Source organism: Schistocerca serialis, chromosome 10, assembly GCF_023864345.2.
Source record: "Schistocerca serialis cubense isolate TAMUIC-IGC-003099 chromosome 10, iqSchSeri2.2, whole genome shotgun sequence".
In the NCBI taxonomy this organism is placed as follows: Eukaryota; Metazoa; Arthropoda; class Insecta; order Orthoptera; family Acrididae; genus Schistocerca; species Schistocerca serialis.
In genome coordinates this window covers 209639457-209711545 of record NC_064647.1, presented here as the reverse complement: position 1 = coordinate 209711545, position 72089 = coordinate 209639457, and the positions used below count along the sequence as shown (strand labels likewise).

Here is a 72089-nt window from a genome sequence, read left to right as displayed (position 1 = left end):
TGTACCAGACAATCTCTACACTTGAGTAGCTATGTGTCTCAGACTGAACTTGCTGTTCGAATTTTCACAAACAGAGCATTTCATGAATAGTACAAGAATTCTTTTCAAAGAGTTTTCCACACATCATTGTGTGTATTTCTTATCATCACATAGTCTGTATTTTGTGTTAAGTGCCGGCTGCTGCGGCCGAGCGGTTCTAGGCGCTTCAGTACGGAACCGCGCTACTGCTACGGTCGCAGGTTCGAGTCCTGCCTCGGGCATGCATGTGTGTGATGTCCTTAGTTAGGTTTAAGTTGTTCTAAGTCTAGGGGACTGATGACCTCAGATGTTAAGTCCCATAGTGCTTAGAGCCATTTGAACCATTTTTTGTGTTAAGTGATACTCACAGGGTATTATGTTTTTTTCGCTTGTGAAGTTCGCAAACATACATTTCTGAAATTGTAAATCAAGTTTCTAATCTTTGCACTACTTAGGAATCTTATCAACATCTGGCTGTGTACCAGTGCAGTTTTTGTCAGACAATACATTATAAATGACGCCATCATCTGCAACAATTTTGAGGTTACTATTTATATTGGCTGCAAGACAATGCTAAGCGACATGAACAGCAAAGGTACCAACACACTTCGCTGAGGACCCTGATGCTAATTCTACAACTTTTACTCCAATTTTGCCTCATGTAGGAGATGAAACATCTGACAGACACCAAAAAATGTTTCAAATTGTCTGTCTGTTGCTCATCACTTTTCACTGCTCATATTTTATCATGCTCACTCGTGTGAAAAACTATTTCTTAAGATATTACATAATATATTTGGCAAGATGTCCACTAGATAGGTTGCTCTTTATCCTTACTGACACGTAATATGTCTAAAGGTAGTTAACTTTCGTAGACACGGAATAGGAACACACACATTATGTGGCCGAAAGTTTCCGGACACTCCCAAAACATACATTTTTCATTTTAGTTGCATTGTGCTGCTGCCTACTGCCAGGTACTCCGTATCAGCAACCTCAGTAGTCATTAGACAACGTGAGAGAGCAGAATGTGGCGCTCCGCGGAACTCACAGACTTCGAACATGGTCAGATGATTGGGTGTCACTTGCGTCATTCGTCTGTACACGAGAATTCCACACACCTAAACATCCCTAGGCCCTTTGTTTCCGATGTGATAGTGAAGTGGAAACGTGAAGGGACACGTACAGCACAAAAAGGTACAGGCCGACCTTGTCTGTTGACTGACAGGGACCGCCGACAGTAAACAGGCAACTATCCAGACCACCACACAGGAATTCCAAACTGCATCAGGATCCATTGCAAGAACTATGACAGTTAGACGTGAGGTGAAAAAACTTTGATTTCATTGTCGAGCAGTTGCTCATAAGCCAGTCATCACACCGGTAAATGTCAAACGACGCCTCGCTTGGTGTAAGGAGCGTAAACAATGGACGATTGAACAGTGGGAAAATGTTGTGTGGAGTGATGAATCACGGTATACAATGTGGCGATCCGATGGCAGGGTGTGCGTATGGCTAATGCCCGTTTAACGTCATCTGCCAGCGTGTGTAGTCCAACAGTAAAATTCGAAGGCGGTGGTGTTATGGTGTGGTCGTGGTTTTCATGGAGGGGGCTTGCTCCCCTTGTTTTTTTTACGTGACACTATCACAGCACAGGCTTACATTTATGTTTACAGCACTTTCTTGCTTCCCACTGTTGAACAATTCGGAGATGGCGATTGCATCTTTCAACACGATCGAGCACCTGTTCATAGTGGACGGCCTGTGGCGGAGTGGTTACACGACAATAACATCCCTGTAATGGACTGGCCTGCACAGAGTCCTGACCTGAAACGTATAGAACACCTTTGGGATGTTTTGGAACGCCGACTTCATACCAGGCCTCACGGACCGACGTCGATACCTGTCCTCAGTGCAGCACTCCGTGAAGAATGGGCTGCCATACCCCAAGAAACCTTCCAGCACCTGACTGAACGTATGCCTGCGAGAGTGGAAGTTGTCATCAAGGCTAACGGTGGGCCAACACCATGCTGAATTCCAGCATTACCGATGGAGAGCGCCACGAACTTGTAAGTAATTTTCAGCCAGGTGTCCGGATACTTTTGATCACATAGTGTACATCTAAAGGTAGAATACGCATTCAGGAACTGGTCATGTACGTTGCAAAGTAATTAATCATGAGTGAAACACAATTTGAGGAAGTCTGTAATATTTCATATAATAAAATTAATAGTACTGAATTTAAAGCGGGAAGAACCTCTGCAAAAGATTTTCTCTGCCTCGTGATGACTGGGTGTTGTCTGATGTCTTTAGGTTAGTTAGGTTTAAGTAGTTCTAAGTTCTAAGGGACTGATGACCATAGATGTTAAGTCCCATAGTGCTCAGAGCCAATCTCTGCAATAGGAAGTAACTGACAACAAATTTTTGCACAGGTTGTAAGCGAGGAAAATTTTCGTAAACTTTTGAAATTATGTGTAACTCTTGTTGTAAGTCACTAGGTGCGCTCTTCCTCAAATAGTGGACGAATAAAATCTGGGTATTCACATGTAGTAGCTTACACTCCTTTTGTACTGCACTCCCCTTTGATAGATACGTGGTTCTTACCCCCATAGCTAACTTCTCCGACAATTAGAGAAGTGTGTACCGTGAAATCGGCCCAGTAGTTTGATAGATGTGGAGCATACATACATACATACATACATACATACATACATACATTTTTATAATATGTGTCAATACATTTTTTTGTGATCTGATTTTGATTAAATATAGCCTATACGGTGTCTCAAACTATGGTCAAGTATCCTGCGCAAATCGCATGGTAATTCGCCTAGTAGGTTTGGAGATTAGCGTGTTCAAAGACGGAGAGAAACGACGGTTTTACAATTCATTATTAGTATAGACAAATTCGAATTTAACGGTATATTTAGGTTTTTTTATTCAAAATATGTAAAAGAATTAATCCCAAAGAACTGAGACAAAGGTGGTTACCCCACTTGTTCTGCCTTCTTTTGATGAACAACGTACGGATATGTAGCCTCAATAGCCATATTTGTGATAATGGGGTCTCAATGTAGAATAAATTTAGAGTTTTCTGAGCACTGTAAGAGTTTAGCTCCAATTTGAACATAGCTTGTGAACAATCTCTGATGAGCTTCAAGTACATCTGTGTCAAAATGTATTATAAATCTTCCAATTTCTCAAAAATTTTTATCTTATATTTACATTTATAATTTTACTGGATGATCCATTCTTTAATTTACCACACTGGACTCGCATTTGGGAGGACGACGGTTCAATCCCGCGTCCGGCCATCCTGATTTAGGTTTTCCGTGATTTCCCTAAATCGCTCCAGGAAAATGCCGGGATGGTTCCTTAGAAAGGGCACAGCCGACTTCCTTCCCCGTCCTTCCTTAATCAGATGAGACCGATGACCTCGCTGTTTGGTCTCTTCCTCCAAACAGTCCAATCCAATCTTTAATTTACTACTTCTTTATTACTGAATGTATTCGCGATATGTTTTGCAGACGGTGTTCCCATGTAGCACTGAATGTACGTATAAAGTTACATTATTGTAGCACATACTTCAGAGGATATGACGTCATAAATAATGATGTGCGTGAAAAACTGCCGCGTCGTGCATGGCGTTTAGGTTTATTACTTCTTTGCTGCTAACTCTGCTCGCTATACATTCCGCAGGTAGTATCCACATATGCCGCTGAATGTGTCTACAAAATTATATCTTTGTTCGGCACACACGGAGGGAGGGAGAGGAGGAGACTGACAGAGAGGAGAAGAGGAGGAGATGGGCAGAGAAAGAAGAGGAAGAGACCGGGGGGGGGGGGGGGGCAGAGGAGATAGGAAGAGGGATGGAGCAGGAGGAGACTGGAATAAATACATAACTGGACAGTTCGCGGTAATCAGCTAGTCTTAAATGCACACATCAAAAAACGTTTTGCATCACCCCAGTTCCAAGAGCTCCTGAAGATAGTCGTTGACTGTGGATATTGTATCACAGACACAGTCCCTTTGACTGTTCAGACATTTCACTAACCGGCCCAAACATGTAAACAACCATGCATGTACAGCGCCTATTAGACGGAGAGGGTCCATAAGCCGATCAGTTCCAGTCATTCCACCAGGAAGGAGGTACACGGCTCGTGTTGCCTGTAGTTCAAGCATGCCTAGACGGTCAATATCGCGGTTCGATCGGGTCCGCATTGTTACTTTGTGCCAGGAAGGGCTCTCACCAAGGGAAGTGACCACCCGTTTCGGAGTGAACCAAAGCGATGTTGTTCGCACATGGAGGAGATACAGAGAGACAGGAACTGTCGGTGACATGCCTCGCTCAGGCCGCCTAAGGGCTACTACTGCAGTGGATGACCGCTACCTACGGATTATGTCTCGTAGGAACACTGACAGCAACGCCACCACGTTGAATAAAGCTTTTCGTGCAGCCACAGGACGTCGTGTTACGACTCAAACTGTGCGCAGTAGGCTGCATGATGCGTAAAATCACTTCAGACGTCCATGACGAGATGCATCTTTGCAACCACGACAGAATGCAGCGCGGTACAGATGGGCCTAACAACATGCCGAATGGACCGCTCAGGATTGTTCTCTTCACTGATGAGTGTCACATATGCCTCGAACCCGACAATCGTCGGTGACGTGTTTGGAGGCAATCCGGTCAGGCTGAACGCCATGAACACACGGTCCAGCGAGTGCAGCAATGTGGTTCCCTGATGTCTTGGGGTGGCATTATGTGGGGCCGAAGTACGCTACTGGTGGTCATGGAAGGTGCCGTAACGGCGGAACGATACATAAATGCCATCCTCCGACCGATAGTGCAACCATATCGGCAGCGTAATAGCGAGGCATTCGTCTTCATGGACGACAATTCGCGGCCCCATCGTGCACACCTTGTGAATAGCTTCTTCAGATAACGACATCGCTCGACTAGATTGGCCAACATGTTCTCCAGACATGAACCCTATCAAACATGCCTGTGATAGATTGCAAAGGGCTGTTTACGGACGACGAGACCCACCAACCTCTCTGAGGGATCTACGCCGAATTGCTGTTGAGGAGTCGGACAATCGGGACCACCATTGCCTTGATGAACTTGTGGATAGTATGCCACGACGAGTACAGGCATGAATCAGTGCAAGAGGGCGTGCTACTGGGTATTAGATGTACCGGTGTCTACAGCAATCTGGACCACCACCACCACTGGAGGTCTCGCTGTATGGCGGAACAACATGCAATTAGTGGTTTCCAGGAGCAATAAAAAGGGCGTAAATGATGTTTATGTTGATTTGTATTCCAATTTCCTGTACAGGTTCCGGAACTCTCGGAGCCGAGGTGATGGAAAACTCTTTTTAATGTGTGTACTTGTGGGTTACATGTTCCGGTGCCACACACCACCTTGCTTAGTTGTTTATGGGTTTTAAGCGAAGTGATATACACACACATTCTGATACGGGTGTACTGGAAATTTTCACTGTAATTCCAATCTTGGTAGAGAAAAATCAGTAAGTGGAAAAGGATAAAAATAAGTGCTCTGTGGTAATCAATACGTGCTGTATGAAACTACTGTTTCTGTGACACAGAAAAAAAAATGTAATAAGAAAACAACTGAAATTATAAATGCTGAACTTGAATCCCACTATAAGTGAGAGGTCAGTTTGTACAATAAAGGTAATACTGCCCTCAACCAAAAATTTCGGTTTCAACGCTACAATGCTTTCACAGGAATGGCCCTATTGCAAATGTCATGTCCCCACGTACTTCCGACGTTTCAACTGGTTTACCCATCCAGTGGTGCCGGCCTGAGTGGCCGAGCGGTTCTAGGCGCTACAGTCTGGAACCGCGCGACCTCTACGGTCGCACGTTCGAATCCTGCCTCGTACATGGATGTGTGTGATGTCCTTAGGTTAGTTAGGTTTAAGCAGTTCAAAGTTCTAGGGGACTGATGACCTCCCATAGCGCTCAGAGCCATTTGAACCAGCCAGTGGTATGGAGTCCAAAGCCTGATGTGAAATTCGTCTCATGGTGAAACTTGTAATTTTTCACTTATGTAAGTACAGAGAGGTCCAGAGAAATGTAGACACTCTTTGAATAGTTAATATCTTCGGAACAAGATGACATATCATTGCAACTTTTCGCGGTAGCGTAGTTCATTTTTTCCCCAACACTTGTTGGCGCCTGTTTTCCAGCAGATGACAGTGCAGGAATGAATGAAGTAAGATTGTCGTTTGAGCAACGCAAGGCTGTATTAAAGTGGCACTGGAAGAGCGAAAAGATGAAGTTACAACAGTAGTGGCGTAGTGTGTACAGAACGCAGCCACCATTACGTACAACGATTTATCGTATTCGGGCTAAATTTGAAGCTGATGGTATTGTTCAGGAAGTGCGTAAGGAAAGGCCTGGCCGACCAAAAACATTACAAAGTCCAGCTTCCAGCGCTGCAGTGTTGCAACATTTTACTAGGTCACCTCAAAAATCTGTGAGCCGGTCAAGCGTATGACGAATTCTGAAGGGTGCAAAGTGAAAAGTATACATTCGAAGATCGCTGCCCGCTATGAACGTGTTTGCAAGGATGGTTATCTGGTCTGACGAGGCGCATTTCAAACTGAACGGTACTCTAGACCACCACAACTGCGTATCCGGGCTCCTCAAAATCTTGGTGTTCACGTGGACAAACATCTACCAGTATCTACATGATCACCATGCTAAATGCCTACGCCAGGTATTTCTTATTTCAAATCGCAGTGTACAGTCGCTTTCTCTGAACAATCTTGTGCACGACGTTATGGCTAGTTCTGATCGCTACACGGCAGCTTGGTTTCTATATACTCTGTCAATTTCTCCATTGAACATGAAATGTCGAAACGCCTTCATCTTCTTTTTAATAAATTTGAAAAATATGGTATAGTACACTACTGGCCATTACCCTACGACGATGACGTGCTACAGACGCGAAATTTAACCGACAGGAAGAAGATCCTGTGATATGCAAATTATTAGCTTTTCAGAGCATTCACACAAGGTTGGCGCCGGTGGCGACACCTACAACGTGCTGACACGAGGAAAGTTTCCAACTGATTTCTCATGCACAAACAGCAGCTGACTGGCGTTGCCTGGTGAAACGTTGTTGTGATGCCTCGTGTAAGGAGGACAATTGCGTACCATCACGTTTCCGACTTTGATAAAGGTCGGACTGTGGCCTATCGCGATTCCGGTTAATCGTATCGCGACATTGCTGCTCGCGTTGGTCGAGATCCAATGACTGTTACCAGAATATGGAATCGGTGGGTTCAGGCGGGTATAACGGAACGCCGTGCTGGATCCCAACGGCCTCGTATCACTAGCAGTCGAGATGACAGGCATCTTATCCGCATGGCTGTAACGGATCGTGCAGCCACGTCTCGATCCCTGAGTCAACAGATGGGGACGTTTGCAAGACAACAACCATCTGCACGAACAGTTCGACGACGTTTGCAGCAGCACGGACTATCAGCTCGGAGACCATGGCTGCGGTTACCCTTGACGCTGCATCACAGACAGGAGCGCCTGCGATGGTGTACTCAACGCATCCAGGTTCTGTTTACAGCATCATCATGGTCACATCCGTGTTTGGCGACATCGCGGTGAACGCACATTGGAAGCGTGTATCCGTCATCGCCATACTGGCGTATCACCCGGCGTGATGCCATGGGGTGCCATTGGTTACACGTCCCGGTCACCTCTTGTTCGCATTGACGGCACTTTGAACAGTGGACCTTACATTCCAGATGTGTCACGACCCGTGGCTCTACGCTTCATTCGATACCTGCGAAACCCTACATTTCAGTAGGATAATGCACGACCTCATGTTGCAGGTGCGGTACTGGCCTTTCTGGATACATAAAATGTTCGACTGCTGCCCTGGCCAGCACATTCTCTAGACCTCTCACCAAATGAAAACGTCTGGTCGATGGTGGCCGAGCAACTGGGACGTCACAATACGCCAGTCACTACTCTTGATGAACCGTGGTATCATGTTGAAGCTGCATGGGCATCTGTACCTGTACACGCCATCCCAGCTCTGTTTAGCTGAATGCCCAGGCGTATCAAGGCCGTTATTACAGCTAGAGGTTGTTGTTCTGGGTACTGATTTCTCAGGATCTATGCACCCAAATTGCGTGAAAATGTAATCACATGTCAGTTATAGTATAATATACTTGTCCAATTAATACCCGTTTATCATCTGCATTTCTTCTTGGTGTAGCAAATTTAATGGCCAGTAGTGTAGCATCATAAAAATATCATTAAATCCATACAGTCGTGGTTGCGTAGTGGATACAGCAACTGAGTTGTATAAAGGTTGTGTGTTCGATTCCACTCCAAGTTAATATCTTAAACGATTATTGAAAGACCCTTGTGTTGTAAATCTGAGAGTAAATGGAGTGTTCGGAGGAAATTAGGGTCCAATAATTATGAACAATGTTTCGTATCGTAGTGTTAAGTTGGAGCGTAGGCCACGAAACTGTGGAGGAAGGTTGAGATGGTACATTTTCTGATGGGAAAGGGAGCGAATGTCGATCCCACTGCGATTAAGCTTCAGTTATTAAAACAGGTTGAAACTTATGCTCTAGATCAGTACATTACTGATAAAACGGCGTAGTCTGCGGGCCTCATACCACTGCAATCTGAACTAACTTGGAGCCAAGTTAAAGAATATGTCGCGACAAATAATACGACATTAAAGCTAGCAGCCGTGCTTAAATTAATGCACGAAGAACTCTGAACATGGCTGCTAAGGTTCAGTGACCGTGTCAGGATTATATTAGCACAAATAAGCCCTCTGTCACAAATATTAAGTCAAAATTGACCAGGTTTCGACGCTACTATGAGCGTCGTCTTCAGAAGTAAACTAACTGTTCTAAAACATAATAGGTGTATAAGACATTAATAAACTAAAGTGTGTACTGACTGGAAAGAGGTGCAGTACTTACAAGTCATATTCTAAGAAAAATCTAAGCCGGAAAGGCGACGTCATGAAAAGTTGTAAAAAAGATAAGACGGCGAGCCGCTAAGGGCTGCTCGTACCTGAGTGAACACGGGTTGCAACAAATCCTGAAGACGACGCTCATAGTAGCGTCGAAACCTGGTCAATTTTGACTTAATATTTGTGACCGAGGGCTTATTTATTCTAATATAATGCACGAAGCTTTGTCGTACGCTACTGCCAAGCGGTGGTGGGATGCAGAACACCACAATATAAGAAGAAGACAAAATGTGGCACTTGGATGGTTTCATAGTTTGTGTTTTTGATTGGCTAGCCATAAATGTTGAAGATGGCTGTTTCACTTGTGAAGTGTGTTCTTCAGAGTCATATTCAGAGATGGAAGGAGTTCAAAGGTACTACGCAACTGAGGTAAGTAATATCTTAAATGGATTCTGTATTTCAATATACAGCAAAATCTCTGCAATAGGCTCTTAAAATATACATTGCTTTTTCAGATACACTATATTCTATTTACGCAGATATTTTTTCACGCAGTTTTCCTAAGCTAAAATATCATTTCCTCTTGGTTCCTTAAGAAGCGTATTACTGGAGTACTATTGTATATTAATTTATTCGTTGTAAAATTTAAATGACATTTCCAGTTTTCTTATTTGCTGATGTTTGTCAATTTTATTAATTATCAGCAGGTGTAGTGTTTGGTCTAATATGCTGCCAAATGTTTTATTTTTACACTTTTGACATGAATAATGTCAGTGTTCCATCACCATAGATCATGGATACGACATTTGGTAATGACGTGGAACGTGTCAGTTTAATGTAAGTTTTATTTACAGTTACCGCTTCATTTCTAAAAATTCATCTACTGATTAGAAGGAGATATTAAGAAATTCTTTTAATTCGTTATTAAACGCTAGTCGGCTATTTGTCAGGCTTTTAATGCTATCTAGTATATGACCAAAGATTTTTTTTTTGGAACCATAATTCGCCCCTTTGTATGCCAAAGTCACATTTTATCCAGAATAGCGAAGATTATCCTTTCCTCTAGTGTTATAGCTATGCACTTTGCTGTTATTTTTGAACTGGTATGGATTATTAATAATGAATTTCATAAGTGAATATATGGTGTGTATTGTGAAGGTACTGTGAATATCTCGAGTTCCTTAAATAAATCTCTGCAAGGCGTTCTTGAGTGGGCTCCAGCCATTACTCTGATTACACGTTTTTCTGCAACGAATACCTTTTCTCTTAATGGTGAATTACCCCAAAATATGGCGCTAAATGAAAGCAGTGGATGAAAATAGGGATAGTAGACTAATTTACTGATACGTTTTTCAGCAAAATTTGCAATAACCCTAATAGCATAAGCAGCTGAATCCAAGCCTTTCAGCAGGTCATCGGTGTGTTTCTTCCAAATCAAATTCTCATCGATGCACACACACACCCAGAAATTTGTAATATGAGACCAGCTGTGAAAAGCATTAAAATAAAGCAATTGGAAACAGATTAAACGAAACGTTGTTAACATTCAGTCGTGAAATGTCGACCAGAACCAAATAACTTTGTACACGAATATCTGCTGTTGTTCGCATCACTGGAGGCTTGATGAACCGGTTTCCCTGTTTCAAAACGCTGGCAAAGCGTTATGCTTTGGTTTCTTTTCTGGGTAGTGCAAGCGAACTACGTTGCTGCATAAGGCATAAGGTTTATTGTAACCGACTATACACAGATGAAGCCCCGTGGAAGAATCTGCAGCGTAATGTTTTCATCAGCATTGTTCTTACCATGAGTAAACTATAAATATAAATGTCTCAGGTACACTCCACTTTTTCATATTAAATTGAGAGAAAGAGGGAAGGGAAATTTTGTAACAGCAAATAACACCACATGAGGTGAGTAAGCATTTTTATTATACACTCCTGGAAATTGAAATAAGAACACCGTGAATTCATTGTCCCAGGAAGGGGAAACTTTATTGACACATTCCTGGGGTCAGATACATCACATGATCACACTGACAGAACCACAGGCACATAGACACAGGCAACAGAGCATGCACAATGTCGGCACTAGTACAGTGTATATCCACCTTTCGCAGCAATGCAGGCTGCTATTCTCCCATGGAGACGATCGTAGAGATGCTGGATGTAGTCCTGTGGAACGGCTTGCCATGCCATTTCCACCTGGCGCCTCAGTTGGACCAGCGTTCGTGCTGGACGTGCAGACCGCGTGAGACGACGCTTCATCCAGTCCCAAACATGCTCAATGGGGGACAGATCCGGAGATCTTGCTGGCCAGGGTAGTTGACTTACACCTTCTAGAGCACGTTGGGTGGCACGGGATACATGCGGACGTGCATTGTCCTGTTGGAACAGCAAGTTCCCTTGCCGGTCTAGGAATGGTAGAACGATGGGTTCGATGACGGTTTGGATGTACCGTGCACTATTCAGTGTCCCCTCGACGATCACCAGTGGTGTACGGCCAGTGTAGGAGATCGCTCCCCACACCATGATGCCGGGTGTTGGCCCTGTGTGCCTCGGTCGTATGCAGTCCTGATTGTGGCGCTCACCTGCACGGCGCCAAACACGCATACGACCATCATTGGCACCAAGGCAGAAGCGACTCTCATCGCTGAAGACGACACGTCTCCATTCGTCCCTCCATTCACGCCTGTCGCGACACCACTGGAGGCGGGCTGCAAGATGATGGAGCGTGAGCGGAAGACGGTCTAACGGTGTGCGGGACCGTAGGCCAGCTTCATGGAGACGGTTGCGAATGGTCCTCGCCGATACCCCAGGAGCAACAGTGTCCCTAATTTGCTGGGAAGTGGCGGTGCGGTCCCCTACGGCACTGCGTAGGATTCTACGGTCTTGGCGTGCATCCGTGCGTCGCTGCGGTCCGGTCCCAGGTCGACGGGCACGTGCACCTTCCGCCGACCACTGGCGACAACATCGATGTACTGTGGAGACCTCACGCCCCACGTGTTGAGCAATTCGGCGGTACGTCCACCCGGCCTCCCGCATGCCCACTATACGCCCTCGCTCAAATTCCGTCAACTGCACATACGGTTCACGTCCACGCTGTCGCGGCATGCTACCAGTGTTAAAAACTGCGATGGAGCTCCGTATGGCACGGCAAACTGGCTGACACTGACGGCGGCGGTGCACAAATGCTGCGCAGCTGGCGCCATTCGACGGCCAACACCGCGGTTCCTGGTGTGTCCGCTGTGCCGTGCGTGTGATCATTGCTTGTACAGCCCTCTCGCAGTGTCCGGAGCAAGTATGGTGGGTCTGACACACCGGTGTCAATGTGTTCTTTTTTCCATTTCCAGGAGTGTATATAGTATAGGAAAATATCCTATACTGAACAGAAGCGAAGCACAAACCTGCATTCTCGTAGCAAGTGCTTTTATTAACATTTGCCGGCCGGTGTGGCCGAGCGGTTCTAGGCGCTACAGTTTGGAACCGCGCGACCGCTACGGTCGCAGGTTCGAATACTGCCTCGGTCATGGATGTGTGTGATGTCCTTAGGTTATTTAGGTTTAAGTTGTTATAAGTTCTAGGGGACTGATGACCTCAGAATTTAATTTCCATAGTGCTGAGAGCCATTTGAACCATTTATTAACATGTCTTGATTTCAGAGAGAAAGATGCAATTTTCGTGACAGCATCACACCATCACATTCCACGTGCTTTCTTGTTTACACGGAATTCAGATGACTTTCAACCTTGCTCAGTAACTTTGTACACAGCCGGATATTACTTCTAGCTTGGAAACTATATGAGACTAAATAGTTACTTCTTAGTCTTAAGAGAACTGTCGGTTGACCTCTATTACAATACTGAAATAAAATTCTTAGCTTTGAGCAAGCATTCAAATTTTCTTCATTCATACTTCAGAGGACAATTATAAACATGTAGCATACTACACAACTCTATACAAATGCGAACCATTTATATTTTTATGATATGTGGTTTTCGTAGTGAGTCACATCACTGTGTTATGGTGCACTTTTATTTTCAATGTTTTACTCATGCTCTTATCACCTGACGATAATGGTTTTGTATTTCGCGTAACATTATGGTGTGAATATTTTATGTGAGTACGTGACTTTCCATTAGGTGTGTGTTATTACTTATGCATTATTTTTTTGTTATATGGGAGCCTGATGACCGTCAGAGGACTGAAACTGGATGTATAAATGAAGTATTTTAGCAGCAGCGTAAGGCGGTAATATCACTTTTTTTCAAATGCAGTTAGTTCTATATTCACCGAAAATGTCTACTGTTATGTTCACTTTTTTTGTCGCTTTATGACTGGAGACTAGGAGTGATCCCATTCTTCCGGGTGTCCTGAATTTATAGTTTGCTGGTGCACATTTCTCTTCTGCGCAGTATGTTGTTGTTGTGGTCTTCAGTCCTGAGACTGGTTTGATGCAGCTCTCTATGTTACTCTATCCTGTGCAAGCTTCTTCATCTCCCTACTGGGATAGAGTAGCAACCTACATCCTTCCGAATCTGTTTAGTGTATTCATGCCTTGGTCTTCCTCTACGATTTTTACCCTCCGCACTTCCCTCCAATACGAAATTAGTGATCCCATGATGCCTCAGAACATGTCCTATCAACCGATCCCTTGTTCTAGTGCCATAAATTTCTCTTCTCTCCAATTCTCTTCAATACCTCATTAGTTATGTGATCTACCCACCTAATATTCAGCATTCTTGTGTAGCACCACATTTCGAAAGCTTCTATTTTCTTCTTGTCTAAACTATTTATCTTCCATGTTTCAGTTCCAGACGTGGCTACACACTCCATACAAACACTTCCAGAATAGACTTCCCGACGAATTTATAATCGATCTTAACAAATTTCCCTTCTTCAGAAACGCTTCCCTTGCCAATGCCAGTCTACATTTTATATCCTCTCTAGTTCAACCATCAGCAGTTATTTTGCTCCCCAAACAGCAAAACTCATCTACTAGTTTAAGTGTGTCCTTTCTTAATCTAATTCCCTCAGCTTCACCTGAGTTAATTCGACTACATTCCATTATTCTCGTTTTGCTTTTGTTGATGTTCATCTTATATCCTCCTTTTGAGACACAGTCCATTCCGTTCGACTGCTCTTCCAGGTCCTTTGCTGTCTCTGACAAAATTGCAATGTCATCGACGAAACTCAAAGTTTTTATTTCTTCTCCATGGACTTTAATACCTACTTCGAATTTTTCTTTTGTTTCCTTTACTGCTTGCTCAACATCCAGATTGAATAACATCGGGGATAGGCTACAACCCTGTCTCACTCCCTTCCCAACCACTCCTTTCCTTTCATGCCCCTCGACTCATATATTTGCCATCTGGTTTCTGTACAAATTGTAAATAGCATTTCGCTCCCTGTATTTTATCCGTGCCACCTTCAGAATTTGAAAGAGAGTCTTCCAGTCAACATTGTGAAAAGCTTTCTGTAAGTCTAGAAATTCTAGAATCGTATGCTTGCCTTTCCTTGATCTATCTTGTAAGGAAAGTCGTAGGGTCAGTATAGCCTCACGTGTTCCAACATTTCTACGAAATCCAGACTGATCTTCCCAGAGGTCTGCTTGCACCAGTTTTTCCCTTCGTCTGTGAAGAATTCCTGTTAGTATTCTGCGGCCTGAGTTACTAAAGTGATAGTTCGGTCATGTTCACACCTGTCAACACATGATTTCTTTGTCATTGGAATTATTATATTCTTCTCGAAGTTTGAGGGTATTTCGCCTGTCTCATACATCTTGCTCACCAGATGGAAGAGTTTTGTCATGGCTGGCTCACCCAAGGCTATCAGTAGCTGTAATGAAATTTTGTCTACTCTCGGGGCCTCGTTTGGACTTAGGTCTTTCGATGCTCTGTCAAACTCTTCACGCAATATCATATTTCCCATTTCATGTTCATCTACATCCTCTTCCATTTCCATAATATTGTCCTCAAGAACATCACCTTGTATAGACCCTCTATATAGTTCTTCCACCTTTCTGCTTTCCCTTCTTTGTTTAGAACTTGTTTTCCATCTGAGCTCTTGATATTCATGCAGGTGGTTCTGTTCTCTCCAAAGGTCTCTCTGATTTTTCCTGCAGGCGGCATCCATTTTACCCCTAGTGATATATGCCTCTACGTTCTCTAGCCAGTATAAATTTCATTTACCCTTTAACATTCATTGTGGGCATCTGTGCAACAGCTTTTACAGTTTTGTAAGCCAATGATTAACGTCTTCATCTTGCGTTACAATTAGTTTGTGCGCTAAATGCAAGTTGTTTTGAGTATTTGAAGTTACTGACTCAAGATTATTGCTTGAACGACAAATTTCTATTCTGATAGCCTCGCTACTTTCTTCCTACGATTAAAATGGTTCAAATGGCTCTGAGCACTATGGGACTTAACTTCTGAGGTCATCAGTCCCCTAGAACTTAGAACTACTTAACTTAAACCTAACTAACCTAAGGACAACACACACATCCATGCCCTGGGACAGGATTGGAACCGCGCGACCGTAGCGGTCGCGCGGTTCCAGACTGTAGCGCCTAGAACCGCTCGGACACTAAGGCCGGCTCCTACGATTAAACCCACTCGATTTAGATACTGATTGTTGTATGTGATTAGAAGTCTTCTGCTTGTCCTTGTAACAGCCTTGCGTTTTTCCTCGTGCCATTCCAGCTTAGTCATTTTGCAGTTTCTGGCAATCTCGTTTTTTAGATGACTGTGCTCCTTCTCACCTGCTTCATTTACTAAGTTTTTCTGTTCTCTACTTTCGTCATATACATACACCATTTCCTGTGTTATCTGGGTATTTCCGCTAGGCCTTGTTCATTTCGCTGTCTTCAGTATTTCATCTCGGGTCGTCTCGCGCACGAGTGCCGCTTTCGTATCATATCGTTTACCCAGCTGATAACGCTCTGAGGAAGTCACAGTTTCCTTTCTCTTCCTTCAGCCAAGCCGTTTTCATACGCTGGCTACGCGCAAGCAGAGCACCGTGTGACAGGAGAGAAACCCCGTGAGGCGAAGCTGGGATGCAGAAGGAGTCTGTGCTCTCAAGGTGAGTTCCCTGTACTGTTGCAGTCTTCTTCGCAGACCATTGTTTGTGATGTGACTGTCACTGATTCAATAAAGAACCTTCTGTGACATGCTCGATTTTCACTATTTTGAAGATTTGTTTGATGCATGAAACGTTGTCAGGATACGCAGGGATGTTTCCATGGTTACGGCTACGACATATGCGCAGATGTGTTAATGTGATTCTCATGTCAGAGACATGTTTATGAACTCGTCTCGTATTTGGGTACCAGACCAAAAATTACATATGTGTGGCTGTCCATACGGAACCGAAAACGAGATGTAACCATACATTCATGTCGCAGCATTTCGAACTTCTGGAACATTTTCTGGGCCGAAATTAATTTTTTTTAAATAGTGACTTCTTACAATAGCTTCATTAATGCTACCAGTTTTTGTCAAACAACCTACTATCAACAAGTACAAAAAAGTGATATTAATTACAGGACATGCACAGTGATTAGAAGGATTCGTCAGTGTATCGATCGTGTCAGAATAATAACAAAATACAGTTGACTCACGAAAGGACCAAGTCAAAGGAACCGTTCAAGAAGTTCGATCGGGAGTAGAGTTTAAAGTCTGGCAGATCATGGGACAATCAGGAAACAGTCGAAATAAAGAGTCTGAGATTAAAAATTTAAGTGTAGTTTCAATAGCGCATTTTTTACTTACAAAGCCATAACTATGACTCAAAGTACAAGAAAGTCGATTTTTTAACTTATTAATGCATTTTTATTTTAAAATTTCAAGCGTAAGACATGTAACATAGAAAACTTTATTTTCATTCATTTTTCCATGCTGCGCATACTGTTATCTGCGCTCTCATTTTCGCCATAAATATTCTTAAAAACAATTGACTTAGGGATCCACCCTTCGGTAGCAGAGAATTCGTCAATACCTATAGTGACAGCAAAAGATTTATCCGCACCTCACATGTAACACGTGCGTTTCGTCCTCTGCACTAACCAAGGCATGTGAACTAGCTGTGAATTTTTAGGCTTTTGTAATATCACGAAACAGTTGGCTCTAGCGTTCATACTTCTGCTCAGGTGCAGGCACATGTAATGTTTCTTATTTTATTTATTAACTAGCCTTTCCGTGTGGTTTTGCTCGAGTACGCATTCGAGACTGCACACAACTCCTCTTCCTCTTCGTCTCTGTCCACCTCTTCCCCCCCCCCCCCCCCCCCCGCATCTACCTATCCATCTCCTCCGTTCCACCGTATCTTTCTACCCTCACCCTCTGTCTATGCTCTCCTTCCAGTCTCTGTACCCATCCTCCCCTCCCTCCCCCTCCACCCTGTTACTTTTTATCTGTCCAGTACTCCTCTACACCTTCTACCTGCTCCTGCATCTCTCCTTCTTCACCCCTCTTTCTATCAATCTCATCCTCCCCCCCTCTCGCAGATCATCTCTTTCTCCCCCTCTCTGTGTACGTCTCCTCTCTGTCTCAATTTCTGCTCTCTCTTGCTCCCTCTCTCCCTAGCCACCCCCTTGTGTCTCCCTATCTGTGTCATTCCTTCCTCTATCCATGACAACATTCGCCCCAGCCACGCCGAGCCACACTTGTAACCTCTGCAAAACTCATCGATATCGCAGGCCAATACTACTACAAGTCAACACAGCTGTTGTGCAGGGCAGCCTACACAGCAGGGGCTGAAAGAAACACATTGTTGCCTGTATGTCCACTTCTATTGGAGCGTAGAGATTATAAACCCCACAGTGCTCATACTTGTAAGGTTTTCTGTCAGTGTGGTAAAGTTGGTTAATATTGATCCAGGGGCTTGGGAGGACATCCTGGACATACATACATACATACATACATACTGTCCGTCCCTCTCTGTCCGTCTATCTAAGCGAGCAAGCACCATAGCTGACTGGGGTTCATCCACTGACAGATTTTCCACTGCTGCACCTGCTGTGCAGTCCAAAGATAAAATGGATGAGCTCCTTGACACCATAGTGATGAAAACGAGTTGTAATTTAATTTTTTCTAGATTAACTGCATTTTATAAGAATGACCACTGAACCTGCAATTTGAGAAAAATCTCATGTCAGAGAACCACTATAGTTGACATGTTTACTTCCTGGGTTTGGTGCTGGGCAACAGTGTGAAAATCCGAAAACCATTGCGGAGAAAGCACTGTGGCCATCAACTTTCTAACCTTCCTGCTTCTGGCGGTTTGTTAAGGACATATTGAACTGTGGCCCCTATGTAATAAAAAGACAGCCTCTGTTTCACCAGTATTTGAACTCGCTCCACTCGAATATTCAGTTCATCTTGCAAGTGAAAAAAGATGGCAACTTACAATTTCTATATCACATGCCTAGAAAAAAACAGATAGAATTCTGGGATGCAGTCTCTACTGCAAAGGGGCCCACAGAGAATCACGTTTTCATGCAAAAACGTGTTTTCACCATGCATAATGTGGTTGTGTCTTATTCTCCCTGGTTTATAAAGAATATATGCGGTCTTCGATATCAACAGCATGCCAGTTCCGCTGGAAGACCGTAGTAGGATGTTACTACAGAAAGGTTATTTTGGTAAACAAGTACAATTTGCATTCTGATGATTCAAATGGTTCAAATAGCTCTGAGCACTATGGGACTCAACTGCTGAGGTCATTAGTCCCCTAGAACTTAGAACTAGTTAAACCTAACTAACCTAAGGACATCACAAACAACCATGCCCGAGGCAGGATTCGAACCTGCGACCGTAGCGGTCTTGCGGTTCCAGACTGCAGCGCCTTTAACCGCACGGCCACTTCGGCCGGCCATTCTGATGAAATCGATTTCAGTGTGGCAAGCAAATGAAGATGTGGAGGCAGTTACGGGAATGGCCTTGTTGCCGTATTTTGCAGGCACACCTTCAATATAGAAAGAATCCTGAAGAAACCATCAAAATTGAGGAATTTGTTGGGGTCTATCAAAGATGATCTTGGGACCTTGGCCTTAATAAACACGGTGTATATAAAATCCCGGTCTAATGTAGGAAATTTTGGACTGGTCAGACATACTGAACCGTAATAGGACATGGTGTTGAATACCATCGACTACACGCCTCAGCCACACTGGCAAATCAGCAGTACAAGAGCACTGAACACGGGGCATTGCATGTATCATGAGAAGACAGAAGTTTTTACCTTCAGCTTCGTTACTGTGGGACAGTACATTTTCTAATGAAAAGTAATCCGGGAGAACTGAGTGTCTTCGTAGACTAGTCATTCGCTGTCACCTAAGGAACAGATTCATAAGACACATGTCAACCCTTCTAAAGCTGCACAAATCGACTGTTGTCAACAGTACTGTGAAGCGAAAATGCGAAATAACAACCACGGTTAAACCAAAACCACGCAGACCCCGCGTGCTAATGAATAAGAACCGTCAAGCATTACGGAAGGTAGTTGTTAAGGGGGGTAGGACGCCAAACGCGCCCACTTGGAGCAGGAGAGGCATCAGAGGACATTTTAATTCCCAGTGTCTATACTTTTACAAATAAATTCATAAAACTTTGTCAGCATCACCGGGAAGGATTCAGGATTCACACTCATTGCAGTGGAAGTTCGAAAACATAACAAAATAAATTTTTTTACGTGTGAAATTTCATCATTTTTTCACTTACTAATGGCTGCATTTATTGCTATAGGTACGCTTTTCTTCATAAGTTAGAGAGATTCTTCGATGAATTTTGCGCAGCATACATACCATACTGACAGGTGTATGAAACTCTAGAATTTATTTAATTTATGAAAAACGAATGAACTTCATGTTTAGAAAAAACACAAATTTTATAGTTAATTACCTTAATTTTTACCACAGTTTCTAATAGATTTGGGAAATTCTAGAGTTTCTTACACCTTTAAGTATGGTTTGTATGCTGTGCAAAATTCATCGAAGAATCTCTCTTACTTACGAAGAAAAGTGTACCTATAGCAACAAATGCTGCCTTTAGGAAGTGAAAAAAAAATGATGAAATTTCACATGTAAAAAAATTACTTCGTTATGTTTTCGAACTTCCACTGCAATGAGTGTGAATCCTGAATCCTTCCCGGTGATGCTGACAAAGTTTTATGAATTTATTTGTAAAAGTATAGACAGTGGAAATTAAAATGTCCTGTGGTGCCTCTCCTGCTGCAAGTCGGACCGTTTGACGTCCCACCCCCTTAAAACACGTACGGAATCAGCGTAAGGAGTCACTCAACACCTTCAAAGCGTTACCCACAGTAAACCTAGTCCAATGACTGTGCATAAGGAGTTAAAAATAACGGTGTGCAATGGTCAAGCAGATCCCAGTAAGTCACGCATTTTCTGTGACGGTTGATAAGTGAAGCTTGAAGTGATACGAAGAGAGAGGCCAGTGGACAATGTGCGACTGCAAACAAATGATGCCGGGTGATGTATCATCCTACAGCCTATGGCAGTCTGATGGAAGCGTTTCAGTTTGGTGAATGCCTGGGGAACGTTACCGACCACCATGTGTAGTGCCAAAAGTGAAGTGTGGAGGATATGGTGTTAGGTTAGCGGGCCCGCCCGGCTAGCCGCGCGGACTAACGCACTGATTCCCGAGCGGGAAGACGAGCCGGTCCCCGGCACGAATCCAAATGGTTCAAATGGCTCTGAACACTATGGGACTTAACTGCTGAGGTCATCAGTCCCCTAGAACTTAGAAATACTTAAACCTAACTAACCTAAGGACATCACACACATCCATGCCCGAGGCAGGATTCGAACCTGCGACCGTAGTGGTCGCGCGTTTCCAAACTGTAGCGCCTAGAACCGCTCGGCCACTCCGGCCGGGAGCACGAATCCCCCCGGCGGATTTGTGTCGCGGTCCGGCATCCCGGCCAGCCAGTGGATGGTTTTTAGGACAGTTTTCCATCTACTTCGGCGAATGCTCGCTGGTTCCCCATATTCCGCCTCAGTTACACTGTGTCGGCGATTGCTCTGGACAAACACCGTTTCCCCCCTACGTCATCATCATAATTATTCTACCACGCAAACCTTTGGGGTTACACTCGTCTGGTATGAGACGTTCCCAGAGGGGGGGAGGGGGTGGTTCCAATGGGGGGGGGGGGGGGGGGTGGCTGAACCACACAACAACCCAGAGTTCGGTGTGGAACGGCAGTGGGGTGGGTGGACTGTTGTGGAGTTGTGAACCACTGAGGACTACGGCAGGACGAGGCCTCTCCCTTGTTTATGGGTCCCCAGTTTAATAAATACATACACTCATGCTCATAAATTAAGGATAACTGCAGAATGTGGTGCCACACAACGTGGCACTACACAACACTGGTGCTAATAGCATAGGCACATAGGGAACACACGCGACACAGATCTGTAAGTCCATGGTATGGGTGATAAGCTGAGAAAACCGTCCCGAAACACGTGTGCTACAAAACGCCACTGTTTCCTGTGCATGTACCCCAACATCAATATTGGATATGATCACCATGCACATAGGCCGCACAACGGGTTGGCATACTGTGGATCAGGTGGTCGAGCAGCTGCTGGGGTACAGCCTCCCTTTCTTGCACCAGTGCCTGTCGGAGCTCCTGAAGTGTCCCAGGGGTGTGAAAATGTGCAGCAATACGTCGGCCGAGAGCATCCCAGACGTGCTCGATGGGGTTTAGATCTGGAGAACGGGCAGGCCACTCCATCCGCCTGACATCTTCTGTTTCAATGTACTCCTCCACTGCACCCCTGAAACGGCGGACATACTGGTGCAAAATGACGTCCCGGGAATGCACCTTGCAGGTCTCTGGGCGAATACACCATGTCTGTTCAGTCGTCTCTAGACTGCGTGTCTGGTGACAACCGTTCCAGAGGCTGTGGTAAGGTCCCAAACAAGGCCGTCTGCAGGCACTGATGGTGAGATATTGGTCTCCTTGTGGTGTTGTACACTGTGGACGTCTCGTACTGTAGCCCCTGGACACGTTTGACCAGCATACAGTCTCCCTAATGTTCTACCACTCATAACGTCATCAATATGTGTTCTTTGAGCCATTTTCTACACACAGTCACCATTAGCACGTCTGAAAACGTCCGCAAACTTACTCCCCACATCGTAATCTGACATGCACCAACACACCCCTGCGTATGTGGACTGTTGCCAGCGTCACCGTGAGACGACCGCAGGTCAAATGCACCGCATGGTCATACCCCAAGGTGCTTTAAGCTCGCAAACGCCCACCAGAGCGCTGTTTCACGATGTATCAGCATTATCCTTAATTTATGAGCATGAGAGTAGTACGTACGTACATACATACATACATATATTAAGTGATCGAAAGTGTCTGGACACCCCCAAAAACATACGATTTTCATATCACGAGCATTGTGCTGCCACCTACTGTCAGGTATTCCACATTAGCCGCCCTCAGTAGTCATTAGACATAGGAGGTGGTGCAGGCGATGCCGTGCTGTTAATTGTCTGCTACCGCAGCCCATTAACGCTAAATTTCGCCGCACTGTCCAAACGGATACGATCGTCGTACGTCCTACATTGATTTCTGTGGTTATTTCACGCAGTGCGCCTCCATAGCGTAGCGGTAGCGTTACCGCCTACCACGCAGGGGGCCCGGGCACAATGACACCAACATTGTGCTAGGAGGAGATTTTAACTGCGTAACTGCACCAGAAGATCAGATCCCGGTACCGAATCTATGCATGGAGCTGCAAGAGCTCATAAGGCGTCTAAAACTTGACGACTCGTGGCGTCTGCTCAACAAAGAGAACACAGAGTTCACTTTTCATTACAACAGGGGGAAAAGCAGATTAGACAGGGTGTACGTGAGCAGAGAGTTGGGCGCCTCTGTATCGCACGTAGAGGTCTGCCCAGTGATTTTCTCTGATCACTGCGCATACGAAACCAAAATCCACCTGCCGAGAAGAAAGACCGCTGGACAAAAGGCGAGATGGAAACTAAACGTCAAACACCTCAAAGACGAGAAACTACGGTCGGAAATCTCCAACACAGTAGGGAAATGCTCAGAAAGACGTCACGCATACAACTCCACTATAGAGTGGTGGACAGAACTTGGCAAGCCAGCGATCAGAAGAGCACTGATCAGATACAGCGCGGAAAAAGCATACTGGAAGAAAAGCACAGCAGACTTCTACGCACTCTGTCTTAAGGACGCACTTAACGCCCCTGCTGACGACCTACAGTACCTGACGCGCGTGAGAAGATTAAAAGCACGTCTGCTCAACATGAAACGGCAGCGAATGGAAGGCGTCATCGCTCGCAGTCAAACGCACGGCGTCATCGAGGATGAGCCCGCCACACTGCACCACTTAGTCAGGGAAAGGCAAAGGGCAAACAGCAAGGTTATCTCCGAACTCCTCGATAAGGACGGAAACAAGCTGTCCACAAAGCGGGAAATTGTGGACCACGTGGAAAACCACTTCGAAAAGCTCTTCAGAAGCGAAGAGACGGACGATGCCGAAACGGCAGACATCCTGCTGGAGACACGTCGGTTCTTGACCAATCAAGATCGGGCGCTACTGACAGAAAACGTGACAGAGGATGAGGTGAGAGCCACCCTCAAAGACAGCGCAAACGGCAGAGCACCAGGAGCCGACGGCATCCCCAAGGAATTCTACAGCCAGCTCTGGGACCAAGTAGGAAGACATTTGACAGAAATGGTGAACGAAATCCTAAACGGGACAGCAGTACCGGCCTCCTTTCTGGAAGGGACGGTAATCCTTCTCCCAAAAACAAAGGCAGCGAAACACATCGAAGAGTTCAGGCCCATAACATTGCTGAATGCAGATTACAAGATTGCCGCGAAATGCCTCGCAAATAACATCAAGACTGCGTTAATGAAGGCGATCAGCCCGTGGCAAACGTGTGCAGTGCTCGGCAGGAGCATATTCGACGCCGCCTGCGCATACAGAGACGTAATTGCGCACGCCGCCACCAGCAGAACGACCGCAGCAATAATTTCTGTTGACTTCCACAAGGCTTTCGACAGGATCAGCCACCGATATCTCCTGCAAACGTTAACCAAACTCGGATTCGGACAAAAATTCACCGACATTATAAGAAACTTTCTAAAGAACGCCTCATCGATAATAACTGTAAATGGATGGACAACAAAAAGGTTAAAACTAGGCAAGTCAGTAAGGCAAGGCTGCCCGTTGTCCATGGCCCTCTTCGCGGCAGCGCTTGAGCCACTGCTACGTAAACTGGCTGCAAGCCTGCACGGTTACCAAATCGGGCAGCAGAAGGTCACATGCATGGCCTACGCCGACGATGTGGGAATCTTTGTCAACAACGAGCAGGAGATAGACGAAATAGAACCGATAATCAAAACATTTCAAAACGCATCGGGAGCAAGGGTAAATCCCAGAAAAACCGTGCTGCTCCCCATTGGCAACGGAAGTCTGACCATCAACAGGGAGTGGTATCGAGTAACCGAGACCCACAAAACATTAGGGATACTCATCCAAAAATGCCCACTAAAGATGGCGACACAGAACTGGCGAACAACCCTACATACACTCATGGAAATGGAAAAAAGAACACATTGACACCGGTGTGTCAGACCCACCATACTTGCTCCGGACACTGCGACAGGGCTGTACAAGCAATGATCACACGCACGGCACAGCGGACACACCAGGAACCGCGATGTTGGCCGTCGAATGGCGCTAGCTGCGCAGCATTTGTGCACCGCCGCCGTCAGTGTCAGCCAGTTTGCCGTGGCATACGGAGCTCCATCGCAGTCTTTAACACTGGTAGCATGCCGCGACAGCGTGGACGTGAACCGTATGTGCAGTTCACGGACTTTGAGCGAGGGCGTATAGTGGGCATGCGGGAGGCCGGGTGGACGTACCGCCGAATTGCTCAACACGTGGGGCGTGAGGTCTCCACAGTACATCGATGTTGTCGCCAGTGGTCGGCGGAAGGTGCACGTGCCCGTCGACCTGGGACCGGACCTCAGTGACGCACGGATGCACGCCAAGACCGTAGGATCCTACGCAGTGCCGTAGGGGACCGCACCGCCACTTCCCAGCAAATTAGGGACACTGTTGCTCCTGGGGTATCGGCGAGGACCATTCGCAACCGTCTCCATGAAGCTGGGCTACGGTCCCACACACCGTTAGGCCGTCTTCCGCTCACGCCCCAACATCGTGCAGCCCGCCTCCAGTGGTGTCGCGACAGGCGTGAATGGAGGGACGAATGGAGACGTGTCGTCTTCAGCGATGAGAGTCGCTTCTGCCTTGGTGCCAATGATGGTCGTATGCGTGTTTGGCGCCGTGCAGGTGAGCGCCACAATCAGGACTGCATACGACCGAGGCACACAGGGCCAACACCCGGCATCATGGTGTGGGGAGCGATCTCCTACACTGGCCGTACACCACTGGTGATCGTCGAGGGGACACTGAATAGTGCACGGTACATCCAAACCGTCATCGAACCCATCGTTCTACCATTCCTAGACCGGCAAGGGAACTTGCTGTTCCAACAGGACAATGCACGTCCGCATGTATCCCGTGCCACCCAACGTGCTCTAGAAGGTGTAAGTCAACTACCCTGGCCAGCAAGATCTCCGGATCTGTCCCCCATTGAGCATGTTTGGGACTGGACGAAGCGTCGTCTCACGCGGTCTGCACGTCCAGCACGAACGCTGGTCCAACTGAGGCGCCAGGTGGAAATGGCATGGCAAGCCGTTCCACAGGACTACATCCAGCATCTCTACGATCGTCTCCATGGGAGAATAGCAGCCTGCATTGCTGCGAAAGGTGGATATACACTGTACTAGTGCCGACATTGTGCATGCTCTGTTGCCTGTGTCTATGTGCCTGTGGTTCTGTCAGTGTGATCATGTGATGTATCTGACCCCAGGAATGTGTCAATAAAGTTTCCCCTTCCTGGGACAATGAATTCACGGTGTTCTTATTTCAATTTCCAGGAGTGTACAATACGAGGGCTCGCCAGGACTCACTCGAGTAGACATTTAACATTAGGACAAAAAGCAGAATTGATCAACACAACGATCCTGTCGAAAGCCTGGTACGTGGCACAGATATTGAGTGCACCAACAGAAATCGCCCGAGCGATACAAGGAGCCGTCTACTACCTGCTGTGGAGGCGGGAAATATTCAAAGTATCGCAGGCGACGTGCTCACTGAAGAAGGAGCAAGGAGGGCTGGGGCTGGTGGACGTCAGGACAAAGTGTGCTGCGCTGCTGCTCCACAGAGCAATCCAAATGGAGGGGAGGGCAAAAACAAAGACAGCATCACGGCCTGCCTAATAAACATCTACAGGCCACGATCAGAAGAAGCGCCGGTAGACACCAGTCACATACCGTTTAAGATCGACACATCAGGCAACTGATCCTCGATAAAAGTTACGCACTGCCCACCGTAACAAACCCGCAGCTAAGGACGGCGAAAAACATCTACGGCGCACTAAGAGGGCAAACACACAGAACAAGAATCGAGATAAAATCTCCAGACCACGACTGGCCAGTCGTCTGGAGAAATATCTCAGAAAAAGCAGTACCGGAGCCCGCCAGATCTACGTGGTACAAGGTAGTGCACAACACCGTACCGACCAACGAGAGGCTGGCGCGAATCCGGATAAAAGAATCGCCCAATTGTGAAACGTGCAACGAAAAGGACACTGTAGAGCACCGTTTCCTATGCAGGGCAACCAGCAACATATGAGAGACAAGCAAGAAGATAATAGCCCACATGAACAGAAGCGACCCAAGAAACATCCAAGTCACGGCTCTCACCGTGCCTGACGCGAAACCGTTCCCTAGGCCAAAACGAACGGCCACGATGTGGATACTCGCCATGACTGCACACGCAGTCATTCCCAAAAAGCAGTCAGACAGCGTGCAGTTCCTCACGGACTTGTGGGAAGAGCGCAAGAGGGCAAAACAACGCGCTACATATCGTCAGACTTTGCACAACTTCCTGGAGACCCCGCTGACCGCCGCCTTCAGGGACGCCCTGTCTGCCGCCACGTGACGTGTCGTGTCCGCCGCCGCCGCCGCCGCCGCCACCGCCGCCGCCGCCGCCGCCGCCGCTGCCATCGCCGCCGTCCACCGCCACAAACCCCCCCACGCCCTTGCCGCAGTCGCAGAAGTCCTCCCACATCCCAAAAGCACCGACAGTGATGCGTGTGTTAAAGTGCTAAAGTGCTTTTTATTAAAAAAGAAAAAAAAGTGACAGTGAAAAGTGATCGAACGCGTAAAAGTTTACAATATAGTGTCAATATAACCGTAGCAAAGGCTATTTACAATTTGTACAGAAACCAGATGGCAGTTATAAGAGTCGAGGGACATGAAAGGGAAGCAGTGGTTGGGAAGGGAGTAAGACAGGGTTGTAGCCTCTCTCCGATGTTGTTCAATCTGTATATTGAGCAAGCAGTAAAGGAAACAAAAGAAAAATTCGGAGTAGGTATTAAAATTCATGGAGAAGAAATAAAAACTTTGAGGTTCGCCGATGACATTGTAATTCTGTCAGAGACAGCAAAGGACTTGGAAGAGCAGTTGAATGGAATGGACAGTGTCTTGAAAGCAGGATATAAGATGAACATCAACAAAAGCAAAACAAGGATAATGGAATGTAGTCTAATTAAGTCAGGTGATGCTGAGGGAATTAGATTAGGAAATGAGGCACTTAAAGTAGTAAAGGAGTTTTGCTATTTGGGGAGCAAAATAACTGATGATGGTCGAAGTAGAGAGGATATAAAATGTAGGCTGGCAATGGCAAGGAAAGCGTTTCTGAAGAAGAGAAATTTGTTAACATCCAGTATTGATTTAAGTGTCAGGAAGTCTTTTCTGAAAGTATTCGTATGGAGTGTAGCCATGTATGGAAGTGAAATATGGACGATAAATAGTTTGGACAAGAAGAGAATAGCAGCTTTCGAAATGTGGTGCTACAGAAGAATGCTGAAGATTAGATGGGTAGATCACATAACTAATGAGGAAGTATTGAATAGGATTGGGGAGAAGAGAAGTTTGTGGCGCAACTTGACCAGAAGAAGGGATCGGTTGGTAGGACATGTTCTGAGGCATCAAGGGATCACCAATTTAGTATTGGAGGGGAGCGTGGAGGGTAAAAATTATAGAGGGAGACCAAGAGATGAATACACTAAACAGATTCAGAAGGATGTAGGTTGCAGTAGGTACTGGGAGATGAAAAAGCTTGCACAGGATAGAGTAGCATGGAGAGCTGCATCAAACCAGTCTCAGGACTGAAGACCACAACAACAACAACAACAATAACCGTAGCTCCGAGTGTCCCTTTGTCTTTTGTGTTTTTGTGTTTTTTTTGTTTTTTTTCTACCTTCCATCGTGTGCAATCGAGAGGTGTGCGAAACTGTGAGTACCACAAAACTATTATAGGCGTATCAGTACAACAAACTAGTGATTTACATGCTTATATATGTCTGTCTTTCCACCACGAATAGTTTCCTCCTTTCAGTCTTCCTCACTCTCACGCACCACCGATGGTAAACTAGCTCTAAAATTGCACTATATAATGCTTCCTAGTGAATTGCTCTTTGCTCAATCGAAAAAAAAAATAGGTTTAATGATTCGCTAAAATAGTAATGTCCTTTTTCTTTTGTCATGGATTATTTAATATGTTAAGATAGTTTTTCATGAGGGTTTCCCCGTTGGATACCACTTTACCCATCAAACAAGAGCTGACAACTGATACACTCGTTAATATTTCTATCAAACTGGTGTCATGCCTAGTGCATGTCCCACTAAGGTCTCGTTTTTCAAGACCCAACGTAAAATGCCTCCCCCTTGTCTTCTAACACAAGATTTAAAGAGAGGATAGTAATAACACAACATTATTTTAAAATGAATAGAGCACATCCTCAACTCAAAACATCTACAAAAATAATAACAATAATAATACCATAACTAGTAATAAGTAAAATTCCATAAAATAACTTTGTTTTCTTATATACTAATTATTCTCTGTAAATAACTAGATCGTACAATCAATGCTTACTCCATATTCACTCTGCCATACGTATAAATGTAGCGTACAAAGGCTCAGAAAAGCTAAATTGCTAAACTACAACAATAAACGGTGCAAGAAACAACTAAAAAAACCTCTGACTGACAGACTTTCGAAAAATATTAAAAAAAATTAAAAAAAAAGATACAAAATGAAATCATTACCTGGACAGTACAGTAACAGAAAAATAAAAATAAAGAATGGATTGTCTCGTCTTTACAAGTAAAATGTAAACTGTATTTTGTAAAACGAAATTGTTATTTTGTAAATAAAAGTCTATATACGTTAAAAAAAAAGGTTCGATTCCCGGCAAGGGACTGGGTGTTGTGTGTCCATCATCATTTTCATCGCCATTAACTCGCAAGTCCCTGATGTGGCGTCACCTAAAAAGGACTTGCAATATGGCGGCCGAACTCCCCCGCATGAGGCCTCCAGGCCAAAAATTCCACACGACCATTTACATTTTTTTTCATGAAGTGTTGCTTGTCTATTGGCACTGACAACCACACAAACTCCGCTGCTCTCGGTTGTTAACTGAAGGCCGTAGACCACTGCATTATCTATGGTGAGAAGTAATGCCCGAAATCTGGTGTTCTCAGCAAACTCTTGACACTATGAATCTCAGAATATTGAATTCCCTAACGGTTTTCGAAACAATGTGTCCAGCTAAAAATCCACTGTTAATTCTCGTCATGCGACCATAATCGCATGGGAAACATTTTCAAATGAATCACCTCAGTTCCGCCAATGCACTGCCTTTTTGTACCTTGTGTATGCGATAGTACCGCCATCTGTGTCTGTGTATATCGCTATCACATAACTTTTGTCACCTCAGTGTATTGTTATATGAACACTTATCAGATTGCATGCTTCCATGTGACAATATGCCTATTCCTAAAAAAAAAGGTATATTAAAAAAATAGTTTTGTAGCTCAGTACTGCATTCCTTTTTTGTGCAGAAGTTATATTCACCAGAGGGAATTGCAGATCATTTTTCCATAGTATTGTTGTCCTATACAGGGGAGGCAGAGTACTTACGTTAACAGACGACAGACGTCTTATCCAGAGAAAAGCAGTCAAGCATCGACGAAAGCAGTCAAGCATCGACGAAAGCAGTCAAGCATCGACGAAAGCAATCAAGTACCGATAAAAGCAATCAAGTACCGATAAAGCAATCAAGTACCGAAAAAGCAATCAAGTACCGATAAAAGCAATCAAGTACCGATAAAAGCAATAAAGTACCGATAAAAGCAATCAAGTGCCGATAAAAGCAATCAAGTATCTATAATAGCTTAATCCTCGATGAAAGTAAACAAGCCTCGATGAAAGTAAACAAGCCTCGATGAAAGTAAACAAGCCTCGATGAAAGTAAACAAGCCTCGATGAAAGTAAACAAGCCTCGATGAAAGTAAACAAGCCTCGATGAAAGTAAACAAGCCTCGATGAAAGTAAACAAGCCTCGATGAAATCAAACAAGCCTCGATGAAATCAAACAAGCCTCGATGAAATCAAACAAGCCTCGATGAAATCAAACAAGCCTCGATGAAATCAAACAAGCCTCGATGAAATCAAACAAGCCTCGATGAAATCAAACAAGCCTCGATGAAATCAAACAAGCCTCGATGAATTCAAACAAGCCTCGATGAATTCAAACAAGCCTCGATGAAATCAAACAAGCCTCGATGAAATCAAACAAGCCTCGATGAAATCAAACATACCTCGATGAAATCAAACAAGCCTCGATGAAATCAAACAAGCCTAAATGAAATCAAACAAGCCTCAATGAAATCAAACAAGCCTCTTAAACGAGCCTCAATGAAATTAAACAAGTTACATGCTCAGCAAACCAGCAGGAGGTACGGAGCATATGCAGTATGACCGCTCACTACAGTTTGGCCATTAATTTCTGATTGTTCTTCCAGTTTCTGTGTGAAATGTCTCATCCATTTGTTACAGGGCAACTTTCCAATCAGGAAACCAGTGGCACAGAGATGGATGTTGCCACTCACTGTTGCTATGCGTGGTCCCTTGGGACAGGCACCATCATCATTGGCGTCTTGAATATGGTGAGTACACAAGAAAAAAAAAACGGTATGTTACTATCTGGATTGACAGCTTCACCTGTGTGCTGTACTTCACTTGTGATCTCTTCCAATTTCACTTGATACTCTTTTCTTCTGTTTTCTCAAGCCATCAGCCTCTCCACCGGGTTAATGCCCTTCCATCCCTTCCTGACTTGTGCTATCCTCTTCATCTGTACGTGGTTACTACACCCTGCATTCTCTATAACCTTTTTTGGCGTATTCCAATCCTCGTACACCAATATTTTTTCCCTCTATTGCTCCTTGCAGCCCAAGATGCCTTGGATGCCATAGCATATGTCTCACTAATCTGTCCCTTCTAATCAATTCCTTCCCCAGACTTCTTTCCCCAACTTTTTTATTAATATACACTAGTTCATTTTGAACTTTATCTGCTCACTTAATTTTTAGCATCCTTAGGTTAGATACACGAAAGTAACATTTAATTGTGAAAAAGTATCTAACTTACAGAAATTTTAGATACAGCACTGAATGCATTATATCTTCAGACTTTGCTCGCTAATCTTCAATGTGATTACCTTCTGCAACACGACAAACCTCCCATTGTTAATCTATTTCCTGCCAAATCCTATGAAAGAAGTCTTGATGTATGGTGGCAGCTGCTCGTGTTATCCGTTGTCGCAACTCGTCAACGTTTTCTAGAAGCGGAGCAACAAACACTGCCTTTAATGTAAACCCATACACAGGAGTCCATTGAGGTTACATCAGGCGATCGTGGTGGCCAAGAAATTGTTGCACCACGTTCAGTCCAAGTCGGCACATTCCTACGGACATAAGCGACGACTTCACTATGATAATGTGACGGCGCGCCATCTTGCCGAAAAATAAATTCTGTGCCCATACCCTGTTGTAATTGAAGCATTAGATAAGGTTCAAGCATGTCCGGTTACAGTTGCCTCAGCAAAAAAAAAAAAAAAAAAAAAAAAAAAAAAAACCTTAAATCTTGATAGAGCTTACAGCGCAAAAAATATTCACCTTATGCGAGTTCCGTACATGTTCGATTACGTGACGTTGTTTCTGGTCACCCCAGATCCGAACATTATGCTGATTCACCTTGCCGCAAGTAGGAAAGGTGGCTTCGCCATTCAAGAAAATCATCTTCAGTCTGCATTCTGTGAAACTTTTCTACACTAAACACAGCTCGTTTTTCCTAGTAACTTTGTCTTAAAGCTTGCGACAGTTCCAATTTGCAAGGTTTGAATGACAGGCGTTTCCGTAATACCTTCCACACGGCAACCCCAGGCATATTCAATTCTAAGGTGACATGTCTCGCTGATTCACCTGGACTACGGATGTAAGACCGCCGATCTTATTCAGTTGCTGCATAACAGACTCCTGGCCTACCCGGACGCTATGTGATACACAGACAGTTTCGGTGAGAAGATCGCGCCAGTTAATAACACTTTGTCTTTGTCATAAAGCTTGCGACAGTTCCAATTTGCAAGGTTTGAATGACAGGCGTTTCCGTAATACCTTCCACACGGCAACCCCAGGCATATTCAATTCTAAGGTGACATGTCTCGCTGATTGACCTGGACTACGGATGTAAGACCGCCGATCTTATTCAGTTGCTGCATAACAGACTCCTGGCCTACCCGGACGCTATGTGATACACAGACAGTTTCGGTGAGAAGATCGCGCCAGTTAATAACACTTTGTCTTTGAAGTGATATCTTGTGATATTTAGTCTGGAGCTGTCTGTGAATTGTAGCAGCAGATTTGGATTCATGAAACGACAGATAACACTTCACCGTTATACGACTCGATGATGACTGTTGGAATAACTCATTAATGCATGCCACCTAGCGAGAGTGTCAGGAACTAAAGAGTGTTACACGGCAATAAAACTTGACGTTATATTGCATTCCGTGCTGTAATAACCGTTCCTGTAAGTTATTTGCCGTTTTCATAGTCAAAGGTTACGTTTGTATAATTATTAGATAAACAACCGCACTACTTCATCATCATTTTCTTTTTCGGATTTATAAGGGTCCAAACTTAACATCTGTATGATGCTGCATTCCAGATGGAATCTAATTTCTAATTTCTTAGTTTCAAACAGATGTCTTCCTTGTTTCGGCCGCTGTATTTAATCTTCCATTCCTGATGAGGGAAGCGTCTCATTTCTACCAGTTTGTCACCCCCGATTTGGTGTTAAGAACGTCACAGTTCTACCTCTCCTGATCAAATTATTCTTTGCTTTGTTTACTCGTAAGCTATATTAAGTGCTAAACATGATGTCCTAAGTCCTCACATCTAGGCAGAAAGGCCTAACTGCAGGATTGGTATTTGTTGCCCTTGCACATTTGTAACTGTTCCAAGTCTGTTCGATACTAAAAGCTTACAATTGTACAAGAAGTGCACACTTGAAGGATGTCAAAGTCTTCCATTTTATGACGCAAGTGCTGTTTAACCTTTCGTGGTATGTTTGGAGTAGGGGTAAACGCTTTTTGAGCCCACCGGTATTCCTGATAACTGGAAGCATTGTTGCCAGTTGTCAAGTACAAGCTGCAGAAGGCTACCGCCGGTACTGTATTAGTTGCCGACAACAGCGGCAACACTTAGACATTGTCATAGAAAAATAAACTAAACAGAGTTAGGGAACTCGCTCAACATACCTGTGCCAAAACCGCTGTAAGTATCAGGTAATTTATCTCGCCGTACCTGCTGTAAGTACCCTCTCGTATAACTAATCACAGTTACAAATTTTATGCGATCAGCTACACCATATAAATACGATGATGATTCTCTGGTTTGTGGGGTGCTCAGCTGCGCGATTATCAACGCCCGTACAACCTCCTAATCTGTACACAGTCCGGTCTCGCCATATTCACAAATGATGATGGAATGATGAGGACAACACAAACACCTAGTCCCCAGGGGAGAAAATCCCCGACCCCCGGCCGGGAATCGAACCTATGACCCCGTGATCCAGAGGCAACAATGCTAGCCACTAAACCACGAGCTGTGGACCAGAAATACGAATTACGACATCGTTGCAGTAATGGGAAACAGTGATCTCGAGAATGTTGATCTTAATTCTCTTTAAGCCCATTGTGCATCAATTGATTCCCGTTTCGGTCTGTGATGACCATCTTCAGATCTGTAGTAGCTGCCGATAGCCCCATCAGTCGATAGTTTACGTATGAAGCCTCAACAGGCTGGATGTCGTGTTACGGTTATTATTTCTGGACATGTCGGTTACATTCCGCATTTGATTTTGAGGTCGCCGTGTTCAGTTAAGCATTTTAAATCTGTAGGCTGCGTCATTATAGTCAACATCATAAAAAGTTGCCAATCGGGAAATAGTGGACTGCATATGAGTTTCAGTTACTAGGTTACGGATTAATTATTATCTCCGTCCATTAATACATTCCACAGCACAGTGGCTGGCATCTTAAGCATCTCGAGCTCGGTTCTTGTACTGCTCCAACATTACTGAGATGGGAACCTTGCAATTCAGTTCTTCTGAGACCAGTCCGAGAGTATTTCTAGTTTGGACTGATGTTGCTTATTGTTGGGAAACTATCAGGTCCGACTGGAGAACATTTTTCCACTCAAGTGAATTATCATCTTCCGCCAACCCCCCCCCCCCCCCCTCTTGCCTCATAGAACTTTCACCCTTGTCACTTTTAGCCGCTAATTGTGATACACAGTGTATATACGAGGGTTGCCCAGAAAGTAATGCACCGCATTTTTTTTCGCAGCCGAAAACCATGCTACGAATGCGAAACGTTACGTATGTATTGTTTGAAGTCTTCTGAGTGAGCGCGCCAAGTTTCCGTTACTTTCAACAAATAGCGTACCTGCAGGACAGTTTCAAAATGGCGTCTGTAGGTGATGTACGTTACAAGCAAGGTGCCGTCATTGAATTTCTCACTGCAGAGAAAGAAACTGTTGGGGATATTCGCAAACGCTTGTGCAAAGTCTGTGGAGCATCTGCTGTCGACGGAAGTACATTTAGTAGCTGGGCACGGAGGGTGAGGTCATCAAAAGGCGGTTCAGTGGAGCTCCAAGATTTGCAGCGGTCGGGGAGAACATCCACGGCTGTCACACCTGACCTAGCACCCTCGGACTTCCACTTGTTTGGTCCATTAAAGCATGCCATTAGTGGAAGACATTTTGAAGACGATGAGGAGGTGATTGAATCAGTGAAGCAGTGGCTCTGCCACCAGGACAGGGATTGATACCAACAGGGAATACACGCCCTTGTTTCGCACTGGAGGAAGGCCACAGAACGGGATGGAGATTACGTCGAAAAATAGGGCGTGCAGATAAAACACCATTCTTTCGTGTGTGTAATACTCATTATGATCAATAAACAATTGTTTCAGAAAAAAATGCGGAGCACTACTTTCTGGGCAACCCTCCCGAGTCTTGCACTTGGGCGGCCGTTAATGGCTGTGCGGTTCTCGGCGCTTCAGTCTGGAACCGCGCGACCGCTACGGTCACAGGTTCGAATCCTGCCTCGGACATGGATGTGTGTGATGTCCTTAGGTTAGTTAGGTTTAAGTAGTTCTAAGTTCCAGGGGACTGATGACATCAGAAGTTAAGTCCCATAGTGCTCAGAGCCATTTGAACCATTTGAATCTTGCACTTGGGCACCGATCTCAGCTTGATCCTCCAAGCAGCCGCTACTAATTGTGCAAAGTACTGTATAGAAATCTTACCGCTGTGGCGTCTCTTGTACCTATCCCAGCTTGGTGGCTTGTGTCGCTTTGGTTTTAAACTGGCCGTGTAAACTATAAGAAGAACTACCTGCTACAGTTTCCTCTAGTTGCTGAGTAATACAGTTTGTCTAATACTCCAAGAAGACTGGGAACCAAATTATTGGCCAGTGTTTTGCGACACATTCCCACAGGCAAAGTGCTGGATCCGCGAAGTGAGTGTGTGGTGTCACCGCCAGACACCACACTTGCTATGTGGTAGCCTTTAAATCGGCCGCGGTCCATTAGTATACGTCGGACCCGCGTGTCGCCACTATCAGTGATTGCAGACCGAGCGCCGCCACACGGCAGGTCTAGAGAGACGTCCTAGCACTCGCCCAGTTGTACAGCCGACTTTGCTAGCGATGGTTCACTGACAAATTACGCTCTCATTTGCCGAGACGATAGTTAGCATAGCCTTCAGCTACGTCATTTGCTACGACCTAGCAAGGCGCCATTATCAATTGCTATTTATCTTGCGATGCATGTACCGTCAGACCGATGTTCACCAATTATGGATTAAAGTTAAGTATTTCAGAAGCTACGTACTATTTTTGCTACTATAAAGACCCTGTCCTGTTCCAGACCTCACGCCATCTTGCGTGAGCTTAAACGCATGCCCTTCGGCCTCCCATCCTTGTGGATTGGCTGTCTTGCCAGTCCACAAGAAGAGTGCATGTCCATTTATACTTTCGGAAAAGACCCCACTTGTTCTGCATGTGACCTATAAGACACTGAAGATACTAAATAAGAAGATCGTGTTCAACGACAATTCAGCTTTTCAACCAGATGACGATGACATCTTGCCACGATATTTTGAATGACAACCATTAAGTCTTTTTCAGGAATATTTTACCCGTGAGGCTGCTGGTGCAAGTTGCTGTATTTATACCGTTGGCTTTCGTGCAGAGGGTTTCGCTAAATGATCGCCCTATGTTTACTTTAATGTGCTCTCCGAATATTGTTCCATCTGCAGGCGTGTGGAAAAAAAAAAAATGGTTCAAATGGCTCTGAGCACTATGGGACTTAACTACTGAGGTCATCAGTCCCCTAAAACTTAGAACTACTTAAACCTAACTAACCTAAGGACATCACACACATCCATGCCCGAAGCAAGATTCGAACCTGCGACCGTAGCGGTCGCGCGGGCGTGTGGAAAGCATGCATACCTTCTGTCACGTTGCATGTCTGGCGGTTAGAATTTAGTTGTCAAATTAATAAAATTACCTGTCACTGTATGTGTCGTAAAGCGTAAAATTTTGTGTTTCTCGTCCTAAGCTTTCTCAAGTTGAAAGCCAACATCGCGTTTAATAAGACCTTCTGCGAAATGTATTTCCACAGATTTGTTAATAATTGAATCCCAGAAGGATCTCGTCGTGGCCAAGAGTTTCGTGGCGAAATAATCCATGGAATGCCCTCCGTAAATACAGTGTTTCGCGATGGCTGACTTACTATGCTGCAAAAGGAGAGTGTGCAATCATGTTCTATGCAGCTGACATTAGCTATGCACGTGATCTGACCAATGCAGACTTTGCCACACAGACATGGCGTTCTACGGACTCCAGCTCTCCTCCAATACGCCTAATGACACGTCCAGACACAATTTTACTATCTTGACTGCTGAATTATAACTCCTCTTGGCCTGCAGTACAACAGAAGAAACGCATGCAATAACACCACTGCGCGTGCGTCTGGCGATGAACCAATATTCGCAGAGTGCGTCAAGCAGCCCTTACACGATCAAACCAGTTTTCTACCCACGTGTTTGTCAAACATTCCCGCGCACGTACCAGCAAAGTTTGTCAATTTTATGTTACTTTTGAAACAGACGCTGTTCATGTCGTGAAGTATTTTGACACTAGTGCACTAGTGGGAACACGACTACCAATGCAGACAAAGCGTTTCTAGTATTGAGTTTAGCACTATGTGTAAAGAAGAAAGAGGAAACAAGACGCTGGTTCAGGGAATGAATGAGACAGAGAGAAATATATCAATGAATGTCTGCTGAAGGACATATTATAACCAGATCCCGATAATTACATCAACTTTCTCCGAATGAGTTTGTTCGAACGAAGACACAAGCGTGCAAAAATTTATTCTCTTGTAATTGCTCCTCTAATGACAGTCCATTGAAATACGACTCTGAGGGAACCTATACTGTACATCATCCATTAAAGAACCGAAGAGCTTAAATTACTTTTTTTTTCTTTTTTTTTGGCATGCACGCTTGTTGTTGTTGTGTGTGGAATATTGATTTCGTTCTTAACCTCTTCCTGCATAATACACTACTGGACATTAAAAATGCTACACCAAGAAGAAATGCAGATGATAAACGGGTATTCATTGGACAAATATATTATACTAGAACTGACATGTGATTACATTTTCACGTAATTTGGGTGCATAGATCCTGAGAAATCAGTACCCAGAAGAACCACCTCTAGCCATAATAACGGCCTTGATACGCCTGGGCATTGAGTCTAACAGAACTTGGATGGCGTGTACAGGTACAGCTGCCCATGCAGCTTCAACACGATACCACAGTTCATCAAGAGTAGTGACTGGCATATTGTGACGAGCCAGTTGCTCGGCCACCGTTGACCTGACGTTTTCAATTGGTGAGAGATCTGGAGAATGTGCTGGCCAGGGCAGCAGTCGAACATTTTCTGTGTCCAGAAAGGCCCGTACAGGACCTGCAACATGCGGTCGTGCATTATCCTGCTGAAATGTAGGGTTTCACAGGGATTGAGAGAGAGGTTGCGCCACGGGTCGTAACGCATCTGAAATGTAACGTCCACTGTTCAAAGTGCCGTCAATGCGAACAAGAGGTGACCGAGACGTGTAACCAATGGCACCCCATACCATCACGCCGGGTGATACGCCAGTATGGCGATGACGAATACACGCTTCCAATGTGCGTTCACCGCGATGTTGCCAGACATGGGTGCGACTATCATGATGCTGTAAACAGAACCTGGATTCGTCCGAAAATATGACGATTTTCCATTCTTGCACCCAGGTACGTCGTTGAGTACACCATCGCAGGCCCTCCTGTCTGTGGTGCAGCGTCAAGGGTAACCGCAGCCACCGTCTCCGAGCTGATAGTCCATGCTGCTGCAAACGTCATCTAAGTGTTCGTGCAGATGGTTGTTGTCTTGCACACGTCCCCATCTGTTGACTGAGGGATCTAGACGTGGCTGCACGATCCGTTACAGCCATGCGGAAAAGATTCCTGTCATCTCGACTGCTAGTGATACGAGGCCGTTGGGATCCAGCACAGCGTTCCGTATTACCCTCGTGAACTCACTGATTCCATATTCTGCTAACAATCATTGGATCTCTTCCAACGCGAGCAGCAATGTCGCGATACGATGAACCGCAGTATCGATACCTTTATCAAAGTCGGAAACGTGATGGTACGCAATTCTCCTCCTTACACGAGGCATCACAACAACATTTCACCAGGCAACGCCGGTCAACTGCTGTTTATGTATGAGGAATCGGTTGGAAACTTTCCTCATGTCAGCACGTTGTAGGTGTCGCCGCCGGTGCCAACCTTGTGTGTATGCTCTGAAAAGCTAATCATTTGCATGTCACAGCTTCTTCTTCCTATCCGTTGTATTTCGCGTCATCTTCGTGGTGTAGCAATTTTAATGGCCAATAGTGTATATGTCTGAGAAAGAAGCAACACCTGTACTACTTTGTTTTTGCCCTACATCACAGTGTCCGTAGTGTGAAAACTCACGGTATAGAGAGAGAAATTGTAGTAAAACTTTTTTTCGCTAAACATGAGCGGTGAAACACCAATACAAGAAACGTTCGCTATCTTATCAAATCTGGCGTCAGTCTAAATTTCTCGTAAAAACGTGTTTGATAACACTTGAACCGCCGTTCACGGTCAGACATTTGACAAACTTAGCAAAGTTTGAAAAACTAATTGAGCGTGTATGGGGTGCATTAAACTCGGCATATGGGGCTCATGCAACGAAAACCTATGTACATTCGCCACCGCGCAAATTTTTGGTACAAATGCAACGACGTGCTCCAGCAAGGTCAAGTGTAAGACTCATCTACAATCTAGCTCTAAACTAAGCGGCGGAAGGCCCAACGGTACCGAGCGACCACCGCGCCATCCTCAAAAAATGGTTCAAATGAGTCTGAGCACTATTGGACTTAACATCTTAGGTCATCAGTCCCCTAGAACTTAGTGCTACTTAAACCTAACTAACCTAAGGACATCACACACATCCATGCCCGAGGCAGGATTCGAACCTGCGACCGTAGCAGTCTCGCGGTTCCGGACTGAAGCGCCTAGAACCGCACGGCCACCGCGGCCGGCCGTGCCATTCTCAGCCAACAGGCGTCACTGGAAGCGGATTGGAGGGTCATGCGGTCAGCACACCGCTCTCCCGCTCGTTATCAGCTTTCGTGGCCGTAGTCGCTACTTCTCAATCAAGTAGCTCCTCAACTGGCTTCTCAATGGTTGCAACCTGCTTGCTTGGCAGACCTGGACGGTCACCCATCCAAGTGCTAGCCAAGCCCGACAGCGCTTAACTTTGGTGATCTGACCGGAACCAGTGTTACCATTACGACAAGCCCCTTGGCCTCATCTGAAGATCGCTGAGTAATAATCGTGGCAAGATGTCTTCGTCATTCGTCTGCTAGTCTGAAACCTCAGGGAATACTCGTTATGCTAGGAAAACAAGAATCACAACATTATCGTGCATGTTTTTGAATAACGTATCTCTTTACACTAAAGGAGGTGTAACATGGAACCAGCTGAGTGCAAATGCATTATTTTTTGTATTGCAGATTGGGAGCATTTTGCAGATAGCAGCAGTAGCGTACAATTGGGACTTGTACCAGTACGCCAATGATGATATAAGCGGGGACAACTCACGTAAGAAGCCGCACTTAACACATTTCTTTGCTGCGAAAGAACCAACTTTATTCTAAAACAAATGAAATACCGGTAAACGTGTACTTCATTTAATACTGTCGAGTTTATGAAAACTTAACTCTAATTAAAATTACGTGTTTTAATAATTTTTTAAAAGTTTACATTTGTGGGTATTAGCCATCTTGTTTGTGTAAGGGTGCCCAGGGTGGGCATTAACACTGTGCAATATTTAACCTTTATAAATGATTAAATGTGTAAGGTCCTGAGCCTGCATAATGAGAACAGGCTTCGTGCCACCACAGCTGACACTTTCCACATTGAACCCAATAATCTTCAAAGCTTCCGCAGCAACCAACATAAAAGGTTAATCTATTTTCATCGTTTCTTCTTGTCGCTGTTGGTGTACTATCATGATTTCATATACACTCCTGGAAATGGAAAAAAGAACACATTGACACCGGTGTGTCAGACCCACCATACTTGCTCCGGACACTGCGAGAGGGCGGTACAAGCAATGATCACACGCACGGCACAGCGGACACACCAGGAACCGCGGTGTTGCCCGTCGAATGGCGCTAGCTGCGCAGCATTTGTGCACCGCCGCTGTCAGTGTCAGCCAGTTTGCCGTGGCATACGGAGCTCCATCGCAGTCTTTAACACTGGTAGCATGCCGCGACAGCGTGGACGTGAACCGTATGTGCAGTTGACGGACTTTGAGCGAGGGTGTATAGTGGGCATGCGGGAGGCCGGGTGGACGTACCGCCGAATTGCTCAACACGTGGGGCGTGAGGTCTCCACAGTACATCGATGTTGTCGCCAGTGGTCGGCGGAAGGTGCACGTGCCCGTCGACCTGGGACCGGACCGCAGCGACGCACGGATGCACGCCAAGACCGTAGGATCCTACGCAGTGCCGTAGGGGACCGCACCGCCACTTCCCAGCAAATTAGGGACACTGTTGCTCCTGGGGTATCGGCGAGGACCATTCGCAACCGTCTCCATGAAGCTGGGCTACGGTCCCGCACACCGTTAGGCCGTCTTCCGCTCACGCCCCAACATTGGGCAGCCCGCCTCCAGTGGTGTCGCGACAGGCGTGAATGGAGGGACGAATGGAGACGTGTCGTCTTCAGCGATGAGAGTAGCTTCTGCCTTGGTGCCAATGATGGTCGTATGCGTGTTTGGCGCCGTGCAGGTGAGCGCCACAATCAGGACTGCATACGACCGAGGCACACAGGGCCAACACCCGGCATCATGGTGTGGGGAGCGATCTCCTACACTGGCCGTACACCACTGGTGATCGTCGAGGGGACACTGAATAGTGCACGGTACATCCAAACCGTCGTCGAACCCATCGTTCTACCATTCCTAGACCGGCAAGGGAACTTGCTGTTCCAACAGGACAATGCACGTCCGCATGTATCCCGTGCCACCCAACGTGCTCTAGAAGGTGTAAGTCAACTACCCTGGCCAGCAAGATCTCCGGATCTGTCCCCCATTGAGCATGTTTGGGACTGGATGAAGCGTCGTCTCACGCGGTCTGCACGTCCAGCACGAACGCTGGTCCAACTGAGGCGCCAGGTGGAAATGGCATGGCAAGCCGTTCCACAGGACTACATCCAGCATCTCTACGATCGTCTCCATGGGAGAATAGCAGCCTGCATTGCTGCGAAAGGTGGATATACACTGTACTAGTGCCGACATTGTGCATGCTCTGTTGCCTGTGTCTATGTGCCTGTGGTTCTGTCAGTGTGATCATGTGATGTATCTGACCCCAGGAATGTGTCAATAAAGTTTCCCCTTCCTGGGACAATGAATTCACGGTGTTCTTATTTCAATTTCCAGGAGTGTATTTCGGGTGCTTCTACTCTTCACATACAACAAATACATTCGCAGTTGCGAATATGGCCAACTATCAGCTGTGCAAGGGAATGACGACGATGAAAATGTGTGCTGCACCGGGACTCGAACCCGGATATCCCGCTTATCGCTAGCGATTGTCCTGCCATTTGGCTAACCAAGCACGCTTCACGGCCATACCAAAGCTTCAATATGCGTCAACCATATGCCTACAACCCGTACTCTTACATCCATTATGCATATTCCCGCACAGGGTGGACATTTTACTTGAAAGTCGCTTGCGTGGTGTTGGCGGATATATACGATATTGCAGTGCCCGCGTTAATCCGAATTACGGCGTAATGTTCCATCGGTTATGCACGCATGTCCGCCCGCATTCTGCAGACAGGAGTTGGGTTGGAAAGCCATTCCGCAGACATCTTATTCGCCTGAATCTTGGTCAGTCAGATTTTCACCATTTCCGCGCTCTGTCGAACAACCTTCAAGGAACTTCCTTTCCGGACGAAAATGCGCTCCGAACGTGGCTCGATGAATTCTTCGCCTCAAAACCGGGTGATTTCTACTGTTAGAGAATCGAAATGTTACCCCAACGTTGACACACTGTTGCAAATAGTAAAGGAGAATATACACCACTCGCTAATTAAATTGCTACACCAAGAAGAAATGCAGATTATAAACGGGTATTCATTGGACAAATGTATTATACTAGAAGTGACATGTGATTACATTTTCACGCAGTTTGGGTGCATAGATCCTGAGAAATCAGTACCAAGAACAACCACTTCTGGCCATAATAACGGCCTTGATACGCCTGAGTATTGAGTCAAACAGAGCTTGGATGGCGTGTACAGGTACAGCTGCCCATGCAGCTTCAACACGATACCACAGTTCATCAAGAGTAGTGGCTGGCGTATTGTGACGAGCCAGTTGTTCGGCCACCGTTGACCAGACGTTTTCAAATAGTGAGAGATCTGGAGAATGTGCTGGCCAGGGCAGCAGTCGAACATTTTCTGTATCCAGAAAGGCCCGTACAGGACCTGCAACATGCGGTCGTGCATTATCCTGCTGAAATGTAGGATTTCGCAGGGATCGAAAGAAGGGTAGAGCCACGGATCGTAACACATCTGAAATGTAACGTCCACTGTTCAAAGTGCCGTCAATGAGAATAAGAGGTGACTGAGACGTGTAACTAAGGGCACCCCATACCATCACGCCGGGTGATACGCCAGTATGTCGATGACGAATACACGCTTCCAATGTGCGTTCACCGCGATGTCGCCAAACACGGATGTGACCATCATGATGCTGTAAACAGAACCTGGATTCATCCGAAAAAATGGCGTTTTGCCACTCGTGCACCCAGATTCGTCGTTGAGTACACCATCGCAGGCGCTCCTGTCTGAGATGCAGCGTCAAGGGTAACCGCAGCCATGGTCTCCGAGCTGATAGTCCATGCTGCTGCAAACGCAGATGGTTGTTGTCTTGTAAACGTTCCATCTGTTGACTCAGGGATTGAGACGTGGCTGCACGATCCGTTACAGCCATGCGGATAAGATGCCTGTCATCTCGACTAATAGCGATACGAGGCCGACCGGATCCAGCACAGCGTTCCGCATTACCCTCCTGAACCCACCGATTCCGTACTCTGCTAACAGTCACTGGATCTCGACCAACGCGAGCAGCAATGTCGCGATGCGCTACACCGCAATCGCGATAGGCTACAATCCGACCTTTATCAAAGTCGGAAACGTGATGGTACGCATTTCTCCTCCTTACACGAGGCATCACAACAACATTTCACCAGGCAACGCCTGTCTTCTGCTGTTTGTGTGTGAGAAATCGGTTGGAAACTTTCCTCATGTCAGCACGTTGTACGTGTCGCCAGCGGCGCCAACCTTGTGTGAATGCTCTGAAAAGGTAATCATTTGCATATCACAACGTCTTCTTCCTGTCGGCTAAATTTCGCGTCTGTAGCACGTCATCTTCGCGGTGTAGTAATTTTGATGGCCTGTAGTGTACAAATGTCTGTGGGCGACAGATTCCTGGTGAATCAACATTAAGAAAAGATTTTTTAGAATTTTGTTACCAAGTGCTTCTGAGAAGTGTGCGGCACTATACAGACAGATTCTGGTGCCCCTACTGATATCCTTTTTTGCAACCCGCACTACATCTGTATCAGGATCTGTATACCGAAAGGCAGCAGCCACTTTATCGGTATGAGTTCCCACTCAGAGCTTTGTGCGACTGTTCGCAAATAGAATCATAATGTAAGTGAGGACTGTCCGTAAGTTACATGGTATTTTCGGACCAAGATATGCCTTACTTTTGCTACACTTTTCCAAGTGCCTCCAATCTTTCTTCGTGCAATTAATTGAACAAGTTTTGGATGTCACTGTAAGTTTATTCCGGTAAAATGACTTAACTGTTAGTAAATGATTAAGAAATTTGCCTTATGAAGTGTGTTTCCCCATCGGATACAACGAAATTAACATGACACTTTTAAATGGGAAGTGTGGAAGTAACATTTTATCGGCATTTAACCTACTCAAAAATTTAATACGTGACTCGCCACGTTAGTGTGCTGAAGTAGTTGCATAAACAAAATTTGTTGTTGTTTGTGAATAACAAAAGCATGTTTTATACAAGTTATGTGTAGTATTGAAACGATGTTTGATATATTTTTGTTTTTCGTTTTTTGCTTTCACTTTTTATTGAGAAAATTTCCGTTTTCTTGCTATATGTGATAAACCTGTATTGCTTTATTTATTTTCGCAACAGCATCCCTCTGATGCACGTTAAAAACCAAAAGTTTCGGAATAAAGCCCAAATGAAACATTGACAGTTCAGTTTTTCTATAAGTACTGTTTACTTTTAAGTAAAAGGTAGGAGGATAATTATGTAAGACAAAAATGTTATCTTGAGTACCTGGTCCTTTATACAGTGTGTCTCAAAATAATGTATACACTCTTAGAAATTGAATATCTCCTTAACTAAGGGAGATAGAAATATAGTACAATCCTTGTGGCGTACCTTAAGGCACAACTAAATGGGGTATACGTTAAAATGGCCTCCTTTCACTTCAATACACCGTCGGCAATGACTTACAACAAACAGACCGACATGCCGCATATAATGTTCCTAAAGAAACAGCATTACAGGCTTCCTCACTTCGCTCTTAAAGACTGTCACATGTTTATGGTCTTGCAGTGTAAGCTGTGTTCTTAGAGTACCCAGAGCACCTAAATCAGGAGATCGAGCTGGAAACTCCACACTCCCTCTTCGTCCTATCCATCTGCCAGGAACTGTACGATTGAGAGAAGCCCTCACATAAGTGTGAAAATGAGGCGGCGCCCCATCCTGTTGGAATAATTTTCATTTTCAAAAAAGTCGCTAAGACCAGGTGTTATCATATACAGCATTTCTAAGTAAGAGTCGCCTGTGACAGTATTTTCAAATGGCCCGATTAAACTTCTTGAAGACAGACCACGCCTGACTGATACTCCTGATAGATTAACATGCCTTTCCTCGGTTATGTACGAATTCCCACTGGCCTAGTACACGCAGTTATGGCGGTTAATTGTTCTGTTAAGTTTAAAGGTTGCTTTATCCAACCAAAGAATTATAGCTTCGAATCGTTCCTACGCAATTTGCGTTCTTCATATTCTGCACCGTTCCTTCGACATCAAACTTATCTCGGATTCTTGTAATTGTTACCCTTGTTGGGGTGGTGTTCCAACTTAAAAGTCTCCAATGGCGTCGTACCCCACTCTTTCTCCGATTTCCAGTAACATTTTAGCACCCATTTACTTGATCCAACGAATACGCCATGTTTGTTTACAATCCCGAAACAAAAGAAAGCGTTGTTATGTTTTTCACCGTCTTCTGAATCGTTACCCGCAAAAATTGTATTTCCGTCTCCTTTAGTTAAAGAGATATTCAATTTCAAGGGGTGTATACATTATTTTAAGACACCCTGTATATCTCCTCTCAGTTTCTAGATGGTTCACCACCACGGTTTTTATGCGAATGTAGTGAGAGACTGATCGCATATATTAAGGAAGCGTTCATTATGAGGCAACGCCCAATAGGTATGCAACACACCTAACGTGCAGGCAACGCAGGTAACGTGCGCTAGTCTTACAACTCTAAGTGCAACGTACTGCAGGAGGAGCATGTACCAGCTATCCTGAAGCAAGTAAAACGATTTCATATAAGTGCCAAACAATTTTTCCTCAACGCTCTGCATCTCGGCAGTTGTTGAGAATGTCAAATGAAAGATGACATATTAGACCTGATATTGGGCACACTATGTTCCGTTTTGGCAAGAAATTCAGGCTGCTGGACTTTTGTTGCTATCTGCCACGTCCTCAATGGGGGAGAAGAAGACGCCCCAGACGGCATTTCTCCAGTAATATTTCGCTTCCTAAAATTTGCACCATCAACTTCTTGTGATGAGGAAAGATCATTTGGCTCTTTCAAGAACATTTCTAATCAGTAACATTTTATAGCTCTAGAAAATTTCGGTACGAATGTTGTAGTTCGTGAAGGGTATCTTAGTAACTTCTGTGATGATAGACTTTGTAGGGAAGAGATGTAACCGAAAATAACGTTCTTCCACTACCGTCAGGTAGACTTTGAGAATGTACAGTTAACTAATTTAAATTATATCTTCTTAATACAATTTTTGTGTTACTGATCCGTCTATGTGCATATTTAGATAATACAGAAAGGTACGATGTAATTCAGATGCTGCTTTCAGCTGAAATGGTTTTATTTCAAATATTTAATATAATATACACTCCTGGAAATGGAAAAAAGAACACATTGACACCGGTGTGTCAGACCCACCATACTTGCTCCGGACACTGCGAGAGGGCTGTACAAGCAATGATCACACGCACGGCACAGCGGACACACCAGGAACCGCGGTGTTGGCCGTCGAATGGCGCTAGCTGCGCACCACTTGTGCACCGCCGCCGTCAGTGTCAGCCAGTTTGCCGTGGCATACGGAGCTCCATCGCAGTCTTTAACACTGGTAGCATGCCGCGACAGCGTGGACGTGAACCGTATGTGCAGTTGACGGACTTTGAGCGAGGGTGTATAGTGGGCATGCGGGAGGCCGGGTGGACGTACCGCCGAATTGCTCAACACGTGGGGCGTGAGGTCTCCACAGTACATCGATGTTGTCGCCAGTGGTCGGCGGAAGGTGCACGTGCCCGTCGACCTGGGACCGGACCGCAGCGACGCACGGATGCACGCCAAGACCGTAGGATCCTACGCAGTGCCGTAGGGGACCGCACCACCACTTCCCAGCAAATTAGGGACACTGTTGCTCCTGGGGTATCGGCGAGGACCATTCGCAACCGTCTCCATGAAGCTGGGCTACGGTCCCGCACACCGTTAGGCCGTCTTCCGCTCACGCCCCAACATCGTGCAGCCCGCCTCCAGTGGTGTCGCGACAGGCGTGAATGGAGGGACGAATGAAGACGTGTCGTCTTCAGCGATGAGAGTCGCTTCTGCCTTGGTGCCAATCATGGTCGTATGCGTGTTTGGCGCCGTGCAGATGAGCGCCACAATCAGGACTGCATACGACCGAGGCACACAGGGCCAACACCCGGCATCATGGTGTGGGGAGCGATCTCCTACACTGGCCGTACACCACTGGTGATCGTCGAGGGGACACTGAATAGTGCACGGTACATCCAAACCGTCATCGAACCCATCGTTCTACCATTCCTAGACCGGCAAGGGAACTTGCTGTTCCAACAGGACAATGCACGTCCGCATGTATCCCGTGCCACCCAACGTGCTCTAGAAGGTGTAAGTCAACTACCCTGGCCAGCAAGATCTCCGGATCTGTCCCCCATTGAGCATGTTTGGGACTGGATGAAGCGTCGTCTCACGCGGTCTGCACGTCCAGCACGAACGCTGGTCCAACTGAGGCGCCAGGTGGAAATGGCATGGCAAGCCGTTCCACAGGACTACATCCAGCATCTCTACGATCGTCTCCATGGGAGAATAGCAGCCTGCATTGCTGCGAAAGGTGGATATACACTGTACTAGTGCCGACATTGTGCATGCTCTGTTGCCTGTGTCTATGTGCCTGTGGTTCTGTCAGTGTGATCATGTGATGTATCTGACCCCAGGAATGTGTCAATAAAGTTTCCCCTTCCTGGGACAATGAATTCACGGTGTTCTTATTTCAATTTCCAGGAGTGTATTTGTGATATTGTATTTTTTCTTATGTTTTTTAACCATTTTCATTACATATATACTTCTATATTTTGCATATTGATATTACGTAAAAATCTAGCTCCTACGTAGGAGAAAGACACTGATAAATTTCATGTTTGCATTGTAGATACTAAGCGAGAGGTGGTGACAGTCCTCGTATTTGGCATTATCCAGGCTATTTGTAGCGTACTTCTCATCACTGGAGCCGTTAAGGTGAAAAGTCTTACTTCAGAAATTCACTGTATTCGTCAGAAACTGAACAAATTTTGTTTGAAAATTTTTCTTCTATCCTTGTATTTGTAATACTGAAACTGTATTTCTCTGTATTATTGTTGTTACTTCTCACTTCACAGTATTTAATTTTGGTAACAATCACATTTCATTAGACTTGTTGATATGATTTTTTTATTTTGATTTTTTTACCAGTCGATGTCAGGGGAATCTTTTTAGAATAAGAAATACAGTGTGCCAACAATGACGTGTATTAAATTAAAGAAGCAAATCTGTACTATTAATGTCAACTTTTTCTTTTACATTTCAGGAAAAAGCTAGCATGCTTCTTCCATGAATGGTTGTGGAAACCCTGGCGCTCTTAGTAGCAACTGTAATAGGCATTATCATAGGCATTTTTCTTATCGAGCTTCGTATCGGCAGTGTTATAATTGTTTTTGTCATCTTTTTTCTTTGTAAGTATACGATTATTATACAGACTATACATAATGATAATAATCGGTTCCAGTAAAATCCAAAAAGCCACGCGCGAAAATGTGATTTTTCAGGGGTCATATCTCGGATTAAATTGACCACAGAGACAAGGGCCAACTGTTTTGGACAGTCCTTGGCCCAGCGACCATTTGTATACCTATCAGAAAAATAGCCAAAATCTAGCTATCCTACAGTATAACGTAAAATTTAAAAGCTACACACTTCACCCATACCAGAAAAATTGAGCAAATCTGTTGGTTATTTTCCATTGGGTATGATCTTGGATGGATCTTAGGCAGCTTATAAAGGCACCATTTGTTCATGGGCGGTTCCTGAGAAATCTCCCAAAAGCCACGACTTTTAGGTAGAAAAGCTACCAATTTTAGGGATGGCCACTAGTATAATTTTTTATTTATTAGAATTTTTTATCATATGTTCTGAAGATAATGTTCTCAGCGCTTCTTGAAACTTCTTTCTACACACATCAAAAAGAGTTTCGCGTTACCTCGGTTCCGAGAGCTCCGGAACCTGTACAGGAAATTGGAACAGAGCTCAACATAAACATCATTTCTGCACTTTTTATTGCTCATGAAAACCACACATTGCATGTTGTACCACCTTCAGAGCTGGTGGTGGTCCGGATTGCTGTACACACAGGTACCTCTAATACGCAGTAGCACGTCCTCTTGCATTGATGCATGCCTGTATTCGTCGTGGTATAGTATCCACAAGTTCATCAAGGCACTGTTTGTCCAGATTGTCCCACTACTCAACAGCGATTCGGCGCAGATCCCTCAGAGTGGTTGGTGGGTCACGTCATCCATAAACAGCCCTTTTCAATCTATCCCAGGCATGTCCGATAGGGTTCATGTCCGGAGAACATGCTGGCCACTAGTTGAGCGATGTCGTTCAAATGGTTCAAATGGCTCTGAGCACTATGGGACTAAACATCTATGGTCATCAGTCCCCTAGAACTTAGAACTACTTAAACCTAACTAACCTAAGGACAGCACACAACACCCAGTCGTCACGAGGCAGAGAAAATCCCTGACCCCGCCGGGAATCGAACCCGGGAACCCGGGCGCGGGAAGCGAGAACGCTACCGCACGACCACGACCTGCGGACGAGCGATGTCGTTATCCTGAAGGAAGTCATTCTCAAGATGTGTACGATGGGGCCGCGAATTATCGTCCATGAACACGAATGCCTCGCCAATATGCTGCCGATATGGTTGTAATATCGGTCGTAGGATGGCATTCATGTATCATACAGCCGTTACGGCGCCTTCCATAACCACTAGCGGCTACGTCAGCCTCACATGATGCCATCCCAAAACAGCAGGGAACCTCCACCTTGCTGCACTAGCTGGACAGTGTGTCTAAGGCGTTCAGCCTGACCGGGTTGCAACCAAACATGTCTCCAACGATTATCTGGTGAAGATAACGAGATGCCAATCCTGAGCGGTCTATTCGGCATGTTGTTGGGCCCATCTGTACCGTGCTGCATGCTGTCGTGGTTGCAAAGATGGACCGCGCGGTGGACCTCTGGAGTGAAGCTGCGCATCATGCAGCCTATTGCGCACAGTTCGAGTCTTAACATGACGTCCTGTGGCTGCACGAAAAGCATTATTCCACATGGTGGCGTTGCTGTCAGGGTTCCTCCGAGGCATAATCCGTAGGTAGCGGCCATCCACTGCAGTAGTAGCCCTAGGGCGGCCTGAGCGAGGCATATCATCGACAGTTCCTGTCTCTCCGTATCTCCTCCATGTCCGAACAACAACGCTTTGGTTCACTCCGAGACGCCTGGACACTTCTTCCCTTGTTGAGAGCAGCGCTGCAGTGTGAACCTTAAGGAAGAAGAGATTAATTTGAGTCCGTACTGCCGATGGAGTGAAGAGTGATTGCAGTGCAGAATGGCTGATACGCAGTACTGCTAATGTACGACGGTGATGGAACTGAATCTGTTGATTGAGCATGTTAACACTTCTACTGACAAGGGAACATCCCCATCACACCCCCCTCAGATTTAGTTATAAGTTGGCACAGTGGATAGGCCTTGAAAAACTGAACACAGATCAATCGAGAAAACAGGAAGAAGTTGTGTGGAACTATGAAAAAATAAGCAAAATATACAAACTGAGTAGTCCATGTGTAAGATAGGCAATATTAAGGGCAATGCGAGGCGAGGAGCGCCGTGGTCCCGTGGTTAGCGTGGACAGCTGCGGAACGAGAGGTCCTACGTTCAAATCTGCCCTCGACTGAAAATTTTGCTTTCTTTATTTTCGCAAAGTTATGATCTGTCGTTCGTTCATTGACGTCTCTATTCACTGTAATAAGTTTAGTGTCTGTGTTTTGCGACCGCACCGCAAAACCGTGTGATTAGTTGACGAAAGGACGTGCCTCTCCAATGGGAACCGAAAACATTTGATCGCAAGGTCATAGGTCAACCGATTCCTCCACAGGAAAACACGTCTGATATTTTGTATACGACACTGGTGACAGCATGTGCGTCACATGACAGGAATATGTTGTCGACCCACCTAACTTGTACACTTGGCGAATGGGTGAAAAGATTCTTCTACCTTGCCCGATTTAGGTTTTCTTGTGGATGTAATAATCAGTCCAAAAAAAGTGATGAAAACATAAGAGTTTTTCACATAAACTGAAAATAAAAAGTTGAAACTTTCGATCGAGGGAAGATCTCGTTCTGCACCTGTTCACACTAACCACGGGACCACGGCGCTCCTAGTCTCATACTGCCCTTAATAGTGCCTATATTACACATGGACGACCCAGTTTGTATATTTTGCTTATTTTTTTCATTGTTCCACAGAAATTCTTTCAGTTTTCTCGATCGATCTGTGTTCAGTTTTTCAAGGCCTATCCACTGTGCCAACATATAACTAAATCTGAGGGGGTGCGATGGGGAGGTTGCCTTGTGAGGAAAATGATTCAGTATATCGATATATTTGCACACACATCACTTCTGATCTGTATTTATTTTGCCCGACCGTTGTGGCCGACCGGTTCTAGGCGCTTCAGTGCGGAACCGCGCTGCTGCTACGGTTGCAGGTTCGAATCCTGCCTCGGGCATGGATGTGTGTAATGTCCTTAGGTTAGTTAGGTTTAAGTAGTTTCTACGTCTAGGTGACTGATGACCTCAGATGTTAAGTCCCATAGTGCTTAGAGCCATTTGAACCAATAAATAATAAAAATAATCAAGACAATGTCATGTTAACTCACTGTATAACTTCTACATTGTGTGGAGCAGCGTCAACAACAAAACTCACGAGTGGGGAATCTTGAAGTGAATCCCCTAAGTTGAACATTTCTTCTTGTATTTCAAAGAAATACTCGGAGGACGAGTCCACAAGCGATAGCCGCAGAGTTCAACATAATTTGTGTGCCAGGACTATGTGAACACAGTTCTTACTATTACTTTATCTGCTGAAATTTTGATAGCCTCTGGAGCCGTCCACGTTAATGGGTGCAGATACAGACAGTAAGCAATACAATAATATTTAAGTAAGATATCCATTTCTGTCCTTCTTCCTTAATTTTACTGACTTTGACCTGTCGATCTACTTTCATCCATAAGCGAAAACTATCAACATTTTCAACATAGCCAACAAAGACTGCTTATTGTCCCTTTGCCTATTATTTCTTATGACACTCTTTTGGGGTAAGTTCGGAGCGTTTGGTTCCAAAACTATGTAGCCCATTCAGGTGAGCATTCGTTCATAGGAACCACTGCTGTGGAGTCTTCCCACTTGCACTGTTTGGTCCAGTTCAGTTAAGAGTATTCGACATACTTCCACTCTTTATTGGAGAATGCACTACAGCGAACATTACAAAATTTCAGGCATCCACCCAGATAAATGCCCTTTACAACCCCATTGTACTACCAAATGCATTACTCAAGAACACTTAAAAAAAAAAAACAATAGATATAGTACAAAGTCTGGAATCTCTAGAAATTTAAAAATAAAGTGGAAGCATGTCGCACTGCTCATATCTTTTACAAATAAACTGAATTTTTGATACTGTTTTTTTAAATAACTGCAAACACTAAATTAACCAGCGAGAACTGTAAACAAACCTCAGTAACACTGTTGTTGTTGTTGTTGTTGTAGTGGTCTTCAGTCCTGAGACTGGTTTGATGCAGCTCTCCACGCTACTCTATCCTGTGCAAGCTTCTTCATATCCCAGTACCTACTGCAACCTACATCCTTCTGAATCTGCTTAGTGTATTCATCTCTTGTTCTCCCTCTACGATTTTTACCCTCCACCCTGCCCTCCAGTACTAAACTGGTGATCTCTTGATGCCTGAGAACATGTCCTACCAACCGATCCCTTCTTCTTGTCAAGTTGTGCCACAAACTCCTCTTCTCCCCAATTCTATTCAATACATCCTCATTAGTTACGTGATCTACCCATCTAATCTTCAGCAGCACCACATTTCGAAAGATTCTATTCTCTTCATGTCCAAATTATTTATCGTCCATGTTTCACTTCCATACATGGCTACACTCCATACAAATACTTTCAGAAACGACTTCCTGACAAATCTATGCTCGATGTTAACAACATTCTCTTCTTCAGAAACGCTTTCCTTGCCATGGCCAGTCTACATTTTATATCCTGTCTACTTCGACCATCATCAGTTATTTCGCTCCCCAACACTACACACATTTAATGGAAAACTGGAATATATGCTTAACATTGTCATCTGGCAGTAGGAGACAAGAAGTAGTCATTTACTACAGTTTCTTAATACTTTATGCAATTAAAATTTTCTGGCATAAACATGAACAGTGTTATGTAGTACCCTATTAATACAGCATACGAATTAAATTTCTACAATTTATTTTTCTTTTGTTAGTATTTTCCTGAAGTTACTCCCTTGTGATGAGACCTGACTCACTCACCATTCTGTAGAATAGTACAATGTATTTTTATCTAGACAAAACCTTTCATTATCATATCGAGAGACTGTGATTTATTTCTGTCTAATATCACTCTATATCTGACTTACCTAACATCTGCCTCTCTTTCTGAATTTCTCACTTTTATTTTCCAGGTCTCAGATTGTACTTTCTGCGTGTCGTTCTCATCTACTACCGGACTCTACGTGAGAACCCAAGAACCAACATGGTCAGCGAGAGTGCACCATTACTTACGTGAAACGTGTCGCTGATGAAATTCCTCCAGATTTAGGTTCTTCTGGCAAACTCATGTGTGAGTCTTGAAGAAATCAAGGTTGTCAGATAACGTGTTCGGTTTTGAATGCGCATCTAGAATGTAGGCACAGCTCTTATCTCGAGGCGTTTGTACACTTGATTTTGTCTATACGTTACGTATGAGTTATTTTGCTGCTTCCATTTTCAAAAACAGAGAATTTCGTGAATAATTCCAGGGACAATCGAAAAGAACTCATTTCGACCTGTTTTCTGTAGATCTTCACATGTATGTCCCATCTGACGCATCTAGGGAAGCGTAGTTCATTACGTCCTGTTCAGTGCGTTCGGAAAAAACCTATTCACGTCCATTAAGTGGATTTCTACCATTGAATTTCCATTTTTAGAAGTGAATGGTGACCGTCTTTATCTTACGTTACATGTCTTTTGTGCAACAAAGCAAGGTGTTTTAATTATTTGATGTTAGTCACTGAAGATTAATCTCAGAATGTATTTTTATTGAAATTAATGAATCATAATTGCCATTTGCTGGTCTTTCTAATTTGCTTTTATAATTAAAAACATATAATGAAATTATTGATTGTTGTACATCATTTAGAGTCTTCTACTTGGACAGTATAACAGAAAAAACAACCAATAATTAGGATGTTCACAAAGGTGAGCAATATTATTTTCAAGTCGGCGACACTGTACCTGAATGATCACTGTTTTGAAACTGTTATTGCTAAATAAAGAAATTCCCATAAATTAACCTATCAAGTACTTACTAAAAACTTTTGAATAGTAAAATGTCGCCAGCTAGGGCTTTCAGTCGCTTATCCTATGAGTTGCCTTTGCATATCATGATATTCTGATACAGAAATATGTTCCTTTGAAATTTGTGTACAGTCTTATTCTAAAGTTTATTCTCTGCTACAAGAAATAAAATAACTCATTCTGTTAATTCACGTATCATTTCCATGGGAAGAAATTACCTAGTGTGATTAAGAGTCACCTACTGCTCTTCCTTTATCCAAATTATCTAAGCGTCATTTAACTTTAAGCCATAAGGCATAAAATCCCTGATGAATCCGGTACACAACCAATTAAGGTGTGCTATATACATGCTGAACAATTAGGACCTACTTATTTTGCTGTAAAAATAATTTCCCAATTTTGTAACGCATAAATGGATAAAAGAAACGTTTATTCATTGGTGTCATCTCGAGGCAGTTCTTCATTAAGAAAAAAAAAACCACATTCACAGTGCAGAATAAAGAATTCAGAATTATGCATGGAAATCTCCTCACCTATACATACGATGGGCATATTCAATAGGTTAGTAACCACACATTTTTATCTCTGGTCTAATTTGTTCTTGACAATGCACTTCAAAGTAATGTATGAGTATATCAGTGAGATTCACGCATACTGAATTAGAATAAAAGGAAATCTAATCTACTCTTTAGGAACATCTACATACAGAATCTGCACACCACTGAAAAGTGAATGGCTGAGGGTACTTCCCACTGAACTATATGTTAGGACTTCTTTCATTTCTGTTCACTTGTGGTATGTAGGAAGTATGATTGCTTTTCTTATCTTTGCGATCTCTTTGGGGGCAGAATGTAGGTGGTTATAGAATGTAACTGCAGTCCTCACTGAAAGTTGGTTTTTTAAACTCTGTAAACTAGCTTTCAGGGTCAGTTCACATCTCCCTTAAACAGTCAAAAAATTGTTTTCCAGCATCTCTGTTATCCTTTCCCATGGGTTGGTCAAACAAAACTGTACCATATGTGCTCCTTTATTAGTCCCATTCGGTATGGGTCCACACATTTGAGCAAAATTTTAGAATGGGTTGCATAAGCATTGCAAAAAATATTCTTTGTAGAGTGATTGCATTTCCCTAGAATTCCACCAGTGAGGCGCAGTCTGCTTAACCTAGACTGTGGGACTATGTGATGGTTCCATTTCGTATCTCAACAAACTGATACCCTCAGCCAAGTCTGTAAGTTGAATGATTCAAGTTGTGACGCACAGTGAGAGTCATACTACATTATTTCCATCTGTGAATCGCACATTTCACATTGCTACACATTTGCAGAACGTTGCTAACCTTAGACCTCTCTGAAATCTTATCAAGTTCTGACACATTCATTAAGAGACAGTTGCATCATCTGCAAATTTCTTCAGCTACTATTATGAGTAATAATGTGTGAAAATCATTAATAAAAAATAACAACAGCAAGATCCCCAACACACTTGCTTCAGACCAATCTTTAACTTCATCACGTAAAGGAGTATAGGTAGGGTGACCATACGTCCCGATTAATCGGGATTGTCCCGTTTTTTGAGGCTCAAAAATTTTACCCGACTTAAACAAGCAATTTGTCTCGATTTTCAAGGATTATTTTCAGACATTTAGAAAGTGGTTAAACAATTTTCTGAGTGTCAATTTTATAAACTATCAATTGAAACTGACATTCCGTACGTTGGTACCCCCTGATAATGTACAGCTTAAGCACTATAATTGTTGCGTACTCTTATTTTCTTTGCTTTTGCTTGCCATTGTTGTCAGCACTGAGTATCAGTTTCGTGAAGTGCTAGCACGTCGTGGAAATGCCGAAACGAAAATCAAAGTTTTCGGAAGAGCGTCAGAGGAAATGTCCTTGCTTCACTGCTACAGACAATGACTGTTCAGCAAAATGTAACGTATGTAACTGCGCTGTATCCGTGTCTCATGGTGGTGCTGAACATCTCAAGCATCATGTGGAATCAGAGAAAAACAGGAAGAATCTTCGATCGGCAGGTTCCTCGCAAAAAATGACGAGATATTTTGTAACGTCAAATACGCAGGAACATAAAAACGTAGCTGCAGCAGAAGGAACCCTGTCATTCCATGATGTTACACACCACCAAAGCTATCGTTCTAATGACTGCAGTGTTCAACTAAACACAAAATTTTTTCCTGATTCTAAGATTGCAGAAAATGTTTCGTGTGGAAGAACAAAGTGTGAAGCAATTATCAACAATGTTATAGCTCCGCATTCCCAGAAACAGGTATTAGCTGCTGTAAACAGTGCGAAATACTTTTCAATATCTACTGATGCTAGCAACCATGGGCATCAGAAAATTCTTCCTGTGATAGTTCAGTATTTTTCTGTAAGAGAGGGTGGACTGCAGGCGAAATTGCTTGATCTTGATGAATTGCAGAACGGAAAGTCCGAAACAATTTCCAATTTTATTTCTCATGTTATACAGTCATTGAGTATCATCTCAAAGTGTGTTGCATTTGGTGCAGACAATACTAACTGTAATTTTGGGGGGTTAATGAAGAAAGAGGGTACTAATGTTTTCACACATCTGAAACAAAAATTAAAAAACTCTAACGTTGTTGGCATAGGTTGTCCAGCACATGTTGTTCATAACACACTTCAAAGCGCTTGTGATGTTTTACCTGTTGACATTGACTGCATTGTCATGAAGTTGTACAACCATTTCCATATTTTTTCTATTCGTGTTGCAGAACTCACTGAATTGTGTGAATTTGTTGGTGTCACTTTCAAAAATTTACTACCTTTTCCAAAACAAGGTGGCTTTCATTGTTGCCAGCCATAGAAAGGATCTTGAAAATGTATGAACCTTTGAAATCTTACTTTTTGTCACAGTCTAACTCAAAGTTCCCTGCAATCTTAAAGAGTTTTTTCAGTGATCCTATAAATGAATGTTATTTACTTTTTGTACATTCACAAATGAGTGTTTTCCAACAATCCATTCTAAGCATTGAGAAACAGAATAAATCCATATGTGAAGTATTAGCAGTCTTAAATAAAGCTTTGACAAGTCTAAATTCAAGGAAACATGAACATTTTGTACCAATAAGTGTAAAAAAACTGCTGAATGATTGTGATGACCAGTCTGTTACGAAATTTGACATAGCAGTATCAACGTTTTATGATGCTTCAGTAGACTATTTATCCTCATGGTTACAGGGAATAGCTGAGTTCTCTGTATTCTCATGTATGATGCTCACAGAACCACCAACATGGTCAGTAGTTGAAAATACTTTAATGTGGCTAAATGAAAAGGGCATTGTAGTAAATGACAGCCTCTTATTTGATGAAATAGTTCATATACAGTCATTTGTAAAACAACAAGTGGAAACAGATAGTGATCAATGGAATCAGTTGATGGCACATGAAAAATGGTGTACGTTTTTCAGATCTTGCCAGTGTAATGAACAGTTCAGAGAATCGCTTAGTATAGCGCAGTACTTCTTTTCTCTCCCTGCCCACAGTGCAAATGTTGAAAGAGTTGTCAGCTTACTATCGTCACAGTGGACAGATGAGAGGAGTAGATTTATGGTGAGGAGCGTTAAGTGTATTTTACTGACCTGTTTAAACTTCAGTAAATACAGTTGCACTGACTTCTTTTCATACCTATTAGGCAAACCTGAGTTGCTGAATGAAATTTCATCTTCGAAGAAATATTATTGCAGTCTGGAATCCACAAAAGCATAAATTCCTTGTGTTCACTAAGAACTTTTTTTTGTAGCGATTTTTACCGTATGTCTTTCTACATTCTGTGTTAGAAATGTTACATTTCTTTATAAGTAAATTTCTTAAAACTTGAAATGTATTTCTTTCCAGTCTTTCCATTCTTTGCTTGGTTTTGTACACACACACACACACACACACACACACACACACACACACACACACACACACACACACACACACACACAAATATCAGTGAAGGCTATACTTGCAGAGGAAGAAGAAATGTTAGCATTAAAAGTGATATTTAATGAGAAATAAAAATTGTCCCACTTAAAAGTGATATTTAATGATAAATAAAAATTGTCCTACTTTTTGGCCAAGAAAATGTATGAAAGTCCCACTTTTGCCGAAGAAAATATGGTCACCCTAAGTATAGGATACATGGAAAACACTGTTTAATAATCTACTGCTGGAGATCATTTATTTGACAGAGAGCAGAAAATATTTGGATGGAGATTTATATAGTTTATGTTGTAGAATTAATTTTGTATTGCAAGTGAATCCTTTCCGCCCCCTCCCCATGCACAATATGTATAGGATACATGGAAAACACTGTTTAATAATCTACTGCTGGAGATCATTTATTTGACAGAGAGCAGAAAATATTTGGATGGAGATTTATATAGTTTATGTTGTAGAATTAATTTTGTATTACAAGTGAATCCTTTCCGCCCCCTCCCCCATGCACAATATGTATAGGATACATGGAAAACACTGTTTAATAATCTACTGCTGGAGATCATTTATTTGACAGAGAGCAGAAAATATTTGGATGGAGATTTGTATAGCTTATGTTGTAGAATTAATTTTGTATTACAAGTGAATCCTTTCCGCCCCTTCCCCCATGCACAATATGTATAGGATACATGGAAAACACTGTTTAATAATCTACTGCTGGAGATCATTTATTTGACAGAGAGCAGAAAATATTTGGATGGAGATTTATATAGTTTATGTTGTAGAATTAATTTTGTATTACAAGTGAATCCTTTCCGCCCCCTCCCCCATGCACAATATGTATAGGATACATGGAAAACACTGTTTAATAATCTACTGCTGGAGATCATTTATTTGACAGAGAGCAGAAAATATTTGGATGGAGATTTATATAGTTAATGTTGTAGAATTAATTTTGTATTGCAAGTGAATCCTTTCCGCCCCCTCCCCCATGCACAATATGTATAGGATACATGGAAAACACTGTTTAATAATCTACTGCTGGAGATCATTTATTTGACAGAGAGCAGAAAATATTTGGATGGAGATTTATATAGTTTATGTTGTAGAATTAATTTTGTATTACAAGTGAATCCTTTCCGCCCCCTCCCCATGCACAATATGTATAGGATACATGGAAAACACTGTTTAATAATCTACTGCTGGAGATCATTTATTTGACAGAGAGCAGAAAATATTTGGATGGAGATTTATATAGTTTATGTTGTAGAATTAATTTTGTATTACAAGTGAATCCTTTCCGCCCCCTCTCCCATGCACAATATGTATAGGATACATGGAAAACACTGTTTAATAATCTACTGCTGGAGATCATTTATTTGACAGAGAGCAGAAAATATTTGGATGGAGATTTATATAGTTTATGTTGTAGAATTAATTTTGTATTGCAAGTGAATCCTTTCCGCCCCCTCCCCCATGCACAATATGTATAGGATACATGGAAAACACTGTTTAATAATCTACTGCTGGAGATCATTTATTTGACAGAGAGCAGAAAATATTTGGATGGAGATTTATATAGTTTATGTTGTAGAATTAATTTTGTATTGCAAGTGAATCCTTTCCGCCCCCTCCCCCATGCACAATATGTATAGGATACATGGAAAACACTGTTTAATAATCTACTGCTGGAGATCATTTATTTGACAGAGAGCAGAAAATATTTGGATGGAGATTTATATAGTTTATGTTGTAGAATTAATTTTGTATTGCAAGTGAATCCTTTCCGCCCCCTCCCCCATGCACAATATGTATAGGATACATGGAAAACACTGTTTAATAATCTACTGCTGGAGATCATTTATTTGACAGAGAGCAGAAAATATTTGGATGGAGATTTATATAGTTTATGTTGTAGAATTAATTTTGTATTGCAAGTGAATCCTTTCCGCCCCCTCCCCCATGCACAATATGTATAGGATACATGGAAAACACTGTTTAATAATCTACTGCTGGAGATCATTTATTTGACAGAGAGCAGAAAATATTTGGATGGAGATTTATATAGTTTATGTTGTAGAATTAATTTTGTATTGCAAGTGAATCCTTTCCGCCCCCTCCCCCATGCACAATATGTATAGGATACATGGAAAACACTGTTTAATAATCTACTGCTGGAGATCATTTATTTGACAGAGAGCAGAAAATATTTGGATGGAGATTTATATAGTTTATGTTGTAGAATTAATTTTGTATTGCAAGTGAATCCTTTCCGCCCCCTCCCCCATGCACAATATGTATAGGATACATGGAAAACACTGTTTAATAATCTACTGCTGGAGATCATTTATTTGACAGAGAGCAGAAAATATTTGGATGGAGATTTATATAGTTTATGTTGTAGAATTAATTTTGTATTGCAAGTGAATCCTTTCCGCCCCCTCCCCCATGCACAATATGTATAGGATACATGGAAAACACTGTTTAATAATCTACTGCTGGAGATCATTTATTTGACAGAGAGCAGAAAATATTTGGATGGAGATTTATATAGTTTATGTTGTAGAATTAATTTTGTATTGCAAGTGAATCCTTTCCGCCCCCTCCCCCATGCACAATATGTATAGGATACATGGAAAACACTGTTTAATAATCTACTGCTGGAGATCATTTATTTGACAGAGAGCAGAAAATATTTGGATGGAGATTTATATAGTTTATGTTGTAGAATTAATTTTGTATTGCAAGTGAATCCTTTCCGCCCCCTCCCCCATGCACAATATGTATAGGATACATGGAAAACACTGTTTAATAATCTACTGCTGGAGATCATTTATTTGACAGAGAGCAGAAAATATTTGGATGGAGATTTATATAGTTTATGTTGTAGAATTAATTTTGTATTGCAAGTGAATCCTTTCCGCCCCCTCCCCCATGCACAATATGTATAGGATACATGGAAAACACTGTTTAATAATCTACTGCTGGAGATCATTTATTTGACAGAGAGCAGAAAATATTTGGATGGAGATTTATATAGTTTATGTTGTAGAATTAATTTTGTATTGCAAGTGAATCCTTTCCGCCCCCTCCCCCATGCACAATATGTATAGGATACATGGAAAACACTGTTTAATAATCTACTGCTGGAGATCATTTATTTGACAGAGAGCAGAAAATATTTGGATGGAGATTTATATAGTTTATGTTGTAGAATTAATTTTGTATTGCAAGTGAATCCTTTCCGCCCCCTCCCCATGCACAATATGTATAGGATACATGGAAAACACTGTTTAATAATCTACTGCTGGAGATCATTTATTTGACAGAGAGCAGAAAATATTTGGATGGAGATTTATATAGTTTATGTTGTAGAATTAATTTTGTATTACAAGTGAATCCTTTCCGGCCCCTCCCCCATGCACAATATGTATAGGATACATGGAAAACACTGTTTAATAATCTACTGCTGGAGATCATTTATTTGACAGAAAGCAGAAAATATTTGGATGGAGATTTATATAGTTTATGTTGTAGAATTAATTTTGTATTGCAAGTGAATCCTTTCCGCCCACTCCCCCATGCACAATATGTATAGGATACATGGAAAACACTATTTAATAATCTACTGCTGGAGATCATTTATTTGACAGAGAGCAGAAAATATTTGGATGGAGATTTATATAGTTTATGTTGTAGAATTAATTTTGTATTGCAAGTGAATCCTTTCCGCTTCCTCCCCCATGCACAATATGTATAGGATACATGGAAAACACTGTTTAATAATCTACTGCTGGAGATCATTTATTTGACAGAGAGCAGAAAATATTTGGATGGAGATTTATATAGTTTATGTTGTAGAATTAATTTTGTATTACAAGTGAATCCTTTCCGCCCCTTCCCCCATGCACAATATGTATAGGATACATGGAAAACACTGTTTAATAATCTACTGCTGGAGATCATTTATTTGACAGAGAGCAGAAAATATTTGGATGGAGATTTATATAGTTTATGTTGTAGAATTAATTTTGTATTACAAGTGAATCCTTTCCACCCCATCCCCCATGCACAATATGTATAGGATACATGGAAAACACTGTTTAATAATCTACTGCTGGAGATCATTTATTTGACAGAGAGCAGAAAATATTTGGATGGAGATTTATATAGTTTATGTTGTAGAATTAATTTTGTATTGCAAGTGAATCCTTTCCGCTTCCTCCCCCATGCACAATATGTATAGGATACATGGAAAACACTGTTTAATAATCTACTGCTGGAATTCATTTATTTGACAGAGAGCAGAAAATATTTGGATGGAGATTTATATAGTTTATGTTGTAGAATTAATTTTGTATTGCAAGTGAATCCTTTCCGCCCCCTCCCCATGCACAATATGTATAGGATACATGGAAAACACTGTTTAATAATCTACTGCTGGAGATCATTTATTTGACAGAGAGCAGAAAATATTTGGATGGAGATTTATATAGTTTATGTTGTAGAATTAATTTTGTATTGCAAGTGAATCCTTTCCGCCCCCTCCTCCATGCACAATATGTATAGGATACATGGAAAACACTGTTTAATAATCTACTGCTGGAGATCATTTATTTGACAGAGAGCAGAAAATATTTGGATGGAGATTTATATAGTTTATGTTGTAGAATTAATTTTGTATTACAAGTGAATCCTTTCCACCCCATCCCCCATGCACAATATGTATAGGATACATGGAAAACACTGTTTAATAATCTACTGCTGGAGATCATTTATTTGACAGAGAGCAGAAAATATTTGGATGGAGATTTATATAGTTTATGTTGTAGAATTAATTTTGTATTGCAAGTGAATCCTTTCCGCCCCCTCCCCATGCACAATATGTATAGGATACATGGAAAACACTGTTTAATAATCTACTGCTGGAGATCATTTATTTGACAGAGAGCAGAAAATATTTGGATGGAGATTTATATAGTTTATGTTGTAGAATTAATTTTGTATTGCAAGTGAATCCTTTCCGCCCCCTCCCCCATGCACAATATGTATAGGATACATGGAAAACACTGTTTAATAATCTACTGCTGGAGATCATTTATTTGACAGAGAGCAGAAAATATTTGGATGGAGATTTATATAGTTTATGTTGTAGAATTAATTTTGTATTGCAAGTGAATCCTTTCCGCCCCCTCCCCCCATGCACAATCTGTATAGGATACATGGAAAACACTGTTTAATAATCTACTGCTGGAGATCATTTATTTGACAGAGAGCAGAAAATATTTGGATGGAGATTTATATAGTTTATGTTGTAGAATTAATTTTGTATTGCAAGTGAATCCTTTCCGCCCCCTCCCCCATGCACAATCTGTATAGGATACATGGAAAACACTGTTTAATAATCTACTGCTGGAGATCATTTATTTGACAGAGAGCAGAAAATATTTGGATGGAGATTTATATAGTTTATGTTGTAGAATTAATTTTGTATTGCAAGTGAATCCTTTCCGCTTCCTCCCCCATGCACAATATGTATAGGATACATGGAAAACACTGTTTAATAATCTACTGCTGGAGATCATTTATTTGACAGAGAGCAGAAAATATTTGGATGGAGATTTATATAGTTTATGTTGTAGAATTAATTTTGTATTGCAAGTGAATCCTTTCCGCCCCCTCCCCCATGCACAATATGTATAGGATACATGGAAAACACTGTTTAATAATCTACTGCTGGAGATCATTTATTTGACAGAGAGCAGAAAATATTTGGATGGAGATTTATATGTTTATGTTGTAGAATTAATTTTGTATTGCAAGTGAATCCTTTCCGCCCCCTCCCCCATGCACAATATGTATAGGATACATGGAAAACACTGTTAAATAATCTACTGCTGGAGATCATTTATTTGACAGAGAGCAGAAAATATTTGGATGGAGATTTATATAGTTTATGTTGTAGAATTAATTTTGTATTACAAGTGAATCCTTTCCGCCCCCTCCCCCATGCACAATATGTATAGGATACATGGAAAACACTGTTTAATAATCTACTGCTGGAGATCATTTATTTGACAGAGAGCAGAAAATATTTGGATGGAGATTTATATAGTTTATGTTGTAGAATTAATTTTGTATTGCAAGTGAATCCTTTCCGCCCCCTCCCCCATGCACAATATGTATAGGATACATGGAAAACACTGTTTAATAATCTACTGCTGGAGATCATTTATTTGACAGAGAGCAGAAAATATTTGGATGGAGATTTATATAGTTTATGTTGTAGAATTAATTTTGTATTGCAAGTGAATCCTTTCCGCCCCCTCCCCCATGCACAATATGTATAGGATACATGGAAAACACTGTTTAATAATCTACTGCTGGAGATCATTTATTTGACAGAGAGCAGAAAATATTTGGATGGAGATTTATATAGTTTATGTTGTAGAATTAATTTTGTATTACAAGTGAATACTTTCCGCCCCCTCCCCCATGCACAATATGTATAGGATACATGGAAAACACTGTTTAATAATCTACTGCTGGAGATCATTTATTTGACAGAGAGCAGAAAATATTTGGATGGAGATTTATATAGTTTATGTTGTAGAATTAATTTTGTATTGCAAGTGAATCCTTTCCGCCCCCTCCCCCATGCACAATATGTATAGGATACATGGAAAACACTGTTTAATAATCTACTGCTGGAGATCATTTATTTGACAGAGAGCAGAAAATATTTGGATGGAGATTTATATAGTTTATGTTGTAGAATTAATTTTGTATTACAAGTGAATCCTTTCCGCCCCCTCCCCCATGCACAATATGTATAGGATACATGGAAAACACTGTTTAATAATCTACTGCTGGAGATCATTTATTTGACAGAGAGCAGAAAATATTTGGATGGAGATTTATATAGTTTATGTTGTAGAATTAATTTTGTATTACAAGTGAATCCTTTCCGCCCCCTCCCCCATGCACAATATGTATAGGATACATGGAAAACACTGTTTAATAATCTACTGCTGGAGATCATTTATTTGACAGAGAGCAGAAAATATTTGGATGGAGATTTATATAGTTTATGTTGTAGAATTAATTTTGTATTGCAAGTGAATCCTTTCCGCCCACTCCCCCATGCACAATATGTATAGGATACACGGAAAACACTATTTAATAATCTACTGCTGGAGATCATTTATTTGACAGAGAGCAGAAAATATTTGGATGGAGATTTATATAGTTTATGTTGTAGAATTAATTTTGTATTGCAAGTGAATCCTCTCCGCCCCCTCCCCCATGCACAATATGTATAGGATACATGGAAAACACTGTTTAATAATCTACTGCTGGAGATCATTTATTTGACAGAGAGCAGAAAATATTTGGATGGAGATTTATATAGTTTATGTTGTAGAATTAATTTTGTATTACAAGTGAATCCTTTCCGCCCCCTCCCCCATGCACAATATGTATAGGATACATGGAAAACACTGTTTAATAATCTACTGCTGGAGATCATTTATTTGACAGAGAGCAGAAAATATTTGGATGGAGATTTATATAGTTTATGTTGTAGAATTAATTTTGTATTACAAGTGAATACTTTCCGCCCCCTCCCCCATGCACAATATGTATAGGATACATGGAAAACACTGTTTAATAATCTACTGCTGGAGATCATTTATTTGACAGAGAGCAGAAAATATTTGGATGGAGATTTATATAGTTTATGTTGTAGAATTAATTTTGTATTGCAAGTGAATCCTTTCCGCCCCCTCCCCCATGCACAATATGTATAGGATACATGGAAAACACTGTTTAATAATCTACTGCTGGAGATCATTTATTTGACAGAGAGCAGAAAATATTTGGATGGAGATTTATATAGTTTATGTTGTAGAATTAATTTTGTATTACAAGTGAATCCTTTCCGCCCCCTCCCCCATGCACAATATGTATAGGATACATGGAAAACACTGTTTAATAATCTACTGCTGGAGATCATTTATTTGACAGAGAGCAGAAAATATTTGGATGGAGATTTATATAGTTTATGTTGTAGAATTAATTTTGTATTACAAGTGAATCCTTTCCGCCCCCTCCCCCATGCACAATATGTATAGGATACATGGAAAACACTGTTTAATAATCTACTGCTGGAGATCATTTATTTGACAGAGAGCAGAAAATATTTGGATGGAGATTTATATAGTTTATGTTGTAGAATTAATTTTGTATTGCAAGTGAATCCTTTCCGCCCACTCCCCCATGCACAATATGTATAGGATACACGGAAAACACTATTTAATAATCTACTGCTGGAGATCATTTATTTGACAGAGAGCAGAAAATATTTGGATGGAGATTTATATAGTTTATGTTGTAGAATTAATTTTGTATTGCAAGTGAATCCTCTCCGCCCCCTCCCCCATGCACAATATGTATAGGATACATGGAAAACACTGTTTAATAATCTACTGCTGGAGATCATTTATTTGACAGAGAGCAGAAAATATTTGGATGGAGATTTATATAGTTTATGTTGTAGAATTAATTTTGTATTGCAAGTGAATCCTCTCCGCCCCCTCCCCCATGCACAATATGTATAGGATACATGGAAAACACTGTTTAATAATCTACTGCTGGAGATCATTTATTTGACAGAGAGCAGAAAATATTTGGATGGAGATTTATATAGTTTATGTTGTAGAATTAATTTTGTATTGCAAGTGAATCCTTTCCGCCCCCTCCCCCATGCACAATATGTATAGGATACATGGAAAACACTATTTAATAATCTACTGCTGGAGATCATTTATTTGACAGAGAGCAGAAAATATTTGGATGGAGATTTATATAGTTTATGTTGTAGAATTAATTTTGTATTGCAAGTGAATCCTTTCCACCCCATCCCCCATGCACAATATGTATAGGATACATGGAAAACACTATTTAATAATCTACTGCTGGAGATCATTTATTTGACAGAGAGCAGAAAATATTTGGATGGAGATTTATATAGTTTATGTTGTAGAATTAATTTTGTATTGCAAGTGAATCCTCTCCGCCCCCTCCCCCATGCACAATATGTATAGGATACATGGAAAACACTGTTTAATAATCTACTGCTGGAGATCATTTATTTGACAGAGAGCAGAAAATATTTGGATGGAGATTTATATAGTTTATGTTGTAGAATTAATTTTGTATTGCAAGTGAATCCTTTCCGCCCCCTCCCCATGCACAATATGTATAGGATACATGGAAAACACTGTTTAATAATCTACTGCTGGAGATCATTTATTTGACAGAGAGCAGAAAATATTTGGATGGAGATTTATATAGTTTATGTTGTAGAATTAATTTTGTATTGCAAGTGAATCCTTTCTGCCCCCTCCCCCATGCACAATATGTATAGGATACATGGAAAACACTATTTAATAATCTACTGCTGGAGATCATTTATTTGACAGAGAGCAGAAAATATTTGGATGGAGATTTATATAGTTTATGTTGTAGAATTAATTTTGTATTGCAAGTGAATCCTTTCCGCCCCCTCCCCCATGCACAATATGTATAGGATACATGGAAAACACTATTTAATAATCTACTGCTGGAGATCATTTATTTGACAGAGAGCAGAAAATATTTGGATGGAGATTTATATAGTTTATGTTGTAGAATTAATTTTGTATTACAAGTGAATCCTTTCCGCCCCCTCCCCATGCACAATATGTATAGGATACATGGAAAACACTGTTTAATAATCTACTGCTGGAGATCATTTATTTGACAGAGAGCAGAAAATATTTGGATGGAGATTTATATAGTTTATGTTGTAGAATTAATTTTGTATTGCAAGTGAATCCTTTCCGCCCCCTCCCCCATGCACAATATGTATAGGATACATGGAAAACACTGTTTAATAATCTACTGCTGGAGATCATTTATTTGACAGAGAGCAGAAAATATTTGGATGGAGATTTATATAGTTTATGTTGTAGAATTAATTTTGTATTGCAAGTGAATCCTTTCCGCCCCCTCCCCCATGCACAATATGTATAGGATACATGGAAAACACTGTTTAATAATCTACTGCTGGAGATCATTTATTTGACAGAGAGCAGAAAATATTTGGATGGAGATTTATATAGTTTATGTTGTAGAAATAATTTTGTATTGCAAGTGAATCCTTTCCGCCCCCTCCCCCATGCACAATATGTATAGGATACATGGAAAACACTGTTTAATAATCTACTGCTGGAGATCATTTATTTGGCAGAGAGCAGAAAATATTTGGATGGAGATTTATATAGTTTATGTTGTAGAATTATTTTGTATTGCAAGTGAATCCTTTCCGCCCCCTCCCCCATGCACAATATGTATAGGATACATGGAAAACACTGTTTAATAATCTACTGCTGGAGATCATTTATTTGACAGAGAGCAGAAAATATTTGGATGGAGATTTATATAGTTTATGTTGTAGAATTAATTTTGTATTGCAAGTGAATCCTTTCCGCCCCCTCCCCCATGCACAATATGTATAGGATACATGGAAAACACTGTTTAATAATCTACTGCTGGAGATCATTTATTTGACAGAGAGCAGAAAATATTTGGATGGAGATTTATATAGTTTATGTTGTAGAAATAATTTTGTATTGCAAGTGAATCCTTTCCGCCCCCTCCCCCATGCACAATATGTATAGGATACATGGAAAACACTGTTTAATAATCTACTGCTGGAGATCATTTATTTGGCAGAGAGCAGAAAATATTTGGATGGAGATTTATATAGTTTATGTTGTAGAATTATTTTGTATTGCAAGTGAATCCTTTCCGCCCCCTCCCCCATGCACAATATGTATAGGATACATGGAAAACACTGTTTAATAATCTACTGCTGGAGATCATTTATTTGACAGAGAGCAGAAAATATTTGGATGGAGATTTATATAGTTTATGTTGTAGAATTAATTTTGTATTGCAAGTGAATCCTTTCCGCTTCCTCCCCCATGCACAATATGTATAGGATACATGGAAAACACTGTTTAATAATCTACTGCTGGAGATCATTTATTTGACAGAGAGCAGAAAATATTTGGATGGAGATTTATATAGTTTATGTTGTAGAATTAATTTTGTATTACAAGTGAATCCTTTCCGCCCCTTCCCCCATGCACAATATGTATAGGATACATGGAAAACACTGTTTAATAATCTACTGCTGGAGATCATTTATTTGACAGAGAGCAGAAAATATTTGGATGGAGATTTATATAGTTTATGTTGTAGAATTAATTTTGTATTGCAAGTGAATCCTTTCCGCCCCGTCCCCATGCACAATATGTATAGGATACATGGAAAACACTGTTTAATAATCTACTGCTGGAGACCATTTATTTGACAGAGAGCAGAAAATATTTGGATGGAGATTTATATAGTTTATGTTGTAGAATTAATTTTGTATTGCAAGTGAATCCTTTCCGCTTCCTCCCCCATGCACAATATGTATAGGATACATGGAAAACACTGTTTAATAATCTACTGCTGGAGATCATTTATTTGACAGAGAGCAGAAAATATTTGGATGGAGATTTATATAGTTTATGTTGTAGAATTATTTTGTATTGCAAGTGAATCCTTTCCGCCCCCTCCCCCATGCACAATATGTATAGGATACATGGAAAACACTGTTTAATAATCTACTGCTGGAGATCATTTATTTGACAGAGAGCAGAAAATATTTGGATGGAGATTTATATAGTTTATGTTGTAGAATTAATTTTGTATTGCAAGTGAATCCTTTCCGCTTCCTCCCCCATGCACAATATGTATAGGATACATGGAAAACACTGTTTAATAATCTACTGCTGGAGATCATTTATTTGACAGAGAGCAGAAAATATTTGGATGGAGATTTATATAGTTTGTTGTAGAATTAATTTTGTATTGCAAGTGAATCCTTTCCGCCCCCTCCCCCATGCACAATATGTATAGGATACATGGAAAACACTGTTTAATAATCTACTGCTGGAGATCATTTATTTGACAGAGAGCAGAAAATATTTGGATGGAGATTTATATAGTTTATGTTGTAGAATTAATTTTGTATTGCAAGTGAATCCTTTCCGCCCCCTCCCCATGCACAATATGTATAGGATACATGGAAAACACTGTTTAATAATCTACTGCTGGAGATCATTTATTTGACAGAGAGCAGAAAATATTTGGATGGAGATTTATATAGTTTATGTTGTAGAATTAATTTTGTATTGCAAGTGAATCCTTTCCGCTTCCTCCCCCATGCACAATATGTATAGGATACATGGAAAACACTGTTTAATAATCTACTGCTGGAGATCATTTATTTGACAGAGAGCAGAAAATATTTGGATGGAGATTTATATAGTTTATGTTGTAGAATTAATTTTGTATTACAAGTGAATCCTTTCCGCCCCCTCCCCCATGCACAATATGTATAGGATACATGGAAAACACTGTTTAATAATCTACTGCTGGAGATCATTTATTTGACAGAGAGCAGAAAATATTTGGATGGAGATTT

The 72089-nt window shown here is 42.5% G+C and overlaps 1 protein-coding gene across 1 annotated transcript; it reads left to right on the top strand.

The window, feature by feature from the left end:
- Nucleotides 1–15982: 15982 nt before the first annotated feature.
- On the top strand, nucleotides 15983–55737 carry LOC126424998 (uncharacterized). The gene is made up of 5 exons (XM_050087897.1): nucleotides 15983–16086; nucleotides 31052–31161; nucleotides 40716–40803; nucleotides 49020–49105; nucleotides 54677–55737. The coding sequence occupies exons 2-5, from the start codon at nucleotides 31087–31089 to the stop codon at nucleotides 54791–54793; spliced, it is 366 nt and encodes a 121-aa protein (XP_049943854.1). The 5' UTR covers nucleotides 15983–16086; nucleotides 31052–31086; the 3' UTR covers nucleotides 54794–55737.
- The last annotated feature ends 16352 nt before the right edge of the window (nucleotides 55738–72089 follow it).

Bases quoted from the DNA above. Each gene is read 5' to 3' on its own strand.
- LOC126424998 (XM_050087897.1), top strand. From the start codon at position 31,087: ATGGATGTTGCCACTCACTGTTGCTATGCGTGGTCCCTTGGGACAGGC. The intron at 31,162-40,715 runs GTGAGTACACAA...TTTGTATTGCAG, and splicing joins TCATTGGCGTCTTGAATATG to ATTGGGAGCATTTTGCAGAT. The intron at 40,804-49,019 runs GTAAGAAGCCGC...TTTGCATTGTAG, and splicing joins TATAAGCGGGGACAACTCAC to ATACTAAGCGAGAGGTGGTG.